A 62,430-nucleotide genomic window follows, 5' to 3' on the forward strand; every position below is an offset into this window, starting at 1 on the left:
CCTTCTTTTGTATTTTGATGAAATTTTTGAGGGCAGTGCAGTCTGTTCTCTGTAGACTCTGAACTTAGTACCTCTGACGGTTTCAAACAAAAACTGGATCATCCCTGGGGAATTAATGAACACAGAGATTGCACTTTACTTGTTCTTTCATGCAGAGAAGGACTGGGAAACCTAACACGGTGTCAAAGCTGCTCTACTTTAGAAAAATAAAACAGACTGAAGCTTCTTGTTAAACAATGAAGCAGAACTGAATAGAAATTGGATGACTGTTGTTGAGGAAAAAAAAGTTATGGAATAGTTATAGATTAACCTAAGCTTTAGACACCCCGATTGGGAATCTTCTTTTGCTACTTTTTTTCTTTAAATAACACCAAAAATCCTAGGCATCAACAGCACTGCCATGAAGTACCTTGTAAGCTAGACTGGAGTGGCACCTGATGAGTAATATATTCCAGGATTTGTGTTAACATTTTGAAGTAGAGCCTGATCTACACCCTAAAATCCCACTGAGAAGATTTAATGTCAGCTCTGCTGCTTCAAAAGAACACACAAGAACCAATCAAACGATAACAGCTAAGCCTTCAGAGATTTTGTACCTCAGAGTCATAACAATCACAACTGTTTTATATATTCAGTGAAGGTTTGAAAAATGTAGGTTATGGTGCAGTATAATTATGTCAGTCAATGTGATGTGGCTGCTGATAAGCTATTTAAAGATAGATTAATAATAAACATTACAGCATTGCGCATAGGAGTATAATTAGCCAATATAACAGGGATCAACAGATACAGTATCACTCCCTTCATCTGGACTACAGAGTGAAACTGGCTGACAGACGCCGTTATCCTCAGAGGGCTCCAGATGTGATCGGCTGCTGTGCTGTGAAGAATCCTGGGTGGGATTTCCTGATTGAAGTCTTTGAACGCTCCACTGAATTTAAACTTCTGTTCACAAGATATTAAAGCCTGGACTGTTGAAGAAAAAGGCCTTACCCTCAGTCTAAAATGCAAATGACGCTCTGAGAGACCAAATGTGCACACACTGAAATAGAAGAACAGAGCGCTTTTGGGACTCATGATTACTGTGGACTAAAAACATCCTGCAAAGATACATCGTTTTCTCCTGCTGTAAATGTATTCATGCAGAAAACATATTTCCTTTTTCATCTACATCATATTAAAATATATATTATTGTGTATTGTATTATAATATAATACTTTTTGTCTTTTTTTTTCTATTGTCACAAAGCACCTAGTAACAGAAGATTCAAGTAGGACAAGATTCAAGGCCATTGTCAAATTATATGGGTGTCAAAATCTACTATTACGTACTATAAATGCATCAAAACCACTGTGTTTTCGGGGCGCCGTTTGCCTAGCGGTCTAAGAGCCTGCCCCATATACAGAGGCTATAGCCCTTGTCCCAGAGGTCACTGGTTAAATTCCGGCCTCAACCATTTACTGCATGTCCTCCCCCTCTCTCTGATCCCCACATGTCCTGTCTCTCTTCAGCTGTTCTATCCATTAAAGGTGAAAATGCTCAAAAAATATAACCTAAAAAAGATCCCACTGAGTTCTCGTAACCTTCCTGGCCATGACCTTTTGCTGCAAATCTTTCACCTGTTCTGTCCATGAAAGGTGAAAATGCCCAAAAATTATAACTTGAAAAAGAAGTCTAAAAACATGCTCCTCCTTACCACTTAGCACCACACAAAAATAACACTCCAGCACTTACAAAACTACAATCACTGATGAGCATTGTCATGACAGCAAGTTGGTTCCAACCAAAACATAATTAGCAAATGAAGCAGAGTCTGTCAATGTAACTTTTTGCAAACAGGGTTGTCGTCTGCGATTTAGTTTCAGTCTTTACACAAGGAAACAGCAGCCATATTTTATATTAAAACAGATTTACATTCTATTCTGTATTAACATCCTTGGATTGGTTTCTACAGCTGCTCAGTTTTAAAATGGAGTCCCCCTTAAAGCTACGGTTGGTAGTCACGGAAAGCTAGCATGAATTTGAATGTAGCATTTCGTCAGGACTCTGTCTAACCCCCCTTTAGACTCTGATCGGGACTACAGTCCTGAGCTAAGCACCTCATCAGAGGGGACAGGCCCGGCAGGCAGAACAGCAGGACTGGATTTGATTGGTTTTATAAATTGGACCCTAAAGACGGTGATTGGTTGGTGTTTTCCCAGGTTTACTCCGGCTGTAAGATAGCAGCTTTTTTTCACTCTTTTTTAGGAACACATTATGTATTGATTGCCATCGGGACATAAATATAATTTTAACCAGTATAACAAAAAGTGTATCTAAATCTGACTACCAACCCCAGCTTTAAGACAGCTCCTTAATCAGTTCTATAAGAATGACTGCAGATGAAGGAACACTGTTTTTCTCTCTGAATAGCAGAGTTAAATAAGTTGTAGATCCACCTGTCATTTCCTCCACCAAAGCTTTGTGTCTTCACTGCTTTGCCAGTAGCCAGCAGAAGCTGGAGTCTAAAGGAATGGTCTTGTTTTACCCTGCAGACATGTCTGTTTGCATGCCACATATCCTTGGCTCTATTTTAGGCCTGAGGAGAAGCGCGGGAGGAGAAGGAGGGGGGAGTGCAGGCCATTTTCAACCAGGACTACAGGGACTGACTGCCTGGCTGGAGAAATGTGGATAGTTGAAATCTAAATTTCTTATAGTCCAAGAGTAGCCTGCCTTGTGACTGGTCCAGCTTCTCCAGTGTGATGTGTTTAATTTTGTATACTTATGTTGTTTGAAAAGCATCAAAACTGTACTATAATGTAACTTCCTCCTTCTTATGTGGATTGAAGTATTTTAAAAGTTCTCAATACTGAAGATGTCATCCTTGAAAATAGCTCAACATAAGAGTTACCGGCAAACGACTTAACTCATCCAAAACTTTGAATTTGTGCATCAAAATTAATATTTTGTTTCAATTGATTTCTTATTGACACCAACATGCAGCATTCCTTTGCCATGCTGTACAACTGAGGGGGTCAAAATCTCAATATGTTTTTTAAGAATGACACTGGAGAAGTCTACTTCATCTCCTCATATCCAAAACGTCTTATTCTTGATGTTTTTACCACACAAAGTCTTCTGTACTGGACTGATACTTTTCTCAAGCTGGCTGATGATGTGCATCCAAGGAGAAATATTTTCAGATGCAGATTTCTATGAACCAAGGATTCACATTCATGAAGGATTTATTAAACATAAAGGCTTCTATTCATTGTAAGGGACAGCAGCCTTTGTTGATTGTATTGTGTGTCTGCAATGAAGCTCATAATACAGTTGTACATTGCACAGAACGTCTCGTCCCTCCTGTGTGATAAATCGGACCTGAAAATGAGTTTACCAGTTTGGCTAGCAGATCGCACTGTCACCCCAAATCAGTACAAATCAACAAATCAGCTTATTTTGTCAATCAGACAGACTTTTCTGCATTCAATGGCTTACATAGTGAAATAAATCTAACATTTTTAAGTGTGAAAATAGGAAAGAAATCTATTTTGATCACAAAAATAGACACTACTATCATTTATAGACTTGTGCTCTAATGACAGAACATGTGCTCAGTGAAGAAACCCATCCCATTATTCCCTTACCTTAACATATATGCTCTATTGATAGATCACATAACATAGCATATGGCTCCAAATGTTCCCCAACACCAAAGCATGGAGATACATGGGAAGTTAGAGAAAGGACATCACCAGTGTTATCAAGTGGGAACCCCAATTCATTGCTGTTATTGAGGTAAGCCTACAACACCCCGTAGAAACAATTAGCTCCAATTAGCTTTCACCTAGCCACACACCAACTCACCAACATAAGGTAGAGGAGAGAAAACAAAGAGAAGGCTGTGTGGACAGATGCGAGAGTAAGACAGCGAAGGCAGAGCCAAGGCGAGAAGCCTGTTCCAGCTGTAGCTCACCCCCAACGGGTTAAGCCTGTGGGCATCTAACTCTCCATTCTTCCCCATTTGCATTTGGGAAGTGGCAAGAGAGAAAGCTGAGAGAGGAGGAAGAAGTTTGTTAAATAATTTGTTTAAGTGTGCTAAAACATCTACAAATGGTATCAAGGAATGAGAAGTGCTTTTTCGGTTTTGCACAAGTTTTACAAAGTGTTTTGACAACTTTATCTCTCACTGCAGAGCTGAGCTGAAACATCCAGGAAAATCTGTAAATGTACATTCATGAGCTCCTGAGTAAATACATCCAGCTTTGGCAGTATTAACTTGTAATCCATGTAAGGTGCCCTTCTTTTGTCATTTTTGGCAACGTGATCGTTCCCTCATTGCTCACTGAACCCTAGGAAACACATTATAAAGCAAACCAACGAAGTGAGAGAAGACCAGAGAGAAAGAAAATAGATCCATAAGATTATGATTCCTGTCACATTGTCCTGACTCTGCCTCAAGCGTCTGATTGAGAGTTGGCTAAATGTCAGCCAACAGAGATGAGAGCAGCGAGGAGAGAATCAAAGCAGTCTTTGTCCACTTTAAACCCTGTTACTGATGTTTTGTGTCTTTATGCGGCTGCCATCAGAAAACCATGCGTCAGACTGATAAAGAGATGCTGTGTCCCCACAGAAAGAGAAAGGAACAATAAGTATCTTGGTAATCACGTTATAGTCAATAGACTTTGGATGTTTGTCTTCTCCTTTATTATATTTAGGTTTTACCTTGTAGAGATTCACAAGTGTTTTATTTTGATATTGATCCATAAAGAAGACTGCCTTTGTAAAGCACTTTTCAATCCATTAAATGCAACTCAAAGAACTCTCAGCCTACTCACAGACACCAAGTGAATGTTGTATGGATACTTGACAGTGATTTTAAAGAAAACCCTCACAATGTATGTAGCATTAATGTAAAAAAAACAAACAAAGAAGTTAAGAAACTCTTCCATCAATTCACAGTGAGGAAACAGAATCAGAAATAGGTTAAAACCTAATATTCGTATGTACCAACACCAACAAGAACACCCAGAAGAATGGACTGAAATACTAAATTATACACTCAGATAGATACAACTCTATTCAAAGCTGGAGTACCAGATCAAATAGAAATAGACTGATGACATATAGAATATGAATTAAAACCAAAAGGCCAAATTAAAATTAATTGGGCAAATAAATTGATGAAATTGGGGCACCATTGGCTGAGCGGTTTAAGCGCCCATGAACTGACAAGGACTCCATCTTCTGTTTGGCAACTTCCTGGTGGTGCACATTTCTTTATAATTGTTTTTCAAGTAGAGCATTGCGCATTTGCAAATGGCAGACAATCATCCAGACTCGATAGCAATAATGATCATGACTAATTACGTCACCTCTGCCGCAGGGCGGACGATGTTATACAACTCTTGGAACGACGTAAGTAATACTATTTTCCTCTGTGTTTACACGATGTAAATAAGATAACAGGATGATTAGAAAAAATATCAAATAATAAATGATGATGAAATAATAGAAAGATTCAATGTGTGATGTCCTATGCTTATCAGATCATAGATATTTCTATGTATATTTCTATGCATGTATAAAGGCTATGGTCCTCAGTTTACACTATATCACCATTTGTCTTCCCCCAACTCTCTACTCCCCACATTTCCTGTTTTCCCCCAAAAAAGAAAAATATAACAAACTAGAAAGGTTGCATTTCCTGAAAGCAAATGCGTTGAAATGCTGAAGCTGAAGGCTGAAAGCTGTGAAACACAGCTGAACATGTGGAAGAGTAGTAGAAGTAGTTGAATTAGTGGAAGTAGAAGAAGTGGAAGGAGAGGAAGTTGAAGAAGTGGAAGAAGTGGATAAAGGAGAAGAAGTTGAAGGAGTGGAAAAAGTAGAAGTGGAAAAAAGGTGAAGGAGTGGAAAAAGGAGAAAAAGTGAAAAAGGAGAAGAAGTGAATAAAGTGGAAAAATTAAAAAGAAGTTGAAGTATTAGAAGTAGTAGCACCTATAAACTGCTTGACAAACTATGGAAATGTCTTACTTGTATGTATGTTTGTGTGTGTGTGTGTGTGCATGCATGCGTGTTTCTGTTTGTCACTCACTGATGAGGTCATCTGAATCACCTGTGTGTGTGTGTGTGTGTGTGTGTGTGTGCATGCATGTGTCTTTGTGTTTGTCACTCACTGATGAGGTCATTTGAATCACATGTGTGTGTGTGTGTCTTTGTGTCAGTCAGAACTGATGAGGTCATCTGAATCACCTGTGTCTCCAACTGTCATCAACTGTTTCCAACTGTCATTAACTGTTTCCATGGTGATGGGACCAGCTGTGTATATGCTGTGGGACATTTGATTAAGAATGGGATTCATGGAGTAAATTAGGGTCTACATATGCCAACACTATGCGATAACCGTAATAGCTATCAGAAAAAGGATCAAACCGTGAGCATCGGAAGACTCTGATGAACACAGTGATGTGTTTTTCATGTCTGTACAGTCAGAAATGTAGTCAGGGCAGCAAGTTAAGAAAAGTGAAATGTGTGCTGCCCTCCAGAAATATTTAACATTACGGCAGATGGCCGAGCAGAGAGACTTTCTCTGACAGTTGGTGACCTGCTGGCTCAACAGTACAATCTTTTGCTTTGGTTACCTCTTTGACAGAAGCAGGAGAAGACAGGGAACGTTTTGATGTCTTATTTGTGTATGTGGAGTGAAATTTGTGGATTTTCTGGCAATTTTTCCAGAGGCCATGTCCCATCGTTTTTCCAGCCTGCCCACTCTAAGTTTTGAACCTCTCACTCTGTTCACCAGAGTTCCACCCCACACACACCAATGTTAAAGTGAGGAAAGAGCTGAAATTTGATGAATTTTTGAACAGTGAAATCTGTGAAACTGTGAAAGATATCAAAAAAGTGAAACATGTGTAGATAGCTGAAAGTCTTGTGAACAGTTTAAAGTTTGAATGGAGTCTATAAGTGAAAGTATGCTGAAGCTATGAGCTGTAGTAGTTGAAGAAGTTAAGTGGATTTGAAGATTCCGCCCCATCTCTTTCAATGTTAAAATAAAGGTTAAATAAAGTTGAATAATTCAAAAAGTATAAGGGTTGAAGATGTGAAAAGATATAGCCTGCGAATGGTGAAGAAGCTGAATAGTTTAAAAGTTGAACGGTGAAAATCGGACAAAATTTGAAGGCTGTGAAAGCGGTCACGGAAGAAGAAAAATAATAAGTTTAAAGTAGAAGAACAATATGTTGAAATGCTCAGCATTTCAACATAATTAAAAGACAAGAAATAAAAGTTACATGGAATAGATAGGTAACTACAGGAAAATATAATTGATTTCTACCTTCAGTTGTTGATGGATACAACACTTGCACACCATCTAGTGTTGAAACTGTGTACATTAATTCTCCTTCCTCCTGGGTTTTGTCTCTTGAATGTTTGAGTGCCATTGTGTACAATGATGACCATGCTACTCAGAGTTCATTACCCAACTGTGTTAAATACTTAAATACCAATTCTGATTGGTCAAAACCTCATGACAACGGTGATTAATTCTCAACAACCTGATCACAGACATGCAAACATATCAATCCGCACATTACACTCCTGCCTGTTGACACTGTGGCATAAATTAGGTTTCTGTTGGCAGACATGAACAATGTGGAGGATATTATTATTATTTTTATTTTTTATTCGTTTTGAGAACACAAAACTTTAGATTCATGGTTAATGGCATAAAAAATAGGGGGCAAAGGAGGGAGGGAAAACAGAGAGGAAGGTTAAAAAACACAAGGAGCAGAATGAAAGAGACATCGACCAAATGGAAGAAGACAGAGCAAACAACACAAACATGGTTTGGACTTTGCAAATGTTAAAGGGATAGTTTAATGAAAATAAAATTATGGCAGACTTTAAAAGTTATAGAGCAGAAGAGCTTAATCAGGTGCTGCAGTCTTTTTATTCAACAGTTCAAAACCTCAACAGAAAAACGCTAATGTTTCGACTTTACTGTAAATGGGTCAATCAATTAGAGATGTGACGTTCGTGATCGAGTCGGTCTTTTGAACGGCTCTTTAAGTGTACAATGAGAAGCCGTCCATTTGGGAGCCGTTTTTATATGCAGATTGCCCACGCTGCCTTCACGTGTCACCTGCGTGCCCCATGAGTCTTTTGTTCACACCTATTCTCTACACTTTGTTATTGTTTACATTGTTTTGATGTGGATTCGAGTCAAGGAGCTGAGCTCCTGTTTGTAAAGTAGTTCCGGTGTAGAATTTTATAATGTCCTAATTTTATTCTAGTTGTATTTATATTTTTTATATACATATATATTTATTCTTATTAATTATTTAAAATGTTCTTGTGTGAAACATTTCACAGTAAAGTTTTTTTTGCAAGGAAGTTATCTGTAGCCTGCGTAGTTTTTATAGTGCCACAAAGTTTTTTAGGTGAGAGAAAATTCAAAATAGTGATCTCACTGTCAAAGCATGGGGATATGGCACCATCTTATGGAATGTTTACAATGCCAAATTAAATTATAATCAATATTTCAGAATAATTCCCACCAATAGAGTATAATGGTGGGATGTGTAAGTTTTAATTATTCTGATCCAAATCTTATCTCATAACTGCTACCAGTGATTGTTTCCTTAATAAAAACGAGTTACCTCTAGTTGACTTATAAAAAATAAATATAAATATAACAATGAGCCAAAGAGCCAGTCTTTTGAACGGCTCTTTGAAAGGAACGGCTCCTCAAGATCTGGTTCCCTTCAAAGAGCCATAAATCCCATCTCTACAATCAATCAAATTTAAAAATGAATCAGGGAGTTGGGAGTTTTTAGGTTTCACTGTTATTTTGTGTTTTTTTAAATATAAAATTGCTAAACGGTGAGTGAAGACTTTCAAACATATGGATCATACAGTATTGGATGAGTTTCAATTTTGTGAAATCAACATTAGATCCATTCACTTACTCAACTCATTCAAGTATACAAATTATCAAGGCTTTTTAATACACAAAAAAACTACTCCAAAACATACTGCATTTACTTGGCACTGACCATAAGCTAGTTTAGCACACATATGCTTCTTTATTTCACCTGAACATAATTAGAAACTGATGTCCTACATCAGTAACCAGAGGTAACTGTTGATTTTTAACAACCCTCTCTGACACCTCTAAGAACAAGCTGGTTGACAATTACCAGAAGAAGTCTTTCTCTGTTGCTATATCTCTGAAAGAGGAAGAGGGTGTTAATGAATGCCTTTTGTATAAACACATATTTTTCTCAAGGCTTAGTACCTGAGCAGCATCTCCACTTTAGAGGGCATGTTAGCAAATCAGTTACACAGGTTAGCTCTGCAAGTTTGCATGCGATCCTGGTATGTAACGCTGTGTAGATAGTCATCAGAATTGGTTTGAAATACATTGCATGCTAAAAGTCTAACATACAGACACTATAATTACAAAATCAGACAGCAAGCATTGCCATTATACTTATGTGTTCCTATAATGTCGACAAAAAGACTTCAGTAGTAGCTGGTTTGGCTATTGTAGCAGCAAAAGAAGACCCTAGAAAAAGCTGTGCAATATAATCCAGATATTACTGAGGGCTTAAAACTGCACATGACAAAGACAATAAGTCGAACATATAAGGGTTGGAGTTTTCATCACACAAATATATAATACACAATGCCCCGTTTGTTGTTAATGAGGCCAAAATTTTTGTGGTTGTAAGTTTAAAAATGTCTAAATTCGCTGGTTTAATGATAATCCTGTAGTGTTGGGGTTTTTTGGTTTCCTTATTCAAGCCATTCCGGAAGCCCATATATGGCCACAACCATAATAGCCTTTCCTTTCGTAACCATTAAAAGGATTAGTTATTAAGTCTTCCTTTTATTTATACCACTGGTGGTCAAGTAATACAACACATTACTCACTGCTGTTCTGCAAGAATACATAACTTTTTAATCCAAATAGCACTGAAATACCAGTTTAGGGGTATCTAAACCGCATGGTAGTAAAGTCTTGGCACATTGACATCTTTCTCGTATGGGTCAAGCTAAACATTGTTTGACAGTTTATTCTCAGTGGTCTCCCTGAACTTTAGACTGATCCACACAGAGCTGCTAGCAAGAAAAGATATTCAGGAAACTTTGGAGAACTTTTAGAAAGAAAAGAAAAAGCTTAGCCAGAACTGTGCAGGTCAGCACCTTTATTATTTAGCATGCTAAAATGTGCTAACCAGTATTAAAAGATAGATAATAATGTGGATGTAGCCACTGTGATGTGGTTCTCCTTACATTTTCCATAACATTGTGAAGTTGCACAGAACACAGTTGAAACTGTTTGGGATATCTGTAGTTTGTAGGTATTTTGTAATATATTTAGTGTTTGCCAACCTGAAAATATTTTGTTATGGGTGAGCATGAAAAAATCCGTATCCTGAATACAGTGCATCATATCCAAATCATACATGTCTGCACAAAGTCATAATGCCAATCCTTCCTGTGTATCTGTTTGTATTTCAAAGGGTAAAACTCTCTCACTCTGGGGAGCTCCTGGATTGCTTGGAATTGAAGGCCTGGCTAGGAAGTGGCTGATAGCCAACATTACCAAGCAGGCAGAGGCAGCACCCAGGTGGATTTGGCTAAAAAGGGACAAAACCAAGCAATAGACCAACCAAACCGCATTGAGTTGAGTGGTGGACAGTGGGAGTAGTTCCAGGACGCTGGCTTTACTGTCAAGCTCCTTGGAGATGTCATGGTCTTAATTTGACGAAACATTGAGGAAGGGGGGGTTGCCCATTTGAAACCTGCAGAAAACACTCAACTCAATGGGGGGGAATGAGAGCGATGCCACTGGCTCGAAGATGGTGCTGGGGAGAGTACCTGTAAAGTTGAGCCAGATGCGATAGCCAATCGTATTTTTTCATAACAAACCTTTATATTGGGCTGGTCATTTTTCAAAGAAGGTCTCTGCAGGTTTTTCTGCTCCTTTTCCGGTCTAAATTGATGGAGCCTGAGTTGGACATTGTAAACAAAGCTTTGACAGCATTTTGGGTGCAAATACAGTTGGATCATTTCACACAGTATGGACATCCATTTGCAGAAAGAGCAAACTAAAATCCAAACAAACAGGACAACGATCCTAAGCGCACAGCCAAGATAACAAAGAAGTGGCTTCAGGACAAGTCTCTGAATGTCCTTTAGTGGCCCAGCCAGAGCCTGGACTTAAACCCGATTGAACATCTCTGGAGAGAACTAAAAATAGCTGTGCACTGACGCTCTCAATCCAACCTCATCAAGCTTGAGAGGATGCACAAAGAAGAATTGGAGAAACTCCCCAAATCCAGTTGTGCTAAGCTTGTAGCATCACACCTGAGAAGACTGGAGGCTGTAATTACTGCCAAAGGTGCTTCAGCAAAGTATTTAGTAAAGGGTGTGAATACTTATGTACATGCAATATTTGAGTGTTTTATTTTTAATTAATTTGCAAAAAATTCTACCAAACATTTTTCACTTTGTCTTTATGGAGTATTGTGTGTAGATTGTTGAGGGGAAAAAATAATTTAATCCATTTTGGAATAAGGCTGTAACATAACAAAATGTAGAAAAAGTGAAGGGGTGTGAATACTTTAAGTACACTGTCTGTGGGGCACTGAGTTGCCTTTTTGTATAGAATTGAAAAAATGTGCAAAGCATTTAATTTATTGTTGCTGGCAACCACTGAATCACCCGCGCAGACTCTTTCAAATCAATATCTCTCACTATTGAATATCGAGGGGGAAAAGTCGAGGGCTGGGCTCAATACAAACTGCATTATTGTATGCTGTAGAGTGTGATGATGCCCTCAGAGACAAGGTGGATGCCGTTCAAGGCCTCAGCATTTTCAAGTCAGTAAATTACAGACTGCTTTTATCCACTGCGAATATGCCACTTCAAACTGATGCCAGGGGTAATTCACAAATTATCAGAGCTCCCAAGGTGATACTCATAATGTGTGAGTACTGCTAAAGACATTTTAGTAAAAATAAATAAAAGTCAGTGTCTTAGTGGTGCTGTAAGGAAAATCAGAAACTAGCTACCATCAGTTGGGTTCATCAGTCTGGGGACAATGAATGTGTATATAATATGTTTTTGTAGTTTATTTATCTTGTAGTTTAGATATTTTAGATTTCTATAAGTGCAAAACATTTTTTGAAAGTTGAAAGCATGAAAATGTAGAAACATTGCGGGGAATTTGGTGGTCAAAATACTGGACAAAGGATACATTAAATGATCCAATGAGGAAATAAAACGGAACTTTTGCTGATTTAAAAACAAACCTACACATACAATATTAGAAAAAACTTCAATGAAGAAGTCTGGAGAACCTTGTTATCTGGATTACAGGTTAAAAAAGTAAAGACAACCTGTCCATGAGAAAGACTTGAGTCATTTTTTCCTGAGTGATACATTTTCCATTGATGGGCTTGGAAGCACCGTGACATACAAATGTACCCTTTTCTAGTAGCATTTCAACACAGTCCTTTACACCGCTAATCATTGACACAATTCAAATGGTCTTATTATTGTTGGAAGGATCTCCACTTCACCCATTAACCCAAGAGGACATCCTTTTCAGTTAGGCAATCCTCAAAGGAGGGAGCTTAAAGCTTTAAAAGAGATCACAAAACTCAACTCTACCACAGCGTGCATCCACAACACTTTACTGAACTGCTGACACACACTAAGTAGTACAAAAAAAAAGAATTGGTAGACTTTTCCACTAAGGTGAATTTATCTTTATTGAGGCCAAGATGTTCGTGGATGAACGGATCGTAACCTTGTTTAAAAGGAACTTCCACCACACACTGACATACTGGAGCGTTTTCTTTAGTTTTGGACTCTGCATCGCTTTCCTTGGACCTACAATTTGTGACTTGCAAAGTCAAACACACTCTACGATTGATCAGATTACCTGGGTGTTCTTCTCCCAGCAGTTCTGCTTGTTGATTGGCAGCTCTCTAGGGGGTATTTTCAAGAGGACGTAAGTATCATTAACTCAAAAATTAACCGACTTTGACTGTAATCTAATAAACACTGACCATTATTGTAAATTCTAATGTTCTTTCTTATAGGTTGTTCAGTTCTCTGTCTGCCCTATTTGTCTCTGCCTTGGTCATCTCTGTAATATTTGCCATCATCCCACTGTGCAATAATGTTCTCCTACTGGCGGTTGCCATGGCTGTGTCTGGGTTTGCAATGGGAATTATTGACACCATTGCCAACATCCAACTGGTGACCATTTATCAGAAGGACTCAGCTGTCTTCTTACAGGTGAAAAGGCCTGTTTTATCTACACCTTATTTGTGCAAGCATAGACATGATAGCACAGTAAGTTATTTCTCTGGCCTTTGCATTTCTCATTTTTTGCAGGCTCTTCACTTTTTCATTGGCTTCGGAGCCCTGGTGAGCCCTCTGATTGCAGATCCTTTCCTCTCAGAGGGCGGCTGCGGGAACAGCACAGGGAATGGGACTGGGGAGATCATGCATCACGTCAGGCTCATGCTGAGACACACTCCGATACTGGAGCACAACATCACTCAAAGCCACTTAACCCATGCGGGGGAGGCAGAGGAGTCCAGTGTGCATTATGCCTTCTGGATCATGGCTCTTATCAATGTAAGAAACAGAGAGATTCAAAGTAGTTGATGTGCAAGAGCAGAGTTGTGTTTCTTATTGCTTACGTAAATCTGAATATCACATGTGCACCCACAGTTGCCGGTGCCCATTGCAGTCCTGTTCCTAATGTACCGAGAGCAGCTGATCCCATGCTGCCCCAGTAGCACTCCTGCACTTCTGGACAAAGATGAACTAGCAATGGAGCACCAGCAGGGGGCAGAGGGTGTTGATGAGGAGCAGAGAGAGCATGAAGCAGGAGGTAAAGATGAGGATGAAGAGAATTTTGCAGAACATAGACTTTAGTTTAAAAAATGCACTCATTGTTATGTGGAGTTTTAGTTGGGTTTGAGGAAATCTGGTATCAGTTATCAGTGAATATGTACCAGCAAGTTACCATTACCATAATCAAGAAGCCCTTCAAAAAAACAACAGTGTGGTGATAGAAAAGAGTACAATCAGTTAGTGAGTCATTTGATCCAATATCAATCAACAGTGTGTTGCTACAACAGAGTGTAATGTTGGTCCAAGCTTGCGAAATTTTCAGCTATGAGTGTTTTTTCCATTACTATGTTTCATGCTCGTATTGGAGGTATGCCCTGTCTAAGTCTACGTGCTGGAATCTGTGTGAGGAAAGAGAAATGGTATCGAAACATCTTCAGTTCTGCATTCTGTCATGAGTGACTTTTGGGTGTGTTACAGGTCATGGGGATATCTTTAGCTGCTGTCAGAATGATAACCTGCGCGGGCTGCCTGTATCCTTCTTTATGATCCATATCCTTGGTGGGCTGGTGCTCTTCATGACCGATGGTATTGTGGTAAGTGCATTTCTTATTTCACATTAAGTTTTATGGATGCATACAAAATCTGCTCCACAATAAACACAAAGAAGATCCCAATAAAGATTCTGTGGTTTCCTTTCAGGGTGCATATGCCGGCTTTGTGTACTACTACGGGGTAGCTCCGCCTATGTCTCTGCCCCCTAAGACAGCAGGTTACCTGGCCAGCATCTTTTGGGCAGCAATCACAGCTGGACGTCTGTTGTCTATTCCTCTCTCATACCGCTTTCAGCCTGTGAGGCTGCTCATGTTCAACCTGGTGAGACAAATAAAACATTCATAGTCCCGTCACATTACGAAAGAGACATATTGATCACACTCTACCTACCTTACTACCTCTGCAACTCACCACTGCACTTTTATCATATTATTTTAGCCTGTACATATTAGTCATGCCTATTTGTTGTTCTTTTGTATTTATAGCTGATGTTATTGTTATTATTTTTATTTTATTTTCATCTGTATGCCTTATTCTTATGCCTTGTACAACGAGAGCACAGTTCACCTAAGTCAAATTCCTTGTGTGTTCAAGCATACCTGGCCAATAAAGCTGATTCTGATTCTGATTCTGACACTCTCTCCTTTGTTTTTACAGGCGGGCGCTATTGTTACTGTGTTGATGCTGCTTATTTTCTATACCAGCAGCGTCTTTTTGTTTGTCGGGACCTGTTTATGTGGGCTTTTCCTCAGCAGTATATTCCCCTGTATGCTGTCCTACACCGAAGACATTCTTGATTACCAGGGTATAATAAAGTGTTATAGCACAGTATAAAAAGTAAAAACAAAGCAAGGAGAGGAAATAAAACATATATTTTATTTTCTTTGTGCAGGATGTGCAACATCAGTCCTGGTGACAAGTGCAGGGATGGGAGAGATGGTAATGCAGGTTCTGGTTGGCTCAGTAAGTCTGATGAGCATCTTCATTCTCCTAAAAAACGAGAGTGTGCAGAAGTTGAGAAATAGGCTTATAATTGCAAAAACTAGCCCAGCAGAGATTTACAGTCATGTTCAGCGGTTTAATGCTCCTATCTCATCCCCAGATTATCCACACTGAAGGCAGCTACAGCTTCCTGCTGTGCGGAATGATTATAGCCTGCATCGGCTTTATCGTCTTCATTGGTCTCCTGCTGTTCCATCGAATGCACAGAAATTACCTCACAGGTATCGTATCAGTCAGTGCACATATACAAACGCTGCTGTTGCAGGTTTGTTTTTATTTATTACTCATCCTCACTAACTCAAACACCCTCTGCATCCCAATAGGAACGACGAAAAAGTCTGCTATGGTGGAAGAGCCAGCTACAGAGCAGGCAGGATCTGCCAAAACAGAGCAGAAAGAGAGCAGCTGAGAGGAGCAGAAGCTGTGTTTTGTCCTTTACTGGCTACTGTAGAGGATGAGATATCACAGCAATTTATCACCGGAGCCTTACAAATGATAATTATGCTGTTATACTTTTATTGTACTTGAAATTATGTTTTTATGTTTTCCCTGTTTTTGTTTAAAATTGTAATCTTTAGTTTTTAACGTGTTCTGCATATTTTTTTGTGCACACTCACCTCAACATCAATACATACTGTGTAAGAGTAATGAAACACTGCAGTTGGTACAATTAACATTTATACAAAGACAATTCTGACACTGGATTTTACTGTCTTAAGAAAACCACTAAGAAAAAATGTGAATATGAACAATATATCTGCACCAAATAAAACTTTTGTTTTCTTTCCGTTAGCTTTAGCATTGTTAAACATCCAATGTGGAAGGAAGGACTTTGCACTCAAGGAAATGGTACCCTGAAGACTTAAAACAAATGTAAAACAGTCATCCGGTCATTGAACAGTGAACCAGTCAATCTATAACTTCAGCTTTAGCTGTTGCAACAAAGCATGCACTCTTAAAGACCAGACAGGAAGCACAGTGCCTAAAGTAGGTCTTGTTGTTTCAGTTACAGAACTGGTTCTTGTTAATGGGTCAGGTATATGCCACTGGCGATTACAGGAGCTAAAACAAAAGGACCCTCAACTAGAGATTCCACGGAGAGTGAATGTGTTGCCCTACGTCTGGGAAACCAAGAGTTAGTTTTGCAGAAGTTTTTGACATATAACTGGAACAAAAGATGTATTCTTATGCTTTGCTATCGACCCATGGGTGTAGCCCTGCAGGGAAACAAAAGTATTATTTACAGAATTCTAATCCGCATAAATCATCCCTAACACATCAGCCTGCTTGTTTGTTATAATTCACATCAAAGTGAACGTTTTCATTGAAATTCATATCAGACAAGGTACAGGAATATTTGTGTTGACATTTCTGTCTTGTTCAGCTCCCCTTCTTCTTGGGGATTTGCAGTTGACACACCTTTGAAGATGAATAGAGCAAAGTCACAGCATTGACTGATGTTGCTGTTATCTCTACAGCTCATGGGTTGAGTTACTCTGTGGTCATTGGCAACTAAGAGATGCACTCACCAGCTCTGCCTTGATTGTAGGACCGGATCTTTCTCCCTTTTCTCTCACCAGAGCTTTATGTCTTCCAAATAAATTTAAATTCATATTTAACCCTCGGTTATGTTCGTTTCTCAGGAACAGCAATAATGTTCCTGGGTCAATTTAACACGGGGCATATTTAATTATCCAAAAGTGTCAGAATCCCAAAAAATCCCATTAAACATTATTTTAATCTCATTATTAACTCCATCATTAACCACTTACAACTTAAATCAATATTTAGTGCAATGGTGTTTTTAATTCTAACAGACCATAGTTTAATGAGGATATCTCACTTGTTTTTAATGAAAATTCATGTTAAAAGGGTGTGTGTGTGCATGTGTATGAGTGGGGTGAAATATGTCACGCAAAGAAACAACTAGTATTTGACAGTTGTGACCCCATTTAGCCTCCACTTTTGACTGCCGGGTCAAATTGACCCACAAACAGTATATCTATAAACATGCAGGGGGGTTGCAAATATGTGAAATCAACCATTTTCATTGTATATGTTGGTTTCACCTATTAAGCCAAGCAGAAGAAGTTTCAGAAGGGGTCAATTTGACCCGCAACATTACAGGAGGGTTAAAATATGCTCCGTGTTGTTGAGTCTGCCAATTTAGAATGGCAATGGAAAGAAGCGTTTTTGCCACAATGTTTTCCAATGTATGCTAATGCCTTTATGTTAGCTGGACCTCTTCCTCTGGATTGATTTGATATGATTTGTCATATCTTGCACTGTTTATGCTGTTGAGAATTAATCCCTGTTGTTATTGTCATGAGGCTTGACCAATCAGAATCAAGTTTTTAATACAGTTAGGTAACAACCTTTTATTGACCATTTAGAGTGCAAGGTTGAGACTCAGGCTGTGATGTTGCTGTGAATATGATTCACAACATCACGCATAGTGCTTCAATTGCTTACTGACCCAGCTTGGGACTCTGGTAAGCAGAATCAATGGCGTTCTTTCCAGCAGTAACAGCAGCAGACATCAGAAGATGAGCCTTGTTGCTCTGCTCAGCCTCCTTCTCAAAGGCAGCTCTCATCTCCTGCTGAATGTCAACAGATAAAAAATATTTAGTATCGAGTGAACTACATGATTTGTGCCAGGGTGAGGTTGTAAGTTGTTTGCTTTTAGTAGTCTATCTTTAATTCACCATGGCACAAATAAACCCTAGGGGGATTTATCGTGTCCAAAACACTTGAGATGGAGCAGCCAAATTTGCAACCATGTTAGAAATTAATTAAACCTCAGAAGGAAAAAAAGATACTCTCAAATATGCTCCAGAGAAAACAGGGTAATACTAATTATCCTCAGATGAGCAACTAGATACTCAGAGTCAGTGAAATAAATTCATAATTTCTCAAAAGCATAATGAAGCTAAAGAAGGACTGACTGAACATTTGTGAAAAAATCATGCAAGACTAGAACAGTTCACACAATTTGTCATGTAGCACGAATGTGTGAAATCTTTGTTAACAGGCCAAAGACACAACATGATGTTTTGCTAATTTTGTCCAGAAGAAGTGACACATTCATGACAATGACATCCGAGCTGTGAATGCAGCAGTACCAGAGATGTATACATTAAAAAAATCACATGCTCATCTTTTAACTTAAAGCGCTTAACACTCCTCCCCAGAGATGGCTGCAGAATGTTCTATTCAGATCTTAGATGAAGCATACACCATGAGAGCTGTTGCTGCTGTTAAACAAAGAAAGAAAAATGTACCAAAACAAAGCAGCACTGACTCACATTAACAAACACTACTTTACCCACGTCTACTCAATACAAGGAGGCCATCCGACACTAGCTCTTTTATTCTACGCAGTTTGCTCACACTTAATGAAATGAGACACCTGCCAAAAAGGTGTTTATTTGCAAGAGATTGTTACAAAGAAGGTTTTCAAATGTGCTCAATTAAGGAGGGATATGTGATTACTTATCACACTTCCAAGCACATTCTCTACAGGTAAAGTGTGTCCTTGAGAGGCAGACTCATTAATCCAATCCGGGCATAAAACCAAGTAAACACTGTTTAAAAAAACAAAAATTACTCAAAAGAAAAAGAAAAATTAATCACAAATTATGTAATTTTACAGATTATGCTTGACCTGAAAATAATCCTCTTAAATTAAATGTAAAATAAGTGTTTCAGGAATATCTATACTCTGGTATATTTATGTAGGAAACAGACATTTTTGATCACATTTGACTTATGTGCATGATTTTACAAACTCTTATTCAGTATTCCTTTGATGTCTTGCAGCAAATTGTCTCTGTTCAGCTGTGACATAAAACATTACAAGTCAACTCGCATAAACGGCAGGCAAAATTGGCTTTGAAATACTGCGTAGACTTCAGATATTTGATGATAAATATATTTGGCAACTCTAATCATGCTGAAAAGGGGATCGTCGTGAGTCATTTGCACTGGAGTCAACAGCATCCACAGTTATTTGGCCTCCACTTTAATGCAGCCTCTTTATCTTAAACATTTCGTTATACTTAGAGAAAGATAAACAGGTGTTGTTATCCAAGTTATCCAAAAGTCTTGAGCCATAATCGGTTCTTTTTGTTTTTCCAAGAAAAACATCTGTGCTGATCGATGCAAAAATAAATACAAAATAATGTTAAAAAGATGTCAGGTTCTGTCTTGGATGAAGTACATTTCTAAGTGAAAAATGAAAGATAATCAAATTAAAGCCCTAATCCTGGTCATTTCATCATCTAATATAGGTTAATATTAGCACTTAAGGGATAGTCATTAGCATATGGTTGATTTGCTTAGAAGAGTAAGAAAGAGAAGAGAGCTAACTTTGTCCCTTAATGTCAGCCTGCATGTTCCTAACTTAAAGAAATATTAGTATAATAAGCAGCTATTCTTTCCTTTCATATTCCACATTTCTTGGACCAAGAGGCTGAATAAACCATGCAGGAGGTTCCTGAAACCACATTCTTGCCTGTGGGTGTTGTAACCCTTATTCCGCCTCCTTATGCATCACGCATGTGTCATCAGCACGCACACTTCTGTTTTTCCAAGCCTGGTTGACCTTAAAGAAAACATCAGGGACACCAGTTTCCGCCAAAACTCAGACAGTCCATTGCGTCAGTGGTATTGCCTTGAATTTGAAAACAAGTATGCGTGTATTTTAAAGTTTAAGGATTGTAATGAAAGTGTATACTTAAGATTTAAGGTCTGCGTGGTCCCCTTTGGCATCACGTCAGTCTAACAAAACCCAAACTATTCTTACCACTCCCAAAAAACAGACCTAGATGACACTAATACGGTACAGCGTGCCTTTAGTTGTTTGTTACTGACATAAAATGCCCTTGCTACATGTTGTTTTGACTAGGCCAACTGAATTTTGACTCACACAATTTAAAGTGATTGGTGGTTTCTGTAAATACAGTGAAAGATTGATATGCTGGCAGTTACTGAGCAAAAGCAAAAAAAAAAAAAATCCAATCAAACACCAAAAACTGGCATAATTTAACTTTTAAAGTCACACTGTGTTTGCAGGACTGAACTGCATTTAAAGAAATTTATCATTTGAAGCTGTGAATGTGATAGAGTATGCCAATGAAACACTGATGCCCAGAAAGATATATATGAGGCACCAAACTTTTTAAGGCTTTGAATTATTGAGACATTTAAAATACACAGTGGTGTTTAATGGCAAGCTTTAAATTAGATGAATGAAGGCCTGGAGCCATACTCAAACAAGTGCAATGAATAAAAAGCAATGGAGCAAGAGGAACGAACGCCCTTACACATATATAACTCTAATATACTAATTTTGAATGTGAAGCTTGCCACACATCTCAAAAAAGTTGGGACAGGGGCTTGTTTACCATTGTGCTGCATCACCTCTTCTCTGAACCACTCTAAATGTTTGGGAACTAAGGAGACCAGTTTCTGGAGTTTTTAATGTTAGGTGGTGTCCCATTCTTGCCTATAGGATTTCAGTTTCCCAACAGTTCAGGGTGTCATTTGTATTTTTCATGATGCACCAAATACTTTCAATGGATGACAAGTCGGGACTGCAGGCAGGCCAGTTAAGCACCAAGACTCTACTGTGGGGCCATGCTGTTGTAATTCTTGCAGAGTTGTGGTTTGGCATCTTCTTGCTGAAATATGCAAGGGCCTCCCTGAAAATGTTGCTCCAAAACCTTTCAAGGTGTTTAAACTTGCAAGGCAATGGGCACTTATGCATCCCCATATCATCAGGGATGCTAGCTTTTTAACTGATAACAAGCCAGGAGGTCCCTCTTCTGTTTAGAGCAAAGGATGTAGCATCCGTGATTTCCAAAATGAATATAAATCTTGACTTGTCAGACCACATGACAGTTTTCCACTTCACCTCAGTCCATCTTGGATGGGCTCAGAGAAGTGACCGGTGTTTCTGGATCATGGTTATGTATGATTGGCATTTTTGGATGTAGGGGAAAACTTTGTTCACAGACAATGGTTTTTGGATGTGATTTTGAGCCGATGCAGGGACTCTAACTACACAGTCTTGTCTGTTTTTAATGTAGTGCTGCCCGACGGCTCGAAGATCACTGCCATCCAGTATTGGTTTCAGCTTTCTCTTTTTCTCCAGATTCTCCTAATCTTTTAACGATACTTTACGCTGTAGACTGTACATTTCCCATATTCTTTGCAATTTTATGCTGAGGAACATTATTCTTAAATTGTTGGACTATTTGTTCACACAGTCCCTCACAGGGACTTGGAAAGCAACAACTCATCTCACAAGCCCAATTCATTTGGGCATCTGACCACTCCAGAGATAAAACCTTACAGTAATGTGAGGAACTCATGACCAAGACACATCCATTGTACCACAATGACATCTCACAAAGCTGTCATGCTGCCAAAGCAAGATGCAGTTAAAGGTAGTGAAGACGGAAAGATAGACAGATAAATGAATAGATGGATAGATAATTCAAACAAGCAGAATTGATTAAAACTGAGAAGTTCACACAGATTGAAATGCTTTTGATTTGAGTTAATCCTGAGTGTAAAGGATTTCTCAACATAGACTTCATTTTAACAACCGGAAGTCTTTTGTAACACAGGATTGTGACAAAGTGCAAAGCGTTCGACAATTATATTTGCTCATATTGTAGTGTTTATTAACTTTTAAGATAAACAAACATAAAAATAAAAAATACACTGTCTGGCTCCATACTACTCATTTCATATCCTCTGCCAGCCTGCTCTTTAGTGCCACCTGCTGCTGTAGTAACAGAACTGGCCCTACATTGCTTCTTTAGTGTCTTGCAAAGGGGACAAAGTATACAAGTGAAATATTAAGGCTTTGTGAGGTTTCAATTAAATTTTCACACACAAACAGAAGCCTTCTTAAGAAAACATTGCACACAATTGAATGTGACATTAACCACACCATTGCACAATGTTGTGAAATAAGAGGAAGCCCCTAAATCTTAAACACTTCTGCTTCCCATTATTCCCTTCTAGTTCCAACATGAGGACCTCAAGGACACTCCTCGGCTTCTTCAATGGTAATATCAGATTTTTAACAAATACTCAATGAGAAAATAACTTTGAAAGACTGTTTGACTTGTATTATAATAATCATGTTGCAATTTGCAGCTTCAGCTTTCTGTCTTTTCTGGCTCACAAATCATGCAGTGGACTCTGCTAAGCTGTCAGCTCCAGAGAAGGTAACAGGAGCATACGGAGGATCTGTGACCATCTCGTGTCAGTACAATCAGAGGTTCAGAAACTACACAAAGTACTGGTGCAAAGGGCCGGTGTATGAGCTGTGTACAATCCTGCAGAAGACCCCCAAGAGAAAAGACAATGACAGAGGCGCCATTGTAGACGACCAGGAGGCTGGAGTCTTCACCATGACGATGACCTCTCTCAATAAGAGTGATGAGGGCAAGTACTGGTGTGTCATCGCAAGACTTGGGAGGAACACCTACATTGGTGTCCAGCTCGAACTGTCCGACACAGGTACAAGTCATCAAATGTTAAAGTAATATTTATTTGATTGTAAAAGCTCACATAGCTTACAACTTGTAGGCAAAACTTGACGATTAACCTGGAAAATCCCATTGTCGTCAGCTAAACATGAACAAAAAGTGTATTACCTCTATTGTTTGATCTTATCAGGCAAAAAAGACACATTCTTCTGTTGTGTTTTATTTCTGTGACAATGGGTGTCCTGTACTACGACAACACCACATTGTAGACCAGCCCACAATAACAACATGTTCAAGCTGGCGAACAGTATTGTCAGTGACTCCAACAATGTTCTGAACAGTGAATACAAACTATTAGCATCTCACTGGAGATTCAAGAGCCCACATTTAAATTTAGTCCAGCTATTTTGTGCACCAGTTAATCCTTAAAGTTAAACATGAAGCTCAATCTGACATTAGAATTATGATGAAGGTCCCAGACATTGTTTCTTGTGATACTAAGGTCCTGAAAAATGTATGTTTATTGCTGCTTGATTGTTGACTCGCAAAGGGACTGCTGCGCAAGAAAAATACAGAGTTTAGGTTTAGCAATCGGTCGATCCGTCTCTAATATTTAAATAACTGTGATTTAAGCTATCACAGATTATTCCAAAACGCCTGATACAAAAGATACTTTCTTTACTGTAAGTCTCTTATTTGGACTGTTCAGTGATGCATCTTGGGTAGGTGTCCAAACTGGTGGAAAAGATACAAAATTAATGTAAAGAAATGAATAAGTGGAGGAGGACATATCATAAGAAACACTGATGGCTTTGTTCTTTGAAGTGCCGTTGTGTTAAACACAAGCACCTCAGCAGCTCATTTAAATTCAGCTGTCATCACCTTCATTCTTAACACCCATTTTCCATACTGTGACTAACGTGTATGAAATACTTCTCCAGTGACGCCTACAGCAGAGAAGCTGTTTGTATGTTATAAAGGCAGTTCAGTGTTGCAATGTTGATGCTGTAGGTGTCTGCAGAGGCAAAAAGGGTAAAAACAATTTGACCTTTTTCCACATTGTCTGGAGACCTTTCCAAAAATGTCACAACTCCATAGCATAATTGAGATATGTGACTTCATATTGTCAGGTAAGGTGATAAGGCAGGTCGATGTATGATACCTAATCATACATATTGGCTCCTTGTGATGGCATGTCATCTCGTTTTGTGAAGTCAGTAGTTGTCATTTAATGTATTTTTTTCCTTTTACACAGTGATTACAACAACTTCCACCCCTTTTATTACAAACGAAGAAGCAAGGTGAGGGTGAAACATTTAACACCTGTTCATATGATGAGATTCAAAATATGAATAACACCATAACATACAAAAGAAAGTGAATCATTCTATCATTCTAATCCCATGAATGTGTTGTGTGTTTTATCTAGTTGGTGGATGGCTCTACGTTGGATCCTTTTTAGTATTATGTTGTTTTGCGTGGTTGCAACACATATCATCACATGGAGGATAAAAGCAGTGAGGAAAACACCGCCACAGCAACAATTACATCATCAAAACTCACAAAACATTTATGACTGACTGATTCATTGTTTGAAATCACCTTCATACTGAGGCTACAAAAGTATTCCTCCTCTGGTTACTCAATAAAATGTATGTAACCTTAGGGGCGCTGGTGGCCTAGCAGTCTAAGCGCCCCACATACAGAGGCTACAGTTCTCGTTGCAGAGGTCGCCGGCTCGACTCCCGGCCGCAACCATTTCCTGCATGTCTTCCCCGACTCTCTACTCCCCACATTTCCTTTCTCTCTTCAGCTGTCCTATCAAATAAAGACAAAAAGGCCCCAAAATATACCTTCAAAATGTATATAACCTTACTTACAAAAACTATGGGGAGGCCAACATACAAGATTTTTATACAAAAGCTAATTTAATTCAAAGCTCAATTAAGTCAAACTATGAACACTGAAGAAACAACCATGATTTGTGATGCTTGTGGAGCTAAATTTATGACCAAGCTGATAGTATCTGCAAGAAGTTACACATTTTTGTTTGCTGATCTTTGGCTATCAGAAACATAACAGTGTGTTTGTCACTTGTACTGTACAATTTAATGCAAAAAAGCATGCATTCAATTGTAATTTTGTGAATCATACATATTCAGTTTATGTGGCAGAAAGAAGTATGTGGTCATTTGCAGAGCTGTGCAAGATTACAGTTTGTTTCTGTTATTCTGTAACCCTCTTATAATACAGCACATGGGCGACTTCTTTGACATAATGTATTTATTGATGTGTTTGTGTTGAAAACTGTCTCCTGTGCTTTTATTATTGAAATCAATGTATTTTCTAACTTTCCTTTTAAAAAATTAAATTATCTTCAACTGTTATTTAATTCTATCTTATAACTACTCCAACAAAGAGAAATATAAACATATCTCTTCTATCTGTAATTTTTTAAGCTTTACTGAGTGTCAACTTTGAGGAATTATGGAGGTTACGTCACCACTTCTGCTGCAGAAACCTGTCACACCAGCGCGTGTCAAGGCAGCCACCATACATAGAGGAAAATACCTTTCAAAGTAAAAGCAGAAGTAGGGAGCATGCGACGACTTGTATTAATAAATTGTTGAAAACAGCATAAATGAAAGTAAAATAGAGTAATACGTTGATCACTTTCACCAAGGCCAAAACAAATTTACATTTAAGAAAACAAATTTACAAAAGATGAAACACTTTTTCAAAGTTGGAGACAATTTTACAAAAGACAGAACACTTTTACCATTTCTGAAACGAATTAACATTTCATTTTTAACGGAAAGGGAATGTACATAATACAGGATGTGATCCAGAAGTGATTGAGTGAGAGGTCGTTTAGTTTGTTTTGATGGAGAGAAATCAAACGGAGCGATATGGTTTACATATTAGGACATCCTCGGGTCTCGGAGAGAGGTGTCAGACCTCAGATGAAAAAGCATCATGTCTACACAAAACCTTCATCATGTGTCAGAATTCAGATGAAACGGCCTCAGACCACATAACCTCAGGCTAAACGGAGTCAAGCTAAAAGCAGTCAGACTTAATGGTAAAAGTGTTTCATCGTTTGTAAAATGGTCTCTTCTTCTTCTGTGGGTAAGGCAGGCTAGATGCAACAACTGCATATTGCTGCCCTCCTCAGGTCGATGATTCAAGTCCTTAGATCATTTCTTAGATTTGTTTGTATATTCCGGTTCTGTGCAGATATACCAACGGTCTCTTAACTTTCGTCCAGCTGTCCAAGTTTAGCAACGTCCTCATGTTAAAAAGCTGTTTGCAGGTGTCTGAACAGCGTCCTTCTTTCCCGAGCATATAGCTCACATTGCAAGAGAACATGACGCACTGACTCCACTTCCCCACAGTCACACTTTCCATCAGGGTTAAAAATTGTCTCCAACTTTGTAAAAGTGTTTCATCTTTTGTAAATTTGTTTCCTAAATATGCATTTGTTTTGGCCTTGGTAAAAGTGTTTGCTGGTGTAATTTTGTTTTATAAAAAGTAAAAATGTTTTCTAAAATTTAAATTTCTCTCCAACTTTTTAAAAGTGTTTCATCTTTTGTAAATTTGTTTTCTAAAATGTAAATTTGTTATGGCCTTGGTAAAAGTGTTTGCTGATGTAATTTTGTTTTATAAAATGTAAAAATGTTTTCCAAAATGTAAAATTGTCTCCAACTTTGTAAAAGATTTTCATCTTTTGTAAATTTGTTTCCTTAAATGTAAATTTGTTATGGCCTTGGTAAAAGTGTTTTGCTAATGTAATTTTGTTTTATAATATGTCAAAATGTTTTCCAAAATGTTAATTTGTTTTCCAAAATGTAAATTTGTCTCCAACTTTGTAAAAGTGTTTCATCTTTTGTGAATTTGTTTTTTGAAATGTAAATTTATTTTGGCCTTTGTAAAAGTGTTTTGCTGATGTAATTTTGGTTTTATTCAACAAGCTGGTAAAGAAGGCCCGCTCAGTGGTTGGCCTAGAACTGGACAGTCTGGAGTCAGTGGCTGAGAGGAGGTTGATGGACAAACTGCGAGCCATCCTGGATAACCCCTCTCACCCTCTCCATGATGAGCTGTGGCTGATGGGGAGCTCGTTCAGTCAACACATCATCCCACCATGGAGCAAGACTGAACGCTTCAGGCGCTCCTTTGTGCCCACCGCCATCAGACTGTTAAACAGTAACAGAGGCCACAGACTGCACCACGCTGACCACTGGACCCCCCCCCCTGTAATACTGCCTGTAATTACTGCTATTTAATTTAAATTCCATTGTAACATTGTATATATCTAAATTGTATTCTAACTTTATTTATCTTTTTTTTTTTTTTTTACTTCATTTATTTTATATTATTTTATTTTACTTATTGTAACTTCTTCTTGATTGTATTTATGTCTGGGTTGCTGTAATAACTGAATTTCCCCCTCGGGGGATCAATAAAGTAATATCTTATCTTATCTTAAAATGTTAAAATGTTTTCCAAAATGTAAACTTGTCTCCAACTTTGCAAAAGTGTTTAATCTTTTGTAAATTAGTTTTGTCCTTCAGGGGCCACGGTAGTATGTGGCCCCTGAACTGAAATTAATTTCACACCCCTGCAATAAGTGATGTTAGGCTTTGTAAGGGATGCTCTAAATCAGATGTCCAAAGTACGTCCCGGGGGCCAATTGCAGCCCAAAGTCCATTTATTTATGGCCCCAAGCTTCCATCTTAAAATGTGTTATTCATGGCACAGAAATTAATCACATTCTGAATCATCTGTACATTTGCAGTTTCTTTCAAGCGCACAAACTAGTGTCAAGTCAATCCAGAAACGTCTCAAAAAGAAGACACAAAAGAAAATACAAGACAAGTTCAAAATCAGGAAATTGGGTAAGGGAAAAATTGGTGCTGAAAAAATGTTCAGAATGCAGGAAAATAATTATTTTGTTATAAAATGTTGTCTGCTGGTCAGACAAGTCTTAAAACAACATGAAATAGAAGTGTGATGAAATCCAGATCGTGATCCTGACATAGGAAAATAATGATACAATATTTTTCCCACATTGTCCGACCCTAATGAAAAACATTTTCCTCCAGAAGAAGATAAAATCTGCCAATGTGTACATGGCTTATGGAGAACTGAAGACTTCCTAGTTACTGTTTTGTTGAGAAAAAATGTAAAATAATTGTTATTAAATAGATATTTCATATATAACTTTTAGGATTCCTAGGTCTCAGAAGGAGCCACTGGCCCCGAGGTATTCTGACAACATCAAATGTGGCCCTCTTTAAAAAAAAGTTTGGACGCCTCTGCTCTAAACCTTTTACTTTGAAGGTCACTTCCGGTGTTACTCTGTGTAACTTGACAGCCGTTGTGGAAGTGAGGCTTGAAGCTTCTCTCTGACTGGAGCAAGTTGCTGCTCGCTGGTGCCAACGCCCGGCGAAAAAGACAGCTAACATACACCAGCTGCGATACAGAGGGAAATTGGTACGTTACTCTTCACATTTTCTGACTTCACTATGGTGAGATGGATAAATAATACAAGTTCGTATGTTGTTTCTTGTGAGCTGGAACTCATAAGTGAACATCGTAGCGTTAGCCGGCCGCTGACTAGCTAGTAGCGTCCAGTGATTGCTAGCAGGGTGTTAGCTTAGTTTGCTTACTGATACACAACAAATCCTGGTTCATGTTTACTGTTACACTTCTTTGTGGATAGGCAGTCTCATAACATGGTGTGGACTCATTATCTTTTATATAAACGGTAAAGTTGGCCGTATACTGAAGTGGATACGCTTGTGAGTTTAGCTAGCATTAGCTTAGTTGTGGCGATGGGGCGTGACACTAAACTGGGTAATGCGAGAACAAAAATCCTTATTTTGACTCCTCTGCCTCATTAAATCCATTATTTCTAATACTGTACACACGAGTGGATACTTGGATATTCTGTGAGGGCCAAAGGATTAATCTATGATGAAATATTATATGTCGTAATGTGTTGTGAACTCTCCCAGCAGCCAGTTACAGTGAGCAGTGCCAGAAAGCACAACGATGCAGACTATCAAGTGTGTGGTGGTGGGTGATGGAGCTGTGGGTAAAACCTGCCTGTTGATTTCATACACCACCAACAAATTCCCCTCTGAATATGTACCAACAGTAAGTCCTTCTAGTTTATTTCACAATCACAGAATGGTTTACAGAATACAAAACTCTTAACATGCCATTCATTCTTTTCTCAAAGGTTTTTGACAACTATGCAGTAACTGTAATGATTGGTGGTGAACCATACACCCTTGGATTATTTGATACAGCAGGTAAGATTCTCTCATTCTTTTAATGCTTCCCATTAAATTCAAGATTCTGTTCCTCACTTTCAAGGCCATGAACAACCTAGCCCCTCACTATCTCATTGACCTCCTCCAAACAAAAATACCCACTCCTAGTCTCAGGTCCTCCTCTTACATCCAACTCACCCTCCCACCTGCTCGCTTGACCACCATGGGGTCGAGAGCCTTCACCCGCTCGCCCCCCCGCCTCTGGAACTCTCTCCCCCTGGATGTACAAAATTCCACCTCTCCCACCACCTTCAAATCCCGCCTCAAAACTCACCTTTTCCGCCAAGCTTACTCACTCTAATCTGTCTCTTTGGGACTGGAAGGACTTCCCCTCCCCCCTTTCATTTTTCTAGTCTTGTATCTTCATTCTAATGTATTTATGTATTTATTTACTGTTGAGTGTTGCTTTTATTATTGCTATGTTGTAAGGTGACCTTGAGTATCGAGAAATGTGCCTATAAATAAAATGAGTTATTATTAATTATTATTTGTTTGTGATGTGGTTTCTCTGCAGGGCAGGAAGATTATGACCGGCTACGACCACTAAGCTACCCACAGACAGATGTGTTTTTAGTCTGTTTCTCAGTCGTTTCACCTTCTTCATTTGAGAACGTCAAAGAGAAGGTGAGTACAAAGTTTGTTTCTTAAAGCACTTGAGTTGTATGACTACAAACCTCATGGCAACCTGTAACTCAGGGGTGTCAAACTCATTTCAGTTCAGGGGCCACATACAGCCCAAGTTGATCTCAAGTGGGCCGGACCAGTAAAATTAGAACATAATAACCAATAGAGAAGGAAAACTCAAAATGTTACAATGTACAAGTACATTCTGAAAATGTTCACATTACATGATCCATCTTTTTACAAAAACAGCCATGATGAGTCTCATAGTGGGGCAGAATGTGATATTCTTTAAGCCCTGAAACCTGCTGCGAACACACCAAACACACAGGTTACCCAGTCACCTGACACACAGAGTAATGTTTACTGCAAAATAACTGATTTATTATAATAATAATAATAATGAGGAAGGTAAAGTTGACTATTTTGGACCCCTCAGCTCCAGCATGAACAGATTGCTTGCTGCACAGTGTTGTATGCAGGGGTGTAGTTGTAGTGCTAGTAGTGACGGAGCGCACCTATGACGTACGCACATGTATGGTAAGCATGCGCACGATATGTAGCTCTTTTTTTTTAGAAAAAGGTATATCTCAGCTCCTGCTGTTACAAGTTTACATATACAAAAACTCAAGTGTTGATTGGATTTTGAGGTGCTCTAAAAAAGTCTATGAATTTCCACCGGATTATGCAAACTGCAAATATTCTCCCAGAGTGCCGTTCAGGTGTGCTCCATCAGCACTATGATTGCATGCGACCCCCAGAGGACAAATTTGAAATAGTAGTTACTTTTATTGAAAAATGGCAGTTAATGTCTCCTCTGTAATTTTTTCACTTTGGGAAGTCGTCCGCGGGCCAGATTTGGACCTCTGAAGGGCCGGTTTTGGCCCACGGGCCGTATGTTTGACACCCCTGCTTTAAGGCATACTAATTTTAATAACACTTGACCAAGCGGCAACCTCCTGTCTCAAAATATGAAGCCCATGCAGAAGTGTTATATATTGCAATTCAGCGAGCATCCACTTGAGGCTGGCTGCAGAAACACCGGAAACCACATACACACCAATTCAAAAAAGACAATCTTTGCAGCAGAAATAAACATGTTTACAGTCTGGTTCAAAAAACAGATTTGGTCTGAAGAGCTCATTTCTCTATCGGCACACACTGGGGATGAATGTTTTTCCAACGGTTCAGAAGATATAAAGATTACGAGTTTTGTCCATTTAAGGACATGACTGACTTGATTGACAGGCGGGAACACTAGGGCTGTTTCCGAAACAGCCTGCTACATAATACTTACTAATGTAGTAGGCAGTAGGTATTGCCTACTACATACTACGTTTGAATTTAGTATGTAAACTATGACTGTTCTGTCCGATCTGTCATGCAGCATGCTGAGCCAGACTTCGCTGGATTTCCGGTTTCGGAAAGCGGAAGTAAACAACGGCGAAGCCGATAAATAAAATGCTTATTTAGCATCCATTTATGATTTAAGAAAGTTAGGAAGTGGTTTATATGTAATTTGATAACTTTCACAGCACCCAAAAACAGATTTCCTCCCGTCAAAAAATGAGGAAAAAGAAAAAGCTGTGTATTATGGGAAAACAGTACGCGAGGCAGACTGGTCTGATGCACACTGAGATATTTTCCCAAATCAGTAGACATCCGGGGAGTTTTGGCATACTGCAGATTTTGCTCTTGTTCACATACTACTTACTACATACTGAATTTTGGACATATCAGTACGTACTGCTAGTATAGTAGGCGATTTCGGAAACACCCTAGCTGTTGGTTAGGAGGCTCAAAGCCCGCCTCTTTACCTCACACTACCTCGACAGAAGTTAGGTTGAGTTCAGCATTTCCAATATGGCTCCCGCCGACGATTGGTTTCAAAATAGTGCGCAGGAACAGATTGTGACGTCACGGATACTACATCCATTTATTATACAGTCCATGCACTTGACCTGTGTTATTCGATGATAGGAGGATTGTAAATGTAGTTATGAGTTAAAGTGTAAAAATTACAGATAATACTGAGAACAAGAAACAGAGTTGTATTTTGCTAAGGAAACTCAATGCAGCTTATTGTCCTGTGCATTATTTTTGCTTGTTGCTACCTCAGTCATATAACAGTGGAGGGCATTTATTTACAGGGAACAATTCAGGATCCTATGGCTGCAGTTATTGGTCTTAATAACAGTCTAATGTAAGGGTTATTTCAGTAAGTCACACATCGTCAGCAAATGAAAACTGTTCGACTGTAACCATGTCGTCTTGTTTAATAGATTGAAAACAGCTTGAGTCTGTGTTTTATGACTATAATTTAGTTGTGCCTGCTGGTGTTCAGAATAGTAGAATGCATAACCTGAGGCATTGCAGTGATATCTGTCTGAACAGCGCACAATGACCCTCTGATTGCAGAGCGTCTAATGATAAGAGGATGCTGGTTTGGTGGTTAGAACTATTCAAAACAGTTTAAATTAAGAGCACAAGAAAAGAAATGCATAAATAGATGTGACTAAATTAAACCAATCATGCAGAACATGCATACAAATACAGCTGTTGTCACAACCTTGCTCATGGGCCATGACAAAAAGAGGGGAGGAGCACAAATGAATTAGAGTAACTGTTATTTATTTTAAAAGTAAATGAGATTAACAAGGAGTAACAATAGATATGGGGTTGAAGAGTCATGTGGATGTGTGAACATGGCATAAAGAGAGGTGTTGACGAGTAGACTAACACAAAATGGAACTAAAGTAACGCTGCAGAGTTGGTCTGGCATGGAGAGACTGAGAGAGAGAGAGGGAGGTAGCAGGTAGCTGGCCCTTTATCAGGGATGGAGCACCAGGACCAGGTTTGCCAAATCTGAGAGACATAACTAATCAGCAGCACTCCCGGCACCTCAAGGTAACGCATGTAAATTAGCAAAGCCACCAGCATTGAAGCGGCTAAGATTGAAAAGGGCCGCAGAGACTAAGTGGGCTTGTGTTTGTGGCGTGTCTTGCCATAAATCAAAATCAAAGTCCAAGGAAAGTTTTCTATTTATTAACAAAACACTCAAAAGAATTAAATACCAAAAAATATATAAATAAACGGTAATAATGACGATGACTGTGGCGATGGCGGTGAACCCAAAACCGGAAATGAACTCAACCATAAAAAGGAAATAATCATGCTTCACAAATAAGACATGAAAATCAACATTATGGTCCCTATGCATATACAAACAAGCAGTGGCTGTTACACTATGTACTCACACACAGATGAAGTTAATACTTTTTAAGGATTTATCCTTTATTCACAAGTTTGGCATTGTGAAAACAAAGTTGTTGTTTTTTTGAACTATGTGAGGAGTTTCTTACTGGTTGAAAAAGTCCATTTTTTACCAATGCCTCTTTGTGACCTACAAAATCAAACGGTCAGCAAGAAGAAAAACTTCAGCAGTTATTTTTCTTACCAGCACAAATGCTGATAAAGCCTTTGTTTACATAGCAAGGTTTTACAGTGAGTCGTACATTGGCCAGTTAAAGGAAGCAGTCATGTAGTGCATTTCTTATGCCTAACACCTGAGTACAAGAGAGTACGAGCAGAGATAAGATGTTCTTTTTTAGATGGGGGCTGGGCTAGTGCAACAATTGACTCAAAATTGAAGCTACTGCTTTGTAGTGAACCATTCTTCTCTCTTCATCCTGTTCTCTCTTACTCCTCATATATATATATATTTATTTATTTTATTTGTAACTTTTTAAATGTATTAGCAAGACAGAATAAATACAATCAGGGCTCAGACATGTGAAATGAAAAAAAGATCAATAATAATAAATATCAAATTAATTTATAGATAACGTGAAGAAAAATTTAGTTAGAAAATGACTTAAAATGAAAAAAAGGAAAAGGAAAAAGAAATAAAGACAAAATATATATATATATTAGGGGTGCAACGATACTCAAAATCCACGGTTCGGTTTGATACGTTTTTGTCACGGTTCGATACGTTTTCGATACAGAAAAGGAGAAATTTCCATTACTTTTTTTTTACTTGTAGTTTATTGAAATTTCCAACATTTGTTTCAGCTCAAAAGCAGTTTTTAAATTAAATTAAATGTATCAGGGGCAGCTATACCTGACACATGTTCTGCTGTGCATGGGGGGGTTGCGCGTGTGTTTGTCTGTCTGTCTGCGTGCGTGCGTGCGCATCTGCCGTGCGCGATAGAGAGCAGAGGAGAATTGTGAACGCGCGACCATGTAGAGACAGAAATGACATCCCGTCATGTAAATAAGATAAATAACATAAGGATATCTAGTCTGTTACATAAAAGAACAAGGTATAGACCTGATCTATGAGAGAGGGAACCTTAAATCACTTCTGCTTTGACTTCCAAGGGGGGACGGGACCCGACGGGTGCGCCCCCGATGTAACGGCAGGAAAACACTGTCCGGTATCAGGCTGAAGTCTACAGAGCAAGCAGTATAAGACCACAAGTAATGCATAAACGCACTTTAGAAACAGATCATCCAGACTAGCATCACTAGAGGACCACGGAACAACTCTGCTCTGCAACCGAAGCGGATCACTCGAGCTTCCCTCTCGTGCGGGCGGGCGGGCGCGCGCTCACACACACATACGTGAACATATGAACCCAGCAGACCGTCGTGTGGTGAAATATATATTTCCATATGAAGCACAGTTAAAACAAACGTGACCAGCTTGGACTGAATGAATGTGGGAGGAGCGCACAGTTCAGTGGACCTGCGCTCGACAATGCAGCCTAGAGGAGTCGAGCGCAGATCCGCTGAACCTTCAGCACAGAGCGCATCGTCAGAAGTTGATCAAACAAATATAAAATTGCGTATCGTTCAGTTCATAGGGCGTATCGAACCGTGACCACTGTATCGAACGGTTCGATACAGATACACGTATTGTTGCACCCCTAATATATATATATATATATATATATATATATATATATATATATATATATATATATATATATATATATATACATACACAGACATACATACGCATATACCGACATACATGCACATACATGATAATATATATTACATCCCATTCATATTTAAATAAAAGATTAGGACTTTTTTATTTGCCACTGCCCTCCTATCTTAGCTTATTTTAACTTGCTTTAAATGCAAATTTTAAATTTACTTTTAATATATTTCTAATTATCCTTTTCTTTTCTATGTTTTATTATATTTGTCTTTTTAATTGTGCTCTTTTATGCTTGTCTGAATGTTTCCAATGCTTTTTAATGTTTTAATATAAAGCCCATTGAGTTGCCCTCGTGTATGAAATGCGCTATACAAATAAAGTTGCCTCGCCTTGACTTGCCTAATGTCTTAATCCACAATAATCAAAGGTTTAGATGAAGAGCATTCTGTCATCAGAATTTTCCTCACATGACATGTTATCCTAAACTCCGAACTCGTCTGCATTTGACTGATGTCTGTTCTGTCCTTGTTCTTTGTTTTCTCTAGTGGGTTCCCGAAATAACCCACCACTGTCCCAAGACCCCGTTCCTGTTGGTAGGCACTCAGATCGACCTGCGTGATGACCCTTCCACAGTGGAGAAGCTAGCCAAGAACAAACAGAAGCCAATAACCCCTGAGACAGCAGAGAAGCTTGCTCGTGACCTCAAGGCAGTCAAATATGTGGAGTGCTCAGCTTTAACACAGGTAAGATCCCCCTTATTGGACTTCAGCTCGTGCGGTTAGTGTAGTGCTTGTTTCCTAACAACGCTGGAAATACTTTGCCTTGCCTGTTGCTAACAGCATTTGACTAAAAACCTCCATCTAACTGTGTTGTGTGCCTGTCTTTTCTCACTTCTCTTCCTCTTTCTGTAGCGGGGACTGAAGAACGTATTTGACGAGGCTATCCTAGCCGCTTTAGAGCCCCCTGAAACTCAAAGAAAGAGAAAATGCTGTTTGTTCTGATGTCTTCTCGCATCTTGCTTTGCCTCTCGATCATCTGCTGCTTAGTAACTGTAAAGAGAAGTCTGTCACTAAAATAACCACAGCACTCTTTAAACTCTCAAAACTTGGTGCCCATTAACTTTTCCCCTTCTGTTCATGTGTGCTCTTTTTTCAACTTGGCCTAATCACAGTTATCCAAGCTGCCTGATATGACAAGAGTGCCAATCTTAAGTTCTTTCTGCTGTCAGAAGGTCTGTGTAACGGTACATGAATGAGTTTGTTTTTTTACATTGAAGTTCTGTTGTCTTGGTATCGAGCTCTAAGCATCAGCTGTATCCTATGAAGCATGTATGATATATCTGTCTTAGACAGTACTAATTATTTTCTACTGCAGCATCAAGGTTTTACATGTGCTTCTGTCTTTACGCAGACGACTTGATAATGAGGAGAGTCTTGTTAAATGTTATTGAATAAAGGACAATTTTGATCTCCCGGCCACCTTCACAGTATTTCTTTTTCAGCTCTTAGTTCCTTGAAAATGTTAATTGTATTTTGGAACCAAGCCCTGTTTTGAATATTCATGTTTTATTTCCACAGAAAGGATTAAAGAATGTGTTTGATGAGGCAATACTGGCTGCCCTGGAGCCCCCCGAACCTAAGAAAAGACGTAAATGTGTTCTGCTCTAAGTTTCGTCTCAGCCGTCTCCACACAAGTTTCCAAATCTAGGTTAGAAGTACTGAAGAGGGTTTGCTGCACGAGCACATTCCAACATGAATTAAGGTATCATGAACTATTTGCCTTCTGACTGAATTAACCTAAAAAAATACATTTTCAGTGTGTTTAACACCAGTTTGAGATTTGAGTAACATTCAATGCTGTTTGTATTGATTTGATGCCACTTACTGGCCTTACATGATGTAAACACTGATCAACGATAGATCACAAAGTGTAGGAATTATATGAAATTAACAAAGTTTACCACGTTGTGTGAGAAGGTCTTTTTGAAAAGTGCTCTTCTCAACAAGTCTTTTTGAAATGGTGAGGAAATAGCATGGTTAAGGACAGCCCTGCAAAACAAACTGATAATGATAGGGCGCTGAAGAAGCTCTTAGTTAACTGAGAACTGTTTTTCTACCTTTCAAGTAATCACCTTCAAGTTTTAGTTACAGCGTGTGTTAAACTGTCACACAAGACTGCGAGGGGAATATGTAGCAGTGTAAATTCTGCTTCAGTCAAAGGAATAACATTTTGTTTTCCATACATTTTTATACAGAATTCACCATTTCTCAAATGTTATGCCATACGGTCATAGAATTAAATGTTCTATGACAGCATGGCATCAACACAGAGACAAGGTATTTAATGGATTACTTACTTTGGATATGTCGTTTGCAGAAAACAAGCAACAACCAATGAGTTGACACTCGTCAGAGTAGGATTCCAAAGGAGCTCACGTAGTATTATATGAAGTCAAAATATAAAATGACATCATGTATCACAGTAAGCCATTGTTGTCATAATATAATGCAAGGAGCTGCAGCAAAACAGCCAGTTACTTATTTTTCTCTTGACAGTGTTAACAGGAATATGATGTTTGTCCTCAGTGCTTGTCTAAGATTGCAGCAGCATCTCTTCTCCACCACCTAATCAACTCTTTTGTAACCTGAATAAACTTCCTGCTAAACTGCAGCATCATTAAATCAGAGAGGAATAACTTGTACGATTATTAGAAAAGGCTGTATTTGGATTGAAACCCTGTGAAGATGTTTGAGTGACTGAACTGTCACTATTTGCTTTAGTTCTTTGACTATATCCATGCCGCAATTGTTGGCTTGAATTTGTAAATATAGAAGGAATAACTCCTAACTTATTGACTGAACACAATGTTTGAATATCTGATACCAATATTTACAGAAGCTAGGATGACACTGAAATCCAGCTAACCAGGAAAATGTAAAGTGAAGGAGTGTCTTGATTTTTATTCAGTTTGACATCAAAATGTATCTTGCATCACAATAAACCAGTATTATGAATAAACCTAACATTAAATACTCCATGTTGTCTGACTTCATTATGAACTTGCGTACACTTTCCACAGGTAATGTAGGAGAAACACAAATAAAACAGAATTAAAGAACATTTTTTTTATATATATTTTTTAACACCACAAATTGCTTCACAGAGCACTGTAAGTCAAAACGGTCTGTGGTGTCAAAGCATTATGTGTTGCTCATTTTTATATCCTTATAGATAGAGGATGTTGTCAGAGATAGCATCACGTCACCTACTCAAAGCTTCATTGAACTTCACAAGGAAATGAAAACAAACATCTGGGCCCATAGACCTGAATGTGCCAAGAGCATGAGAACCGTAATCTGGTCCTTAGAATTCAATGACCTTAAAGGAAAATGATTAGTTTTCAGAGCAGGTGTATGTAAATAATTTTCTTAACTGAATTAAAACAGATAATGTCTTCTGAAGTTGCTGCATTGTACTTTAAGGGGCTATAATGGCTCTTTGGTAGTGAAACAAACAACATCAATGCAAAGACGAGTTTCAGGCTCTTTTGAGGAACAGAACTTTAACCAATACACCTTCTTTTCAAAAATAGTGGCCTAACAGAGTCATTCAAATACACTTCTTATCTTTCCTTCTGATACCTCAACTTGAACTTTGTTGACTAGCTTTGGTAGGTGCTAGACAAATAAAATGTATTATTATTATCATTATCATTATTAATATTAATTGTATTATTATTGAGTATTGGCTGATACTGTTGCCAAGATAGACAGAGGTTAAAATACTTTCTTTTTTTAAACTTTTTTTAACAACACTATTGTTTGTTATTGTCACAAAATAATTGACCTGGAGTCAGTTTATATTAGGAGGGTCATTGGTTTGGATATATCAGATTGGTGACTTGTACAATCTTGTTGCGTGTTATTGTAAAACAAAACCCATATAGCTTAATATACCACAGGAAGCAGAACAATTATATGTCATTAAAGAGTGAGAAAAAAAAAATTGTATTTTAGTGCCGCTATAATAAATTATATATCTTGATGAGATTTTGTTACGATTTGCATAGAATACACATATTTGTCCCACGATATTTCACTTAAGCTACAGTTCTATTTTCTGTCAAGACTCTTCAAACATCAAAAGTGCAATGTTACTTTAAATTTAAATTTCAGTTCTGATCAAACAAATCACATATCATTAACAAACATATGCATATACAGTATTCAAAGCTGAAAAAATAGTTCTGACAGATACAATAAATGCAGATAATATATAAGGCAAATTAGACTGTGCAATTTTGCAATTTCAGGCAAAGACAGCGAGCAGGACTTCAAGGAGGCTGAGGCAGCTTTCGAAACAGCCTGCTAAATACTACCTACTAATGTAGGAGGCAGTAGGTACTGCCTACTACATACTGCATTTCAATTTAGTATGAAGTCTGACTGTTCTGTTCGATAGGTGGTGTAGTACTTTGGGCCAGACTTCACTGGATTTCCGGTTTTGGAGTGCAGAAGTAAACAACAGACAAGCTGATAGCGAAACTGCTACTTTAGCATCACTTGTGATTTTAAAAGTTAGGAAGTGGTTTATATGGAATTTAATCATTTTAACAGCACCTAAAAACTGAGTGCCCCCATGTCAAAAAAAGAAGAGAAAAGAAAAGAGGTGAGTGCTGTGCATTGTGGGAAACAGTATGCGAGGGGGTCTGGTCTGATGCATACTGTGAAATTTTTTCCGAATCAGTAAGACATCCGGGGAGTTTTGCATACTGCAGATTTCGCTCTTTTTCCCCATACTACTTACTACATACTGAATTTTGGCCAAATCACTACGCACTGCTAGTATAGTTGGCGGTTTCAGAAAGAGCCTCAGAGCTCTGTGTCCCCTGCTGGACAAATCTCAACACTGCTGTCAGTTACACGAATCCCATACCATCCCGCCCAGAACTGGGTGTCTTTGCCTCCGTGGGTGAAACGGATGAATCTCACTCCTTGTCCATAGTCCCGGAAAACATGGGTCATCTGAAAACAAACAATTTTGTGTTTTACATTTAGATGTCACACCTAATTGCATTCTATTCAGAGATTACACTGACTATAAAGGCATTCAGATTCTGAAACAAATCACACAGCAGTCTGTTCACTTCTGCACCTCTACTTAACTGTACAGTAGGAATAAATGCCTCATGCTTTGTAAATACCTGACACCATTTCTGATCGTTCCACTGCTGGAAGTGAATTGTCTCAGGAGCAAACGTCTGGATAGGCTTCTTTTTCCGGTTCAGCAACTGTACAGAGATCTCATACTCGCTGCCACAATCCCATCGTGGTGCATACCTTTTACAACACAGATAAGAACACAAACACACATCAGGGGTCAACAGATCACAGATCTACATTCTGATGTTTGCAATATGTTTCATTTGTTTATCTTTCATGGCTAGGAGCTAAAGCTGTTTGATGATTTGGCTAGCTTGTATCTTTCAAAAACACAACTCCTGTGTTGCAGTGAGACTACAGCATTTCATAGACATGGGTTTCAGCCATAAACTGTATAAAATATGGACATAGTATCCGTGATGTCACCCATCTGTTTCTGAAGCGCTGTTTTGAGGCCAATTGGCGACGGCGGCAGCCATATTGCTGCTGTTGAGCGATTGTGATGTAAAGAGGCGGGCTTTGAGCCTCCTAGACAACAGCTACAGTGTTCCCGACTGTCAATCAAGTCAGCTGTGCCTCTCATTGGAAGACTTGTAATCTAAATATCTTTGAAATTGCACTGTTAGAAAAAGATTCACCCGCCTGTACAGTGTGTGCTGATTGAGAAATGAGCTATCCAGACTACACTCGTCTTTTGTACCAGGCTGTAAACATGTTTATTTCTGCTGTAAAGATCAGCTTTTTTGAATTGGTGTGTATGTGGTTCCTGGTACTTCTGGAGCCAGCCTCAAGCGGATCCTCAATGAACTGCAGTTTTTAGCACTTCCGCTTTGGACTCATATTTTTTAGACCGGAGGTTGCCGCTTGGTTTTAACAATGCAAATAAGCTATAAAATCCAGATTGTGTTAGTGACCGACTGAATCTGACATCAGTTTAAAACTAGAACACGTTGAGGTTTCTTCTCACCAATCAGATATCTTGATGTCTGGCTGGAAGTGATCCATAAATGATGGGTTGTAACCCTCCTTCTCCAAATCAATCAGCTGCATCTTCCTGCATAATCTGTAGAAAACAGAAAGGGTCTTAGATACCGTAGGATGGATTGTCACATTTAGCATTGGATCAATACTTTTTGTGTTCTGGAGCACAGCTGGTGAATACTCACCCGTAGGATGTCACAAAGTTATTCTGGACGGCATCATTTGGATGTTGCACCATAACTCCCTCTGCTTTCCATTTATCTCCACCATTGTCAATTATTTGCCAATTCTTCATTTGATCTATAAATACAAAGACGATTTGTGAGAGAGGAATTCATATTTTGAGGATAAATAATCTTAATACCTTCAAATGTTTAGTAGGACAAGCTTTGAGGCTTCTTACGCTCTGCTCTTGGGTTCTTCAGAAGATTTCTTCTCTTCTTGCACAAGAAGTAAAACAACCTCCAGTCTTTAGGTATTCTGGAAGCATCACGGATGAAGCATCCTTCTCTCCTGCACCTTTCTTTCCACATAGATTCACTGTCGGCCACTTCTTTCCATTGATGGCACACTAACCGGCACACACAAACCACCTGATGTGGAGGCAGGTTCAGGAAGATCTCCTCCAAGATATCCAAGGGAACTGAGAACAACTGGAAAGAAGAGACAGAGCAGAGTTAACACTAGAAGGGCCAGAATTCCATTTCTACTAGAGAGGCCACGAGAGGTCATTTTGACTGCCAGATTCCAAAATATGAATATTATCTGTTATGATAAATACCCAATATAGAAAAGTATGCATTTATTGTTTAAGGATATGCTATATATTTATATGAAACTTTCCTTGATGAGGAGTCACTTTTATCTGCTTCTTATTCAGATAGATCGACCACTCTGCACTGCCCAATTCCTGGAACAACTGTCAGGCTTCCTCAGCACAGCAGTCACCTCTCTCTTTGAGCTTCTCTTTGCCATAATTGCCAAAATGAAGCTGTCCATTTTTCTCAGTTTCAGTTCAAACTTTTCAAATTGCTTTGTACACTACAATGAAAATTGCCAAGCAACCAAGAGGCATAAGCCCAACGTGAAAATGTATCAATCTAATCATGACAGTCGAAGTAGGTAAAAAAAATCATGATATATAAATGTGAAAACAGTCAAAATGACGCCCTTTGGCCTTTCTGGTGTTAAACTCAAACTTCGATTAAACAGTTGAATTTTTAAAGCACTGACTTTAGACCAGTGCCTCCCTTTGCTTGGCTTCAACTACCCCACATAAAGAAACACATAAAGCTTAAAGACTCTCTTTCTGGGGTTATTTAGTCACTCTGTTTCTTACTTTTGGGTTGTTTTTTCAAATACATCTCTCAACTCAACTCAACTCAACTCAACTCTCCTATATTTATAGAGCACCTTTCATACATATAAACATGCTGCCCAGAGTTCTTAACAAAATAACAGAGACAGAAAACAACAGCAATGTTAAAATTATAAAAGGCATGGTTATAAATAAAATACTTAAAAATAGAATAAGTCAACACAGTAAAATTAATAAAATACTTAACAGGGGAAAGAAAAGATCAGATGAATACAAGAAATAAATAGATAACTAAATAAGATAAATAAATGTTAAAGCCATGATTCAAATAATAAATAAATAAATTACTCCAAATTAAAAAGCTAGATTAAAAAGGTTAGTCTTAAATTAACTTTTAAAACATCTGTTCTATGTCATCCTCATTTAGAACTGAAAGTGAAACAAAAAGCATAAACAGTCCTGAGTTCACCTTCACCTCAGACAGAAAGTCACACATGTAGACTGATCAGGTTTCAGGTTGAGTAAATTAACACGAGGCCAGTCTGGACCATACATTTTAATGTATTTCTCAATTGCTAAAACCCTAAATCCTATTCAATCAATCAATCAAGCTTTATTGATATAGCACCTTTATTACAAATAAAATGCAACCCAAAGTGTTTTACAGCGATTGAAAACAAGAAAGAAGCAGAAATGAAACAATGGCAAGACATAATAGGGGAAGATAATAATAATGATAATAATAAAACTAATAAGAATACAAATTAAAAACAAGAACAACATAAAAGAAAAGAAAATTAAATAGAGACCAATGCACACCAAAATAAAATATGTGTAATTAAAATAAGTTAAAGCATCAAAATTAAGAATAAAATTAGTTAAAATAAATAGATTTAAAAGGTAAGGATAAGAGTTAAAAAATAAAACTAAGGCTAAAAATATCAATAAAACTGAGTAGATAAATAAAATTAAATAAATGAATGAATAAATACATAAAAATAGAATAAGATAACAGTTAAAATTACTAAAATAATATTGTCTGAACCCTTGTATTGAATCAGTCACTCTTTTGGCAACACCATGAGCACTTTCCACCTGTTAGACACAACTTTCAAACACATTCTCACTCACTAAAACACATGTTGCACTGTGATGCACTTGTGTTGCATGATGGTAAGCACAGGTAGTAAAAGTTAAAGCACATTTGAAGCACAGGTTTCACAGCTTAAACACAACCACTCAAAACTGATCACACTTGTGGCTAATGATGTGAGGACACCAATATAAGCCAGTTCAGAGAGCACTGGTTGTTGGAGGTTGTACAATGGACAGAAATAATCTGAGAGGCAGAGGAAGAGTGTGTAAGAGGTGGTCGAGGAGGAAGAGGATGGGAGCGAAATTAAGACAGACAAAGAACAGTAACTTCTGATGAAATCCGAGCTACTGTGATAGACCATGTGCTTCTCATTTGTGTTTGTTTACTTTATTTTTACTGTATACAGGTGCTACATTCAAAGAGGATTTTTTTTTTTGTTGCAAAATTAATTTAGCCTACTGTGATCAATAAAGATGATTTCTACAGCTTCATGTCCTGAACATTGTGTTTTCAATGTTTTTATGTAGTGTTTAATGCTCACTATTGTTTTAATTTTGATTGACTTGGGGTAGGATCTGATAACATGTTTTGGTTTTGCAGGAAGAGTCAGAGGTTTGGTGCATGTAGTTTAAAATTTGTGCTTATAGTGTTGATGAGAGTGTGGTGGATGTCAATAAATGTGTCCTAGCAATTGAGAAGTACTGTAATGTAGTTGTGGACAAGTAGAAAGTAGTGTTCATTTCCAGGTGTCTGCAGACATGTCAAGCCCCTCTCAGTGTTTGTTATAGGACTCGTGCGTAAAGCACTTACCTGTTCCTGTGACAGAGATGTGGAGGATCCTGAAGTCCCACTTCGCTGCTGGTCTGGATCAGTACTGTAGGCTGCACCCATAGCTGTAGCTTTCCTCTTCATGCCTTGGACAAGACTCAGGGTTGAAGCGTTTCTACATGCAGTCCAGCCAAATGAACTCTATCTCTCATCTGGACACCTTAGCAAACACGCACAGTGTGTGAGACAAGTTAATCGTCTAGAATATCACCTCTGCAGCAGAAGACAGTTATAACATGTGAAAACAAAACACGGAAGTACAAGTCGAGGAAAAGACGAGAGATTAGAAGTAAATAAGCTTCAGCACACTGTTAACATTTACATTCAACAGAAGTGCATTGATTTCTCTTACATGACAATCAACCTCGCGTTGCTAGTATTTACATATGCTTTACAGACAGTCGAAGAGTCACGTTTATTTCCAGAGATACATTCTTCTGAGTTGAGTCGTCTTCCCGTCAAGAACGCAGGAGGGGGCGGAGTCAGCCGTCAAACTACGGAAAGCCAAAGGGGACATTATTATTATTGTGCACACTGAAAAATAAGAAGCAACAATCTTCCACATTTAGCTCCAAAACGTCATAACAATGTTGAGTGAATTTTTAAGTAACTTTTTTTTCCCACACATCACATTTGGAGGAATATTTGTGATCTTCTTCACACTTAATTTTCTTGTGAAAAATATATTAAGTTAAAATTTTGTTAAATCCAAATGCTAAAAATAAATCTAAATGTTAAATATAAATATAAACGTTAGATATACACCTAAATGTTAAATAATAATCTAAATTTTAAATCTAAATGATAAATGTTGCTCTGTGATCCTAAATATTTAGCTGATGTGCAAATTCACACTAAATATTTAGGATCGCGGAGCAACATTTAACAATCAGATTTAACATTTAATATTTAGATTTATATTTAACATTTATATTTATCGTTGAACATTTAGATTTATCGTTGAACATTTAGATTTATATTCAGCATTTGGATTTAACAATGATTTTAACTTCACATGAAAATTAAATGTGAAGAAGATCACAAATATTCCTCTAAATGTGATTAAAAAAAGTTACTTTTAAAAATTCACTCTACATTTTTATGACGTTTTGGAGCTAAATGTGGAGAATTGTTGCTGTTATTTTCAGTGTGCACAACTTTACAAACAGCACCCCATAGGAAAATAACTCCATTGATAGTGATCCAAACAAAATATGTTTAGAGGGAATGTTTGCTGTTTTTTTTCTTCAGCAGTATTTCAACCTTATTAAGGTTAGGTTTATGGTCTGCATCAACAATCAACACTTCCCTCCACAACATAGAAGCCATGTAAGAATATTTTTTATCTTTATTTAAACTCGAAAATCATTGAGAGCGAAGCCCTCATTTACAATGACGTCAAGCATATAAAAGAAACATTAAAATGCATGACAAGCAACTGAAAGATAAAACCTTAAAATAATGATGATCAATTAAAAACAGACAACAATTAAAAAGTAATGTTAAAACCATTGAAAAGTAATGTTAACACAAACCTGTTAACACAAGAACCTTTAAATCTATGGATCATCTGGTTCAGAGACTTATGAACCTGATCATTCACTTATCCTGAAAATATAAAGATACTAATAGATTGGCTAAATGGAGAATAGTTGCAATAAGGGTTGTCAAATGATTTTTTTAACATTGTGATTAACCTCTGAATTTAAATAGTTAATTGCGATTAATCACATTTGTAATCGCATGTTCAAGATGACTATTTTTTAGTTTTTAATTCCATATTAACACTGTAAAGCAATTCTCACCTGTGTCTTCATGAGGAAATCTAATCAATGCAATGAAGCATACTTTATGATCTTGGCTTTTAGATTGGTCATTCAGATAAATGCTGTACTGCTAGTTTTCTGTGACTACCAACCCTAGCTTTAAAGCTTGGTGATTGGTTTCATATTTTGGTTCCTGATGGCAGGGATTGGTTGGTGTTTTCCCAGGTTTACTCCGGCTGTAAGATAGCAGCTTTTTTTTCCACTCTTTTTTAAGAACACATTATGTATTGATTGCCATCAGGACATAAAGATCATTTTAACCAGCATAACAAAAAGTGTATCTAAATCTGACTACCAACCCCAGCTTTGACTGATTTTTTTTATACATATATATATGGTCATATTTGTGTATCAGCAGTCATTCTAAAATTAGCTGTTGCATATTGATGATCTATTTCAAACTCAGAAATCAGTACCTGTTTTCCAGAGAGAAATTAATCAATGATATTAACAGTGAAGCACATTCATAGCTGAGAAGCTTTAAAAAACAACTTTGAAGCAACATAAGAGAGACTGACTTTAATAATATGGCAAAATAAACAGGTGCATTCATGTCTTCAATCACATAGGCACTGCAGTTTGTGTACGATACAGTACATAGAACTTGATTATAAATTACAAGCCATACCAAAAATAAATGGATACCGAGGAGGCGAGATGTCCCAGGGAATAAGATGTAACCATTGATAATGGCGTCACATTGTACTTTCGAGCAGGCTACAACCCTGTTCATTGATGATGAATCACGACCAATGCAGTCTGAGATGCTTTTACCCTGCTCTGCATATTTCAATGAGTATAAAGACAAAAGTTAAATGCACATTCTGCACATGAGTGACAACAAACTTCAATCCATTTCGTATCTAAAACGGGTTTTTCCCTCTTTCGCCACGTAGCTGAGAGGTGAGTCTTTTTGGTCAGCGAGGCGTCCCTTATGTGTCGGCGTCAATCCTGTGAGCTGTGCAGTGAAAACAAGAATAAAGGAGTCGGAATGAAAACATTAAAAAAACTCTCTGAGGGTGGCTTAAATATTCTAAGATGTGTTGCTCAAACATATCTACAAAGGTTTAGGAGTTTAAGTCATTTCCCACAGAAACACAACCAGGTTATGCAGCTCAAATACATGTATGATAAGCATATGATCTACCAAGTCAATGTCACAAAATCTACTAATTTGAGTGTCACTGTGCTGTATCTCCAGCAGACTTACATTGCTTTGGTATCCTGAGTGGTTCTGAGTCTCCTGACAGGACTTGATGCATGACTCCTCGGAACTGATATAGCACCTTCAGGCTCTTCTCCTCCCCGACACAGGGGTCGTAGAACCCGGGGAGTCCTGACTGGAAAGACATGAGGTCATGCAGACTGAGTCATCAGAAAGCAAGTTTGAAGACATACATTTTTAACACAGAGATGCCTTTCTAAGCTGTTTTTGTACCATCTGTAGATGCTTTTCAGTACATGTCAATATGATTTTGTTTGAAACTGGGATGTGATTGGCATTGGACGAAAAAGCAACCCCCCAAACAAACTTGATTTTGACAAACTATGGGGGTTGCAAGAAAGTTTCAGTGACAGACACTAGTACCTGCATGTAAGAGAGAACAATGTTGCTGCTTCTGATCACTGTTAGAAAACATGATAATGACAAAATCCTGATTTTACAGTTAAAAAAAAAAAATCTAAATGTGGATAAAGCTTTTTTTAGAGTTCTGGACCTCTGCGGCATCAAAGGTGGTTACAGACTTTTTTTTAAAAACACAGAAACAAAGCGCTGATGAAAAACTGCATCAAACTATATTAGCTTAACTGTGTGGTATTGTATTTTAAAGAGCATCAGAGCCTGTAAATAAACACAAACAGCTATCATGGCTCACTGCGGTCTACTTAAAACATATTGGTTTCAAACCCTACACATATATTATCATTTCACATTATGGCCTCTGGATGTCCCAAAAGTTCCCTCCTCTCCTCCCTGTTGAAAGCATCCCCACATCCCTAAGTCTCTCTGAGGTCTTGTGGGTCTAACTTAAGGAAACATCAGTGAAGGGAGGTGCCCACTTGAGAACCCCAGTGATGTGCTGGCTCTCTCTGGCTCATCTGCCCTTTCTATCTCCGGCTGTGGGAGATATGAGGAGCCTTGCGGTGCGTTCAAGCGGTAACCTCTGTCAGCAAGAATTGAAGTCAATGCGGAAGTGTTAAAAACTACAGATTCTTGAGTGTCCGCTTGAGGCTGGCTCCAGAAGTACCAGAAACCACATACACACCCCCTTCTAAAAAGCTGATCTTTACAGCAGAAATAAACATGTTTACAGCCTGGTACAAAAAATGAGTGTAGTCTGGATAGCTCATTTCTCTATCGGCACACACTGTATGGGGGTGAATTTGTCTATAACGCGGTAATTTCGAAGATATTGAGATTACCAGTTTTCCATTATGAGATGCACAGCTGACTTGATTGACAGGCGGGCACATTGTAGCTGTTGGTTAGGAGGCTCAAAGTCCACCTCTTTACCTCACACAAGCTCGACAGAAGTTAGGCTGACTTCAGCATAACCAATATGGCTTCCGATGGGTGACATCACGGATACTACGTCCATTATTTATACAGTCTATGGGTGCCTTATGTTCGTGGTACCTGTGTTCACACCAGCTCAAACTTTTCTCCACATACTATTATCTTAAAATCCTTTATCAGTCGTGTTCCTGGATAAATAAATTGTGTGGATTAAAAAATATAAAAGCAGATTTCCATTCTCACCTTCGTGGCTTCAGTGAGGATGAGCTTCGAGTCTTTCACCAGACACTGCAGCGGCACCGTCACATCGATGACCTTTGCCCTCTCGTGTTTCCGACTGTTGTCCGTCACAAACTTGCCGTACCAGGCGTTGAGGATGATGAGACCTGGTTTGTGAAGCGGTGTCAAGGTTAGTGCGAATCAACAGGGCAGTTTTATGTGTGTGCAAGGTCATCTGTCCAGCATAATGTGATGAAGCGTGGATTTAAAAGCATGACTTGGTGTGTAGAAATTGAACACACATCCGAACATCAAACACATAGTCATTTGAATTTTGTTTGCCATCAATTCTCGCCACATTTTCTTTACAGAGGTTTTAAGACTTGTTTGTGAAAATATTTTTGCAACAACAACACAATTAGCTTGAATTGAACGCCGCATAAACAAAACCATTTACATGAGCGTTTTATGGCGTGTGGTTCTCTGAATAAAAGATAGCAGCTGTGTGTCTGTCATTACACAAACGGACACGCTGCTATTAATCGTTACTTTAGCGGTGCAAAGTGGAGAGGACCTCTGATGATACTAAAAATCAAAGCAGCCTCTATAGTGACAGGTGTCATAAGCCAATTATCACTTGAAAAACTTCCCCATGTGAAAATTATACTGTCTGCTGAGAGCCTTTTGTTAGTGCACTTATCAGAAGCAGACTAAAAAGCGCCAATTATCACTCGTGGAAACAGAGGCAGGAGAGTTATTAAAAAATCCAGTGAACTGCACTTCTCTTTTCAATTTTTAACCCTGTTTAATAAAAGCTGCCCATATCTCCACAAAATCACTCAAGATAATATCGGTGTCTGCAAAGGATGTCTCCTTAATACAGCTCCAGAAAATCACTCAAATCACTGCTTTCATTGTGGATATCGTGTTGTACAGGCTGGTGATTCATAAGCAGCACAGAGTTTTATCTGCTCTACACGGGGACTAGTTTTGTTTCATATCATTCCAAAAAGGCCCAATATCTTCGTGGCTAGCGACATCCATCCGATCGTCGACACATTTCACCTCACATGGTTGAAAAACAGAATGTAGGCAAATTAAAAAAACCTCACAGCCTTCTTGTAAAAAAACATCTTCCCACTATAGGCTCAACTCTTAATTATTAGTGATCATACCCATTCTAGACTCCTCAGCTTCAATGATCCTGCGCACAGACTCCTGCATGAGCAAGACCTGTACAAAGAGAACACGCAAACCGTGAGGGGAAGGAGACAGATACACACAATATGATTATTAAACATTACACTGATCTATTTCACTAAGACTTCACATCCCATCTAATCCAATCTCGCCTCCATTCCTCTGACTGTTTTGAGACTGCTAATATGTCTCTCCAGTCACCTCTGATACCTGCATCTGTTATCTCACATTGAACCAGGATGTAGAATTGGCACCACAGGTACATGTAAGCCTGTAAAACACTCACAGCAGCCTCCGCCTCCTGTTTCTTCTTGGCTATATTAGAGGCCGAGCTCTCTCTGTGCTTTTCCAAGTCCCTGTTGAGTTTGGAAGATAAATGGAGATATAAAATGAGCTCATAAAAATCCAGCCATAATAATACGTGCTGTGCCTTTTTTTTTCTCCAATAACATTTCTTGCATGATACCACCGAGTTTAAAGTGAATGTTTCTTACTCTTCCTTCTGCGCACGCACGTAGGGCCTGATAACAAGCTGCTGGATGGCGAGGTAGAAAACCAGTGGTCCGACTGTGGCGTAGAAAACTGCACTTGGAAGGAGCTGGTCGGTCAGGTGGATAGGAAAGAAATACGTCTGGCTGGCTCTGTTTAGTCTGCAGATAAATACATAGGTTCATTATTGGCATCTTAATGTCTTACTTGCTGCTAATGTGTAAAACGTTTGGAATATCTGTGTGAGAATGTCAAAATACTGAGGTATCAATCAATCAATCTTAATTTGTATAGCGCCAAATCACAACAAACGTTATCTCAAGACGCTTTTATAAACATGGCAGATCTAGACTGTACTCTATGTTAAATTATTAACAAAGACCCAACACCAAGACAGGATAAGACAAAGTTTTATGTCATTTTAATCCACCATGAGCATTGCACCTCGCAGTATTTAGTTACAGCGGAGAGGACAAACATCCTTTAACAGGCAGAAACCTCGAGCAGGACCAGACTCATGTTAGACAGACATCTGCCTCGACTGAGTTGGGGTTGGAAAGAAGGATAGAGGAGAACATTTTAGATGATATACTGATGACAGTAAAGTGTGTGCCAATCAAAACTCATTGGGTATCTGGCAGCGGTATCTCCCTCTTTCGCTCTTTCCAACCTCAAGGCAGATGTCTGTCTAACATGAGTCTGGTTCTGCTCGAGGTTTCTGCCTGTTAAAGGAAGTTTGTCCTTGCTGCTGTAACTTTCTAAACGCTGCAAAGTGCTCTGCTCATGGTGGATTGAGATGAGATCAGAATGAGTCCTGTCTAAGATGGGACAGTATCTTATAGGGGTGCAACGGATCAAAAAACTCACGGTTCGGATCGTATCACGGATTTGAGTCACGGATCGGATCATTTTTCAGATCAACAAAAAAAAAAAAAAAAAGAAAGAAGACAAGACAAATACAACTTTGTCCCTCTATTTATTTTGTAAAACACTTTGCCCATTAAATAAAAACAACATTCAACTCAAAATTTACTGCATGCGCAAAGCACCCTATCTGTGGGCCCAGTCCTGCCTCATTCACTGCATTTCATGGCAAGTGAAGGAGCAGAGGAACTTCAAAAGTTTCACTCCATTCTTCTTTCACTTGCTGATTTTCACCGTCCACTTTTCTTTGAGCAGCAAACTGTGAACACACCATTTTATTCTAGGGTCCTACAGTTGGCAAAGTGCCAACATGCGAACTGCTCCATAAACGAAAGTGAAAGTTAAAAATTGCACTGGCAGCATTGGACTCTAAGTGACCCAGTAAGAGCCTGTCTGCATATCGTTGACATGGAGAAAAAAATCCTGGTAAACACGCGGTGACCCGACCAAGACACAGAGTGCAGGAGTAACAGTTCGGGGGCCACAAATAGGCGGCCGGATGCGGCCCGCGGGCCGCGTATTGACGGCCTCTTGTCTAGTGGGTGCGCGACGGAATTTCATAACGTGGCTCAAGCACATTCAGCATTCACTGTATTTCACAGGGAAACCAAAATGCTCCCATACATGTGACTTCCAAGATGCAGGAGGGTTATAATGTTCCTCTGCTCCTTCACTTGCCATGACTACCACTGCGCTTGACGAGTGAGTTGACGCGCAACCTTTTTTTCATCAACCGATCCGCGGACCACGTCCTTGGCCGAACCGTGGAGAGGCATCCGTACGGATCACGGATCAACGATGATCCGTTGCACCACTAGTATCTTCTCCTGTTTTGATGTTGGGTCTTTGTTAAGAATAGAAGGTAGAGTACGGTCTAGACCTGCTCTGTTGGAAAAGAGTCTTCAGATCACATTTGTTGTGATTTGGAGCTATATAAATAAACTCGATTGATTGATTGATATACAATGGTGGAAAAAAGTTTTTTGGACACCCTTAAATTTTACACAATCTCAAATATTGTCATGAAATATTTGTGAAAAAATATTTTTGTCTTTCAAGCATTAGACAGGCATAAACAAATACAAATGATAGTTTTTTTGTTTATTGTTTACAAGAAAAACTAACAAACTAAATTCTTGACAGTTTCAATAAGTCAGTTCTCAACATTGTCGGTACCAAAGTCAACAAATAACAGAGAATGTGTTCAAAACTGAACAAAAAAAATATGTAAACCTGGCTGTGACTGTGCTTAAAGAAATTGCACTTGAAGACCTCAGAGTGATTCTCAATTCAATATTTTGCAAATGCATGGGGTGTCCAAAAACCTTTTTCCAACACTGTATGCCTCTGTGAAGAGTGGTTAACTTATCTCACAGTAAGCGCTCAACAACTTCAAGTTAAGACTTTAGACTGTTTCCCAAGTGCTGCATTGTTCACAGTCCAATCAGAGACCTCAGAGGCGACCATGTGTTTAGATTAAATGCAAAGTAAAATTCATGCCTCCAAGTATGTCCACAAAATAAATGCTTTCATTTCTTGGTTCATGACATCCCCTGCAGAAGTGCTGGTTCTGGTGAGCCTCAGTTTCGCTGTATATAATAAGTTACACAGAGGCTTCAATCTGGCTTACTTCAGCGTTAAGACATGAAAAAGAAACTCATTTTCTTGTGATTTACCTGCAATTAACGGGTCCTAAGTTTGCAGAAATAATAATGCAGATTTTTAAAACAGAAACTTTGTCAGATCCAGAATCAAGAGGTGAAAAAAACAACTTTTGAAATACTTTTCTACAAAACAGATGTTGGATCTATCTTTTCTGTTGTGATTCAGGAAGTCTAATAATCCAAATCAGGATGTCATAACGGTGGGTTTCAGTCAGTCTGATTTTCCTCTCCATACAGAACTGTTCTTGGGGTTTACACCAAAGCCTGTTGAAAGTTATTGGCCAATGCTGCGTGAACTACAAACAGAAACCAGAATGCTTGCCATGTTAAAATCTTGTAATTTCCTGTACATGCTGGAGTGTTTACCTGGCATATCATCAGGTCTAATCCAGTGTCTACCTCCTCAAAGCTGGCCCCCAGCTCCCCTGAGCTCACAGAACTTCTATAAAATGTATTTGGCAGTCTGATATGATGTCAGACTTTGATTCCTTTGGGAAATCGTGGAGGGAAAACCCTCTTGTACCTCGAACAAGCAGAAAACTGGAGCAACGAGTTGCACTCACTTGATCTTGAGGGAGACACCTTGGGGTACTCCCACGCTGACGGTGGCTCCCAGGACGCTGTGTCTACTGATCTTCCTCTCAGCCCCGTACTCTAACACGGTCCCAAAGAAACCTGATCTGTAGCATAAAAGACAAAGTCGATACACCTCTGAACCTGCAGACAAAGTTGACTTACATTTGATGTGTCAGTTACAGAGTTGCGTAAAAAGGCATTGAAGTTAAATCAATCCGTCTTTTTAGTGCCAGCAGGAGCTTTAAAATACATTCATGATTATGTTCTCCAAATAAGATGTATTTCATTCTGACAGCATACTTTACTGAGCCCTTTATCTTCGTCTGGTCTTCGTCCTGGAACTTATACTGGTAGCTCATCATCGCAAAAGTGTGAGGAATGCCAAGCTGTAGAAACACAAAGTAAAAGATTATTCTGGCACAGCTCTGACAGGCAATGGTTGATTTAACAGTCTCAGGGACACACTGGATGTAAAAATAACTCCTGGCTGCTAACCTGCATTGCGAAGGTGAAATGGCTGCTCTTGGTGTCTCTGACTATGCTGGTGTTCATAGAGGACGAGGTCCCCCACCGCCACTGCAGATAGCCCATGGTGTTCTTGTCTAAGTGACGGGCTAGCACTGTCGTAACCCCTGGACGTATGCCTCTGGATGAAACCTGGAGCCCGCACTGAGCTGTAACAAAGCTGGGGAAAGAAGGAGAAGAAAAATCACACAATGTTCAAACTGTAGTGAGGAAATAAAGAGCGCTTGTTTATTCCTTCACATACAATCGTGGCGTCAAGTTTCGGAATATCTTCATTCCAAAGAGAGGTCCTTGAGTGTCTCCAGCACCAAGCTCAATCTGTGGAAACACAAACAACACAATCAGTTTCTGCATGTTATAGTCCACGCAGGGAAAGTTAATGCACCATTTAAAGTATGTGTCAACAAACGCAGAGGCGGTGATGCCCCGTAGGAATACAGCATACCTCTCCCCAGCCCTTAGCTGAGGTGACTCTTCTCAAGGCCAGGTTGATTGTTCCCCCTCCATTTCCATTGTGGGTTGACAAAGAGCCAGACAGTATGGCTGTGTCTTTTGTAGTAAGAGGAGCCTGCAGTAGAACACAAAGCATCACTCCTATATGAATCAGCTCAAAAGTCCTTCACAAAGTTCTTCAATCTTCCAAATCAAACACGACTCATGTAGATTTTAGTACAACCCGTTACCTCTATAGATTGTGATATGTGCATCTTGTTGATTTCCACATGTGGGACTCCCCCTCCCGCCGTGTCCTCAAAGTCTTCCTCATATCTGTCGAAGAGGTCCGTGGCATCTATTCCCACGCTTATCGTTCCCTGGAAACAACAGGTTCAGGAATTAAACCTCTGCTCATTCTTTATTCTTTTTTTTTTTTTTTGCATAAGACAGCTTCAGGTCACAGTCTTCACAGTCTGTTCCATGTGAGGCTTGTTTTTCTTCCCCTGAAAACAAACCTTTGGGTTGGTCCTTTGCTGAAGCCGTCTCTCCTCCCGCTCCTTCTGAAGTCGCTCGTACTCCTCTCGGATCTCTGCGGGAGTTCTTTTTCTTTCGACCACCTGGAGGAAGGAGATATGGTTTGAATGCAAAGTATAAGCTGAGCTGGCTACTTCACAGGCTGCAGATGCAGAGTTACAGTAGGAAAAAAAACATCAGAATTTCACACCCACTAATATTCATTTAGTGGAAATTTTTTTTTTCTTGTGCTTTTAGTAAAGAGACAGATGGAAGAAATAAAGAACTAAGTTATGCAGGTTATCTGAGGCAAAGCCATATGAGACAGGTAAGTTATGTGTTTAGAGGGCAGCACCAGTATCTTTGGTACTTAAAGATTAACTCCAAGATATTCCTTTTTTAAGTCAGGACCAGGGGAACAATACTGAGAAATAAAAAGTTGAATGGAAATGTTTTCGGTACTAGACCTTCATCAGGCAAACCGGATTTTTGCCTGATGAAGGTCTTGTACTGAAATGTTGCCATTTAACTTTTTATTTGCAAGTTTGACAGTGTGTGGGATTCTTGCAACTTAAATTTCTTGCTTCTTCTCACTTCTCTCCTACGCACCTATCCTATAGAGTAGATATGCAAAGCCCTTTCTTCATTTCTGAGAACAAATTCTATATGAACAAATTCTATATTGTTTCTTTTCATCTTAGTCTCCTAAAATTTGCCCGGGCATCCGATTTGCATTCTTTAACCCTATTGGGTCTGGGGTATAGTTGGCTGTTTTTGACTCATTTTGATTTTACATTTTGGAGTCATTTTTTTCAGCATAACCCCACAAGTATGACTATGTAGTTATTTTTTTTCATTTTGACATAAAGTATTAACACACTAAAATCACACAAAAAACATAAAATCCGAATAGAAAAAAGTTAGATTTTTAACTATGAAAACCACAAACATGTTTTATGAACCATTTTTAAAACATAGAATGCAAATAAAACTTGTAAATTTCAAAAAAATATGTTCAAATTTAGTAAACAACACCAAACGCGCACCAAACTTGACGAAAAAGACCAACGTAACTCGTAACTAATATCCCTCAAAGTCCGGACTTTACACTGAAGTTGGAATGATGACTAATTGAAGCTGCATCTTCTTTGCCACGTGATCATGAATAGCATATGTCATTTTGACACGCCGGTGCGGAAATGGACCCAGGAGGGTTAAGAACATCATCCATAAAGTATGTGAGACAAATTCATTACGTTAGTTCACGATCAACAAGCTGCAATCTCATGTTTCAAACATAGTTGAGGTCTTTGATTTCTGTCAAAAGTACCACAAACCTCAGGATGTGTCAGTTAAACTTGTACAGTTTAAGCTGACGATGAAAAAGTCTTCCATCTGAACTATATCCTGTTTAATAATGTTACAAAGAGAATGCTGATTTAAAAAAAACTTGCTTGCTGTGAAAATGTTCCTTCTTATAAAGAAGCCATCTACATCTACTTCTACCATCCTGATGAGGAGAAGCAGGAGCGCCAAAGATAGTTTGTGAGTTAAATAAAGCATGTCTTAGTGAAGAGGACTTTTCAAAACTTGTTTTGATTATGATAGTTTTGTAACCTAGTTCACACTGGTCCTCACAGCGGTGTGTGTCTATTCTCAAAAGCTGAAAACTACTTATTCAAAAACAAACCAAATTTTTGTGATATGATCTGATAAATGACCACATCTCCATTTGAATAGAAGTGCAATAATTAAAAACTGTGAGAAACCTTTTAGTCATGCTATTAAATATAGAACTTAAGTCACCTGCTTGACCCGTACAATTTTGGCTTGGAAATCAACACAAAGGTCACTGTTTCTAACCACTTGATCAGAAATACAACGCTGATGAACTTACCTCCCATCCGTCCACATCCAGTCCTCTCTTGCCATAGATATCATAGATGGCTCTTGCCTGGGGGTCGCTAAGCACTGTAAAAACACAGACAACAAAAAGAAAGAGTCATCAGAATTGTTTACGTTTTGTAATACTGTGATGTAAATTACTCAACTCAACACAAGCTTTGTGTGTAGCTCTAAGGTGAACTGACTATACAGTGTAATCAAAGCTTTCTCTTTACCTTCATAAGCTTCGTGCACGAGGTTGAAAAGCTGCTCTGCTTGACGCTTAAGTTCGGGGTCCCTGTGTTTGTCTGGGTGATACAGCATGCACAATCGCCTGTATGCCGCCTTCAGCTCATCATGTGTCGCCTGTATGAGAGTGAGAGAATGTGAAAGAGTATACTTGCAGATAAACTTCATCAACAACAAACCAAACAACGTGATGTACATGCAGATTATCTCCTCAAAAGCCACCTCTGTCCCTGTTTTGTTTTATTTATATGTTTTATTCTTAGTTTTGCCTTATGTAAAGCGACTTTGAGTACTTAGAAAAGCGCTAAAGAATTATCATTATTATTATTATTAATTACAAATGTAATTAGTTCATCATCATATTATCTTATTCCCCAGCAATAATGGCATGCAGGTTTATGACTTGTGACAAATCTGTATGTACAGTCTGGACTGTATGGCTGTGTGTTCAAACCGGACCCTGAGATAGCATTATTTGAGTATTCTCCATCTTTATATAATCAAAGTTTCTCTGTGCAGAGCACTATCATGTATAATATAGTGATTGCTAAGAAAGTGATATTAAATCTCTGGAAGTTTGACACTGTGCTCCAGTTCAAGACCTGGCTATCTGACCTCACCTGTGTACTGCACATGGAGAAAATCCAGTATGGCATGATGGGCAATCTTACCAAAATTTGAAACATCTGGCAGCCTTTTTCTGATTATCTTGCCCGATTGGACAGTGACTGATTTTACTGCTCATCTCTCTTTAAACATTTGTCTTATATTTGAAATATTGTGCTAGTGATACCATGTAGCATAATGTCCTGCAATGTAAGCCCAGCTTTGTTTTTGTTTTTTGTTTGTTTTTCTGTCTGACTTTATTCTTTATACTCTGTAAAACTTTCTGAAAATCTTAATAAAAACATGTTTTAAAAAAAATTAAAAATATGTATGTACATAAACTAACTGCTGTTGTTTAAAATAATATTATAATGTGACTGTTATCAGGTGGCTCAAGCTTCAATTTTGAAATTTTGAACAAGTTCAATATTTGTTTTTTTTCATATTACTTAAAATATAATGGGCTTAAATTCCTTAACTTCACGTGCAAGTGATTGGAAAGTTTAAAATGTAGCATATGTAATCACTCTGGAGAACAGCATGTCCTTCTGCTACAAGCTCATTTAGTTTCTCAAAATCTCATCTACATTCAATGTAAAGTTTCTATTACACGATTAAAACATAATAACACCAAACGAGTCTTATTCTCAAACATTTCAGTCATCGAGTTAAACATTTCACCCTGCAACACTGAAGTAAAGTTGTAGCATTAGCTAGTTAGCAAGCACTTCTGTAGATAATCATGAAACTGAAAGTCAGAGTCAGTTTGGTAGAATTAACATTAGCTCCAGGGTTCTCGCAATGACAAGATAATCTCCATCTAACATGATTACCTGACACCTCCTGACAGTAAACTCGTAACCTAACAACCTGTTGTGTTGAAAGAATCCGGCTGAAGAGTCACGGCACAGAAATCAATGTCAATGGTCACAAGCTAGCCACCTAGCTAACGTTCCATGTGATTAGAGGAGTAATAGTAAAGTATCAAACGAGGAAAGTTCACACAATGACTCCTAAATGCACCCGATCACACTTCAACACACATCCCAGCTGCACAATGTACCTCTCTTCTGACATTCAGCAAGGAATAATAATCATCATTAAGGATCTCATCATCGTCCAAGGGAGACGCCATGTTTACACCCGGTCATGTCTTCTTCGTGACATTTACGCCGCTCCGACGTCAGTGCGCACACTGTCGCCCTCTAGTGGTTGGGATGAACGACTGACTGTACAACTACTGCATTCATAGATTCAGAGGCTTGTGAATGTGATCTGTTTCATCTTTTGATAAGTTTTAAATGTAAAGCTTTAAATCGTTTTCAAGATGTTTTGAGGTTAGAGGCTGATATTTATCACAGTTATGTGATAAATGCATGTGTATGAGTATAAGTCATCTTAAATAAAAGACAGACCCCAGAACAGTGCCTGTGTTTTTAAATGCTGTTTTGTAATCACAATTTGCACTTTACTTGAAAATAAGTTGCACTTTTAAATTATTATTGATTGCTTCTACATACTGTCTGTATATATGCCCCATGTTGTGCTATTTATTTTGACATGTGCTGCTGACCTATTGGCCAGGTAACCCTTGTAAATGAGGTCTTGGTCTCAATGGGACTCATCTGATTAAATAAAGGTTAAAAAAAGAAAAAAAAAACAGTTACTTAACTTCTATCTAGGGAGTTGCTGTGGCATTTTAATCGAAATTAATATAAGTAATATCTGGCAGTATAGTATGGGTTTAATCAAAGACAGCAAGTATTGGAAATGTAAAACAGAACGTGGTACATACATGCACGCACTATAGCAATGCCCCATAGTATACCCATTATGGAAGAGTGTTCTGAGATATATGGATGAATGATTAGGATGTGAACTGCCCAGATCACCCCAGTCGTGTCTCCTCTGTGACAGAAGTTTGGTGCCACAGCTGAGTAAATCTAGATTTCGAAATATTAACAACTGGCTTCATAACCTGTACTAGACTTATTCTAAAATTCTGGAAGGAGACTCAATCTCCTACACTGAAAATGTAGAGGGAGAAGATGACAGGAATGTGTGCAGCATGTGAGAAGATGTTGGGGAAATTAAACTCCAGAAACGATATGATTAGAGATCAATGGGACAGCTTCAGTGACTTTAAGACTGGGGGAAACAACATAACTCTGCGAAGAATGTATGGTAATTGCCCTGTAAATGTGAATGCAAACATAAATGTAAATGAAAACGTGAATGTAAATGCCCACTGCCAACCTCTTTTTTTTTAATTAATTAATTAATTAATTTATTTATTTATTCATTAGTATTATTTTTTGTTGTTTTATGTATTTAATTATTTGATTTGATGTTGTCATAGTCCATTTTATTTGATTTGTCTTTGTTGTTTATTATTCTTGGTAAGAAAAAATAAAACTTAATCAAATTACCAATTATATTAAAAAATATATATATTAGTAATATCTAAAATAACCATGAAAGGAAATGACTACATAATTACATCAGTTTTATTGCAGTTTAGCTATAAATTCTAGTTTAAATGCTTTAGTTTCTGATGCAATATAATATACATTCCAGTCAGGTAATGTGTGCCTCATCCAATAAAGATAATTTCTGCATCCATCTACCTTGGAACAAATAAGCAAAGGGGGTAGGGAATCACTTCACTACGTTTAGCCTTTCATTAGTTCATCTTTTCTTTCTTTGCACGCCCAGCCTTGACTGTACAAGGCGCACAGGCTGCAGCTGCAGCAGAGGAGCTGTCCTTTCAGCACCACCATCTCACTCTATTTCAGCACTGTGGGCAACCAGACTGATAATATAAACTGAAGGCTGCCTTTAAGTGCTGTACTTGACGCGAGTGCCAAAAGCAAAGTCTATTAAGCACAATGATCTCTAATTAGATTGCCTGTAGTCATTTAGCGTGGTAGCCATACTATTGTCAAGCCCATGTAGCTGAATTTGAAAATGCTGACAGCAGATTGAATCTTATAGTAACCCTGTTTTGTGTTAGTCTTTGAAAGTGTGAGTCACACAGAGACCCCCAGCACTATTCAGAAGGACTCCGCCATCAGCCACCAATGGTCACATCATAGTGCCACTATGTGAAATCAGTTGGACGTGTCTATAACAAACATGTCTACAGTCTTTCAAATGCAAACTGACAGCTGGACACTTGATTGATAGACTGAGAACAGTGTCACTTACGGGTTGAACGTTTTATTTATTTTTTTATCTAAAGGCAACAAGACTCAATGAAAACACAGATTAGATAAGTGGATCATATCAGAAATTAAATATGATATGCTAAATATTTAAGCAGTAAGCTGTTAAGGCTGTTTCCCTCAATGATTTTTCAGAAAAGTTTCCTGTTTCCAAATGAAGCCAATTAAAAAGCAAACCTCAAATGGGACGTGGTATGGAACCATACAAGAAAGATGTCGATATGTAATCGTGCCAGATTATTACAATTCAAAATCCTGCACCGCCTGTAGATCTCTCCCAGTCAAAGACATAAAATGAATCCCCAACTCTCACCTCTGTGTTTAAAATGTAAGGTTTCAGTAGGGACCTACACACATTGTGTCTGCCCTAAAATTCAAGCATATTGGGTTGACATTTTGCAAGGTATGGAAAAAATTATTGGTGTGACTTTGTGCATGAATCCTGTCTCTCTGCTCCTGGGTTATCCATGTCAAAATGCTACTGTTGGTACCTGCTCTGGTAGACTGTATGATATTCTTACATATCTCCTCTTCTCAAACTCTACTGTGGCTTCGACTCTTGAAGGTGTTATGCTTGACTAACTCTGGACGCTGCCCTCATTTTGGGAGGAAAGTAAAAAAAAAAAACGAAAAAAAAACCCAATTATAATAATCTGCCTATGTGTTGTACGCTTTTGTAATATATACATTTCTTTATTATTTATGATGGATGTGCAGACCAAATGTTGTGCAATCTTTTTGTTATTGTTATTTGTGGAAAAGAAAAAAAAAACAATAAATATATTTTGCAAACCTCAATCTCTGTATTGTATCAGTAGAGAAAGGCTATGTTAAAAAGAAGTATACTCAGGGAGATTAAATAGTTCATGCAGCCCTTTGTAGAATACAAGGATATTTTTGTCACTCAGTTTATTAAATGTTGAACAACTCTGTTGAGACTTCTCAAAGACAGGCATTTCATTTCCTCACTCTCGTAATGGGCTCTCCAACTGAGCAATATTATATCTCTTTTGTAATTCACCTTTTTTTCAAAATTCAGGAAGAAATAAAACAATACAGAAACCAGATACATTTCACATAAAAAGTAGTAATAAGACCAATGACAAAAGAAAAACATAGTGATACCAAACAATCAGTAATAGAAAAAAAAGACTAATTTCTGACAGGGAAAGCACCGGACTCAATGCATCTTGACCACAACCAGTTATTCAATATTGTTTAGTATCCATAAAGGGGCCCCATATGTCCAAAAACATCTCCTGTCTGTTATTAAGCTTAAAAATAAGTTGTTCATAGGTAGCTATTTTGGTAATTTCTCCCAGCCATACTGTGTCTGGTGTGGCTCCAAAAACAGGTCAGA

General features: G+C 38.4%; 5 protein-coding genes across 8 annotated transcripts; 3 read left to right on the forward strand and 2 right to left on the reverse strand.

Moving 5' to 3' along the window:
- Positions 1-12,777: 12,777 nt before the first annotated feature.
- Positions 12,778-16,210, forward strand: mfsd4ab (major facilitator superfamily domain containing 4Ab). The gene is made up of 10 exons (XM_034696366.1): positions 12,778-13,007; positions 13,099-13,297; positions 13,397-13,642; positions 13,739-13,901; positions 14,342-14,457; positions 14,564-14,737; positions 15,074-15,221; positions 15,309-15,379; positions 15,519-15,639; positions 15,742-16,210. Exons 1-10 carry the CDS (start codon positions 12,778-12,780, stop codon positions 15,825-15,827), a joined length of 1,554 nt encoding a protein of 517 aa, XP_034552257.1. The 3' UTR covers positions 15,828-16,210.
- Positions 16,211-22,452: 6,242 nt separating this feature from the next.
- Positions 22,453-24,667, forward strand: LOC117821677 (CMRF35-like molecule 1). Its single transcript, XM_034696116.1, has 4 exons — positions 22,453-22,497; positions 22,589-22,954; positions 24,179-24,224; positions 24,353-24,667. Exons 1-4 carry the CDS (start codon positions 22,461-22,463, stop codon positions 24,501-24,503), a joined length of 600 nt encoding a protein of 199 aa, XP_034552007.1. The 5' UTR covers positions 22,453-22,460; the 3' UTR covers positions 24,504-24,667.
- A 3,615-nt stretch (positions 24,668-28,282) lies between these two features.
- LOC117821123 (cell division control protein 42 homolog) lies at positions 28,283-37,868 on the forward strand. 4 transcript variants are annotated; one of them, XM_034695191.1, is made up of 6 exons: positions 28,283-28,416; positions 28,941-29,082; positions 29,168-29,240; positions 29,776-29,885; positions 35,379-35,576; positions 36,411-37,868. In XM_034695191.1, the coding sequence occupies exons 2-6, from the start codon at positions 28,978-28,980 to the stop codon at positions 36,498-36,500; spliced, it is 576 nt and encodes a 191-aa protein (XP_034551082.1). In that variant the 5' UTR covers positions 28,283-28,416; positions 28,941-28,977; the 3' UTR covers positions 36,501-37,868. The 4 variants fall into 4 exon arrangements, with proteins under 4 accessions (XP_034551082.1, XP_034551083.1, XP_034551080.1 ...); XM_034695192.1 differs by having other exon boundaries at positions 28,944-29,082; XM_034695189.1 differs by having other exon boundaries at positions 28,284-28,416; positions 35,745-37,865.
- Positions 37,769-44,712, reverse strand: LOC117821122 (F-box only protein 6-like). Its single transcript, XM_034695188.1, has 7 exons — positions 44,571-44,712; positions 44,201-44,378; positions 41,380-41,629; positions 41,162-41,276; positions 40,963-41,058; positions 40,037-40,172; positions 37,769-39,857 (listed from the first exon to the last, which is right to left on the reverse strand). Exons 2-7 carry the CDS (start codon positions 44,300-44,302, stop codon positions 39,705-39,707), a joined length of 852 nt encoding a protein of 283 aa, XP_034551079.1. The 5' UTR covers positions 44,303-44,378; positions 44,571-44,712; the 3' UTR covers positions 37,769-39,704.
- Positions 44,713-46,548: 1,836 nt separating this feature from the next.
- dnajc11a (DnaJ (Hsp40) homolog, subfamily C, member 11a) lies at positions 46,549-59,041 on the reverse strand. The gene is made up of 16 exons (XM_034696456.1): positions 58,910-59,041; positions 57,228-57,357; positions 57,005-57,078; positions 55,110-55,211; positions 54,843-54,971; positions 54,605-54,727; positions 54,404-54,477; positions 54,130-54,319; positions 53,935-54,020; positions 53,622-53,738; positions 50,476-50,631; positions 50,268-50,337; positions 49,957-50,014; positions 48,806-48,948; positions 47,255-47,384; positions 46,549-47,002 (listed from the first exon to the last, which is right to left on the reverse strand). The coding sequence occupies exons 1-16, from the start codon at positions 58,979-58,981 to the stop codon at positions 46,977-46,979; spliced, it is 1,680 nt and encodes a 559-aa protein (XP_034552347.1). The 5' UTR covers positions 58,982-59,041; the 3' UTR covers positions 46,549-46,976.
- Between the last annotated feature and the right edge of the window lie 3,389 nt (positions 59,042-62,430).

This window comes from Notolabrus celidotus, chromosome 11 (assembly GCF_009762535.1).
Source record: "Notolabrus celidotus isolate fNotCel1 chromosome 11, fNotCel1.pri, whole genome shotgun sequence".
In the NCBI taxonomy this organism is placed as follows: Eukaryota; Metazoa; Chordata; class Actinopteri; order Labriformes; family Labridae; genus Notolabrus; species Notolabrus celidotus.

Bases quoted from the DNA above. Each gene is read 5' to 3' on its own strand.
- mfsd4ab (XM_034696366.1), top strand. From the start codon at position 12,778: ATGTTCGTGGATGAACGGATCGTAACCTTGTTTAAAAGGAACTTCCAC. The intron at 13,643-13,738 runs GTAAGAAACAGA...GTGCACCCACAG, and splicing joins GGATCATGGCTCTTATCAAT to TTGCCGGTGCCCATTGCAGT. The intron at 14,738-15,073 runs GTGAGACAAATA...TTGTTTTTACAG, and splicing joins GGCTGCTCATGTTCAACCTG to GCGGGCGCTATTGTTACTGT.
- LOC117821122 (XM_034695188.1), bottom strand. From the start codon at position 44,302: ATGAAGAGGAAAGCTACAGCTATGGGTGCAGCCTACAGTACTGATCCA. The intron at 41,630-44,200 runs GTAAGTGCTTTA...TCTTCTTTCCAG, and splicing joins CATCTCTGTCACAGGAACAG to TTGTTCTCAGTTCCCTTGGA. The intron at 39,858-40,036 runs GTATTTACAAAG...GTTTGTTTTCAG, and splicing joins ACGATCAGAAATGGTGTCAG to ATGACCCATGTTTTCCGGGA.
- LOC117821123 (XM_034695191.1), top strand. From the start codon at position 28,978: ATGCAGACTATCAAGTGTGTGGTGGTGGGTGATGGAGCTGTGGGTAAA. The intron at 29,083-29,167 runs GTAAGTCCTTCT...CTTTTCTCAAAG, and splicing joins CCTCTGAATATGTACCAACA to GTTTTTGACAACTATGCAGT. The intron at 35,577-36,410 runs GTAAGATCCCCC...TTATTTCCACAG, and splicing joins AGTGCTCAGCTTTAACACAG to AAAGGATTAAAGAATGTGTT.
- dnajc11a (XM_034696456.1), bottom strand. From the start codon at position 58,981: ATGGCGTCTCCCTTGGACGATGATGAGATCCTTAATGATGATTATTAT. The intron at 57,358-58,909 runs GTACATTGTGCA...ACTCTCATACAG, and splicing joins TGCTGAATGTCAGAAGAGAG to GCGACACATGATGAGCTGAA. The intron at 54,728-54,842 runs GTAACGGGTTGT...GTTCTACTGCAG, and splicing joins ACATATCACAATCTATAGAG to GCTCCTCTTACTACAAAAGA.
- LOC117821677 (XM_034696116.1), top strand. From the start codon at position 22,461: ATGAGGACCTCAAGGACACTCCTCGGCTTCTTCAATG. The intron at 22,955-24,178 runs GTACAAGTCATC...CCTTTTACACAG, and splicing joins GCTCGAACTGTCCGACACAG to TGATTACAACAACTTCCACC. The intron at 24,225-24,352 runs GTGAGGGTGAAA...TGTTTTATCTAG, and splicing joins ATTACAAACGAAGAAGCAAG to TTGGTGGATGGCTCTACGTT.